At 42.2% G+C, this 72,089-nt stretch overlaps 2 protein-coding genes across 2 annotated transcripts in view; both read right to left on the bottom strand.

The window, feature by feature from the left end:
• CMTM6 (CKLF like MARVEL transmembrane domain containing 6) overlaps nucleotides 1-8,696 on the bottom strand; it is a 21,357-nt gene extending 12,661 nt beyond the window's left edge. The window contains 2 exon segments of the mRNA XM_077811232.1: nucleotides 8,276-8,512; nucleotides 8,514-8,696. Coding sequence (XP_077667358.1) covers nucleotides 8,276-8,512; nucleotides 8,514-8,696 — 420 coding nt within the window.
• Nucleotides 8,697-16,588: 7,892 nt separating this feature from the next.
• On the bottom strand, nucleotides 16,589-71,602 carry DYNC1LI1 (dynein cytoplasmic 1 light intermediate chain 1). The gene is made up of 13 exons (XM_077811231.1): nucleotides 71,446-71,602; nucleotides 71,091-71,164; nucleotides 53,531-53,647; nucleotides 48,594-48,824; nucleotides 39,419-39,588; nucleotides 35,427-35,520; nucleotides 33,045-33,180; nucleotides 32,436-32,547; nucleotides 24,057-24,116; nucleotides 23,882-23,926; nucleotides 22,267-22,387; nucleotides 20,235-20,393; nucleotides 16,589-17,390 (listed from the first exon to the last, which is right to left on the bottom strand). The coding sequence occupies exons 1-13, from the start codon at nucleotides 71,589-71,591 to the stop codon at nucleotides 17,278-17,280; spliced, it is 1,578 nt and encodes a 525-aa protein (XP_077667357.1). The 5' UTR covers nucleotides 71,592-71,602; the 3' UTR covers nucleotides 16,589-17,277.
• Between the last annotated feature and the right edge of the window lie 487 nt (nucleotides 71,603-72,089).

The following is a 72,089-nucleotide window of genomic DNA, read 5'->3' as shown; positions in this document are numbered from 1 at the left end:
GAAAACAGAAAGATCGAAAAGGTGATGGATGGATAGATCATTTCTTCTCACTAAGACAAGTTCTAATGTCCCCGGCTGCTGTACAATCTGTACATCTGTACAATCTGTAACAGGAAAATCTCATTTTTTTTTCTAGTACAGGCGGTGTCTACACTACAGACTTCTGGGGGCAGAGCTATGTCAGTCAGGGATTACACCTTTTCACACACCTGACTGTAAAGCTATGCCCGCACAAGTCTGTAGTGCAGACATGGCCTTATTCCAGTTCAGCAAAGCAAAATAAGTTATACCGGTATACATCCACACCAACGCTTTTACTGGCATAACTATACTGGTAAAATATCACACACCAGCATAGTTACACCAGTAAAACTTTTTAAGGATAGACCAAGCCTAAGAATCAGGGTTGTCATCTTCCCTGTTTATCCAAAGATTTTGATAATATCTCCATCTCCTTTACATCTTTAAATAATCACTCTAACTAGGTTCCACTGTCTGATTTTCATATAATAGCACAATAATATGTATTTGGACTCACTAAAAGGCAGAAAAATATTTTAATTAAAAACACTTATTTTGGACAATTAGTTGCCAGTGTCCATTTAAAGAGTTGGAATTCAAAACAGCTACTTTTGACTGATATTTTCTAGTTAATAACTTGCACCAAGCTGCTGCACATGCTACATAGTGGATCCTAGTCAAGGAAAATAACGTTCAGCCTGAGTTTTTCTTTTAATATGAATATTATTAGCAGGTCAGCACATGTGAACTGTAAATTTCCCAATCTAAACCGTGCCCAGAGGGCAACATTTCAGACTAATATTCTATATTGAATACTCAACAGTATTAAATAGGATACATCTTAAAGAGTGAAAAGAACTACAGCTAAGAAACAAAAACAATAAGGCCATTTCTCAGCGTACTTCCTTTTTCTCCTGTAGTTGCTATTAGACAGATTGCTTAGAAATCAACTTCTGCATAAAATAATGATTACTATAGATTTCTCCAAAATATTTCAAATCCATTTTTTGAGGATGTATGGGGGGGATGTCCTTTTTTGCACTTGCTTTTTAATTTAAAAAGCAAAGATAGCCATTACAGGTATTTTCCATTTCTTCATTACAGTGTTTATCACAAGCACACTGAAAATGTGAGTCACATGTTTTCATTTTCATTCATAATTTGTGCTCTTTATCAGCAGTGAAGAGTTTCAGTATGAATCACCTTCGCTTCCCAGTGAAAAAGTAGAGCAGAAAAGAAGCAAAACATAATTGCTAGAAACCCACTTTGAACAGAGCTCAGAAACCCAAATAACCATGACGCTGGAGCAATGGTGCTCCTCCGCTTGATCCAAAACCAAATGGCTCATGAATATTTACTAACAGCCATCCTTTTGTCCCTGAAAGTCATTCAGCTGCTTGCATGTTAATGAACGTGCCACAGTTAAATTTAAAATCAGTGATGAAGAGGAAAGGTATCACCATTTAAACGACTTCCTTCAGGTAAAGAGGTTTTTCCTACATGCAGAATTTGACAGCATACGGTCAACCATGCTTTTCCTATTATGTAAATTGGCAGCTGTGGTTTTTTTTGTAACTACTCCTTCAAGCTCAATTTCTTATTATAAGCTTTAGAGGGAAATTATTTAAAAGGAAATGTACTGTCCTTTTCTCCCTACAACTGAGTTCTTTATCTGGAATTATGAAGACTTAATTGCTCTATTCTTAATTGGTATTTTCTTCCGCATTTCTGTTAACTGTACTCATCTGCAGAAGGGGCAGTTAACTGCTTACTATGCTCTTTTGAGTGCTCTCCTTAAACTGTTGCAAGGGGAAAAACAAACACAAAAGAGTTGACTAGCAAGATGAGGAAGGGAAAACTGATTTTAAATAGTTTTTTTAATTGTATATCTAACTTCACTTTATACATTCATAGTATTCTGTTAAAGCTATTTAACACATCAAATAATTATTTCTCATATTAACAAAGGGCCATCATCCGTCCTATATTATTATTTGTAGTGTGGTAGAGCCTTAAAAATCCCAGTCAGAGTCCAAGACCCCAGGGCACGAGATGCTGTACAAAGACATGGATTTTCCTCAATAGGGCACAGGAGATTCCACGTTTCAGAGTTTCCTCAGAATCATTGTCGAGGGTCCCCTGCCTTTAAAACCTGCAGAGGTCCTGACAGCCACACAGCTCTTTAGAGGCTAACTGGAGCCGAAGTATTTGTGGAGGACAAATGCCTCTGCACTATACTTCCCTAATTATCCACTCTCCATGAGAGCACAGTTCTTTAGAAAAAAGTGCTACCATGAGGTCCCTCCCGGAAAAGCACAGAAAATCATCCTAAGGACTTTCAACCAGCAGTAATTTTTATTTGAATTAGCACTCTGAAAACTCTTAGACCCATGGGTAAACCACCTGTAGAGAATGGCTGCTCCCTCGCTTCTCTTCCCTTCCAGAATTGCAGAGCCTTTACTGTGCAGAGTCTTCTATACCAGAGATTCTCAAACTCTGTGGGTTGGAGGGGCTTGAGAAGCTGCTGGCAGCGGCACTGCCTTCAGAGCTGGGTGCCCAGCCAGCAGCCACCATGCTCCGGCCACCCAGCTCTGAAGGCAATGCCACCGCCAGCAGCAGCGCATAAGTAAGGGTGTCATGATACGATATTGCCTATATACTTAAATGGCTGTTTGAATCAATGCCTTATTGTTTTAGATACTTACTGAGAGCTGCATGTTGATTTAAAAATAAATAAATCAGTATATATATTTGTGTGGCAGTAGGAAGGGCATAAACTACTACAGATGTAAAAAAAGGGGGGTGTGATCAAATAAGTTTGAGAACCTCTGTTCTACACTGTCTGAAGACCACTAGGGAGAATGTACGCAAGTTCTGTCTCTCCTCTACAATGTCAGTTTACCCTCTGCTATGCAGTGCACAGGGTAGCAATGTGGCCAAAAGGTATTACAGCTCACTTTTAATACATTAGCCCCATGTTGCGCATCCACACCCATCCACCCGATATTAATACCCTCCTTTATCACTTGAATGATAGTCACTTATTGATACTAACATTATATACACTCTTAGTAGTTATGTATAATTCTGTCAAGCCTGAATGTTAGATAGGTCTGAACATACAAACTAAAGTTGTGAAAACAAAGGAAAGTTAAAGAAAGTGAAATACTTGCCTATGAAATTGTAACTGTTTAACCACTGTTGTTTAGAGCCTCAATTGTAGCATTTCCCCAGTGAAATCTTCTGGTTTAAAATTACATACAAAGGTTGCTATTCAAAGGATTCTGCTGATTTCACAAGTCTTTAAAAGCAGGGTTTGTGCAGTGAATGAATAGTTCAGAAGCAAGAGCAGATCTTTAAGCTTAAATTATAACTTTCCTTTTCAGTCTAGCATTATGCACTAAGGTTTCTGCATTCAATACTTTTTCTTTTTAAATCCGCCACTTAAATGACAAATATTATTGCTTTAGTTATCAATTCAGAATCCTAGGTCTTGGCACAATGTGCCTTCTCCGATCCAACTTTCTACAGAATTTGAACCAGTTTTGGATTGAAACTAAATTCCTTTTGTATTAACCAAAATTAAAAGAACTCCATGCAAAACTCAAAGTTCTGAATACCAAATGCCAAAGTTAATACTTAAGTTAATACTTAATACCAAAGTTCTTTGGCAGGTACATTTTTATGTGATACACAAAAGTGGTTTCAAAAAGAGGCTTCAGCAGTCAGCATATCTTATCATTATTTATCTCTAACAACTATGAGTCATAAGTAGAGAGTTCTCTCCATTGAGAATATCATGCCATGATCTTAAAAAGTGGAAAGTAGTTCTCTGCAGTTGGCTTTACAGTATTTTAGGGAATATTGTACCATACATATAATGGAATCACAGATGATTTGCTGTATGTAACATCCTATTTAAAAAGCACCCTAGAAAAGTGGTAGTTTGCAATTTTAAGATTGCAGTACTCAGTTTTAATCACTGTTTTGCATATTATCTGTATGACACTAGTCTCTAGCACCCCAATGTGCTATTTACTGTAAAAAATATAGTGAGAGACAGCTGCTACCCCAAAGAGCTGAATAGACAACATAGACAAAAGAGTGGGAGGGGAATAAGAGACAGAGAGGTAATATGACCTTCCCAATGCCACACAGTAGGTCAATGGTAAAGCCAAGATTGGAACTCACTTCTGCTAACTCCCATTGCGCTATCCATTAGACCACATTACTACACAACAGATTGCAGAGATTACACTAACATATTACCTGGATTTCTTACTTTCTCTTTCATATTACTTACCTGGATTTCCAAAACAAGTAAAACTATTTCACAAATAATTTTTAAGTAAACTGAAGCCTTTATACGCTTTCATTCGACAAGGGCATGTCACTCATAGAAAGCTACCTGAATTTCAACCACAGTAATGTACAAGATTTATTTTTGAATGTGTGTCTGGACCAAGAACCAGGGTAGAACCCCAAGACTCCCTCAATTTGCCCACCTCTGGTCTAGAAGATACAATCAGAAATTATTAGTTTTGCAGTTCTCAAAGTGTGGATTTGTGTCTCCAGAGATAACATACTTGTTAACAGCAAAAATGTTTTTAAATAAAGAAATAAATAATATATAGAGGTGAGAAATAACAGACCTCAGCCCTATTGTCCCTCTGCAAATTTGTGTACACAGAGCCAATCCTTACCTCTCTCTAAAAGTGCAACATTTCAAAAAGTTCAAGAAGATTGTTGGGGGCGGAACAGATCTGGAAAACTAGTAGTCTGGAGATAAATGTGAGAAGGGAGGGACAGGCAGTAGAAACAAAAGTGAAACTGTTTGAGCAGCATATTCCAGAAGTCTTGAGGTCTTTCTGGATGTAGCCTTCATTGATTTGAGATCTACCATACCATTCTCTTACTAGAAGGGAAAACCTATAATGGCAGCAGACCATAAAAGAGACCCAGTTGGGGTCTCATCTATCTGAGTTGTGAAGAATACTATTAAGGTTATAACAATCAACAAGAATGCACTTTTATGTAGAAATCCAGGATTAAATCGAGCCTGACTAGTGATTTAAATCAATTTGATTTAAATCAAATCTACCCTGCCAAGAACTCAAAGATTTGTGCATTTTGGGAGAGAAAGAAGCAAGGTAGAGCCCCGCGCAGATAAAAAATTTGTATCCACATTCAATCCACAAACATGGTCCGCAAATATCCGCATCCATGGATATCCACACATTTGCAGGGCTCTAAAGATTAAAGAAGTATCTCTCTGATGAGCTAAAGAGAAATCTGGCTTTGGTTACCTACCCTTCTGGTGTCCCTACAGTGACGAGATAAGGCCATAAACTGCCAAAGCTTTAAGAACTGTTGAGTTTGTGCTCACATGGGCCCAGCATTCTCTTGTGTTGTTTTGCTTATGAATGGTTCTAGCAATTTCCCTCTCCCCCCTAACTGGAAAGGCTGTTGCCAGAGGGATACACCTGTAGTTGTCTATGAAGGCACACGAGTAGTCTATATAACTTACCAGGACTGTTTATATGAGCAAAGTGTTTGCATGGCAGTAATACCCACCAGGTTCATTTTATCTAACAGTAAATGTTTTATCATTAAAAAAAAAAAACAAATCAAAGAACAAATTTACCCTCAAAAATATTTATATAAAGCACTTTAGGGCTTTGAGAATTGTTTAAATATAAATTTAAACCATAACTTTCTGAAGTTTTGTGTGTTACCTTACCATTACCTGGCATATTCTTTTTCTTTTTTAAATGACTGTCATATGTTTTCAAATGTTATGGTCCTCTTTTTGGCAGTGCCTGATTAATGACCAAGGGCAGAAATCACCTGTCTTGTGAGTATGACACTGCAGACCCAAAACCCACTCAGCTTTCAGGAAAACTGATACTGACATTTTATTGTTGAGTCCCGTTCCCATTTAGGTTTCACTATCTTCCCTAAAGCCAAACCATGCTGTGCTGTTTTCATTTTTGTATATATTAACCAGAAATTTGAGAGAGATCATTTATGACCTCCCACATTTATGAATAAGGAGCAAAAGATTACACAAAATACACATAAAAAGCCAGCAGAAGAGGATTCCTTCCTTTTGAAGGCTTAGGATTCTTTTGACTTAGAGTGATCCACTATGTAACACTCCAACCCCACTACAGTAGCTCACCACAATATAATGAGGGTCAACCAAGATTTTCTACCACCTATATTAATGGAATGGAGCCTCTGGTACAGAACGTTAAGGCCTTCACATAAGTTCAGACCAGTTTAATTTTAAGTTCAAATGCTAAGACCACAAATAGAATGCCACAGTGGACTGCGTGCTCTGGATCCTGCTTATTATTTGAACCTACAAAACCAATTGAAATCACTTGCTAAATATAGCACAAACTTCTAAACAGTCAGTGTCTGTGACTGTACTGTCCAAATAGATGTGCCATACTGGTTCTGTGAAGATGCCTCCACAGTAATAATAGTTTGAGTCTGCAGAAGCGATATTACAATCGCAATGCCAGTTCACCAATATACTGGCCTTTAAAAGTTGAAAGTGTTCTATTTAATATGACCAGGAGTTATACATTTGCCATTTGATTTAGACTATTGTTTTAACTTTTTAAATTCAGTTAAGACTTTTTATATCAAGCTAAATTCTCTGACTGAAGTAAATGGTGGCTCTGTGTCTACATTTAAAAGAAGTAGTATCTGTACTAACTTCTATTTTGGTTAGGAGTCTAGGATATTATTTTTAAGATTTGTTTTTGTTAGAGTAAGGTTTTGTCTTAACATGTTATTGGTCATTTTTATATGCCACCTGATATTTTGTGCAATGATAGATATAGCCTACAAAATGGAAATCAAAAAAGAGGCAGTAAAAGACTGCAGACAGAAAAAAACACAGAAAACTCACTAATGAAAAAGGAAAAACATGAAATTTACACAGTAACAACTACATTTACAACTTCATACTTATAGCAACAGTATTCATTGCCAAATAAAACACATGCAACACAACCAAGGGGCAGCTGGAAACATTCTTTTTTGTTGTACTCAATTTTGTCCTCTTTTTATGTAGACAGCTTAGTTTATAACAGAGAATTATAAACTTAACACAATAGCCAGGATTTCTATGGCTCTAACATGAAGCAGATTTATATCAACATTCAAATAAATAAAAGCACCATAAAAATAAAGTTTTCTTTTTAGTGGACTTGAAACAAGTGATTTTTTTGAAAATCTACTAATCTAGTTGAGCATTCACGTCCAAGTACAAAGGGAGAATGGTGTCAAGACAGGAACAACAAAGAGCAGGGGAGTGGTGTGGAAAGAAGGAAGACTGTAAATGGGGAGGGGGAAAGTGACATTGTGCAAGACAACAGGTTAAGAAATATTAATTAATGTTGTATGCAGTGTTGGTGGAGCCTCTTGGTCTCAGGATATTAGAGAGAGATGGTGGGTGCAGGGATATATTTTATTAGACCAATCTCCACTGGTGAGAGACCGGCTTTAGAGCTTACACAGCTCCTCTTTTCACTTCAGAGAGCTGAAGAAGAGCTCAGTGTAAGCTTGAAAGCTGCCCTCTCACCAGCAGAAGCTGGCCTAATAAAAGAGATTAATGAACCAAGATGGCTGAGGTAATTAATGTCTGTTAACCCTTTTTTTGCTTTGTGACCCTGCACTGTATGGTCAAGAAAGGCGTCAACCCTATTGCACACAGCACACCACCCTCTACTCCAAAGCCAGCCGTGCCAGAGCAGAGGGCAGGGTCCCAGGTAAATGCAGGGACAACAGCAAGGGGGCAGAGGACCCACAGAAATGCAGGGCTAAGAAGGACCAGTCCAGCCCCCTGCGCTAGGGCAGCGCCAAGCGTTTCTACAGGCCCCCAACATTTCCCCAGAGCACCCGGAGCTGCTGTCTGGTTTCACCAGAGCAACAGGCAACCCTGTTGCGCTGCGCTCCGCCGCACCCCAGCCCTGCCTGGCGCGAGCGATAAACAGGGCCACGTCCGGGACCAGAGCGGGGCCACACCTCGCACCCCCACGGGCTGGGCGCGCTTGCAGCGGGGCGGGCAGGCGCGGGCGCGCAGCTCCGGGCCAGAAGAACCAGCGAGAGGCTCGAGCCGCCCGGGACCAGCCCGGCAGGGCCGCGACACACCGAGTTTCTCGCCGCCCGGAGCCCCAGCGCATACCGCGCCGCGCGTCCCCCCGCCCCGGGTAGGCCCGCGAGGCCGGGGCTCACTCACCACTTGCGCCGCTTTGAGCAGCAGGCGCAGCGGGGTGAGCCGGTGGAGGGTGCAGGCGCAGGGCTTGCTCTGCGGCTCGCGCTGCAGCTCGGTGGTCTGGTTGTACACGGCGCCGTTGTCCATAGCAGGCGGGGCGGGCTCCGGCAGCCCGAGCTGCGGCCAAACGAAACCCAAAGGCCGGGCTGCGGCGCCCGCGGGCCACCAGGGCGCAGGAACGTCCCTCCGCCGCCGGGGGAAAAGCGCGAATCCGGCAGCGCCCCGGCCGCGCCGCGCCGCGCCGCCTCCTGGACTCCCCGCCCTGCGCGTCGGGGAAACCCCGCCCAGCGCTGAAGTCCCCGTCACGTCCCCAGTGCCCGCCCCGGGGTGCCTGCGGCGCCTGCGCGCCGTGACCTGTGCTGAGGGGCCCTCTCCCCAGTGACATGCGTTTTAGATAAAAAGAAAAGGAGGACTTGTGGCTCCTTAGAGACTAACCAGTTTATTTGAGCGTAAGCTGTAGCTCAGGAAAGCTTACGCTCAGATAAACTGGTTAGTCTCTAAGGTGCCACAAGTCCTCCTTTTCTTTTTGTGAATACAGACTAACACGGCTGCTACTCTGAAACGCGTTTTAGATAGTGAGTCATCGGTAACTTTCCTTGCGGCTTGTACAGGAGCGCGGCTGCAGTCCGGGGCTGCCCTCGGCTCGTCACTAGGCCCACGCCAAGCTGGAGGAGCTTCCCCAACCCCCCCGGGAATACCCAGGGTAATTCCAGTACCTTCCCTGGGCAGAGTCCGGCCCCATGTCCCCCTGTGACGACTCCCTCTTCTCCTCACTCTCCTACCGCTCTACTCATTCCTTGAGGGGGACCCCCATTGTCCCCCTCCACTTGCAGGGAGGAGCTACAGGGCTCTGTCCTTGGTCCTCCTGATCCTCCCCACCCTTACCTTACCTGGGTAATCTCATCCACAAATTCAACTACCATCTCTAGGTGGGTGAATGAGATCTCTACTCCAACCTGGCTCCGGTCCAAACAAATCTCAACCAGGCTGTTTGATGCCTTCCTCCTGACATCTACCCCTCAGCTCAAGCTCTAAAAGCTAAAACAGCCACCCCCCAACCCAAGCTCTCCCTGCTATCTCCTTCCCTTGATCACTCTGAGCAACACTAGTATCTTGGCTGTCACTTAAGTCAATAGCCTGGGTATCATCTTGGCCTCAGACCTCGTTCTAGGTTTTTACAACTCGGCTATAGCAAAGTTCTGCAGCTTCTTTCTCTAGAACATCTCTGGAATATAGCCTTTCCTATCCACCCACACGAGAAACTCTCATCCAGGTTCTCATCATCTCAGTCCTCTATGTTTTTCTCTGGCTTTGACAAATGCAGTCTTATCCCATTCACATTGATTTGCATGCTGCTGCAAAAATCATTTTCTTAGCCACTCATTTTGACCATGTTTCCCCTCTTTGCACCCCTCCACTGGCTCCCTCATCGGTCGTATCAAATATGTAAGCTACGTTTTCACTTTCAAAGCCCACCTCTTATTCAGTAAACAAAAGTCAACTCCCACCTTCACTTGGCCCATCATAGCAGCTTGTCCACTTACTAAATTTTCAGACAAGCACCTTCATACTTTCTCCGATGCTGCCTCTCACGTTTGGGAGGCACACCCTGCAAACATTTGCCAAGCCCCTTCATTGTTCTCCTTCAAATTTCACCTAAAAACCTCTCCTTTGCTGCGATGCCTACAAAAAACTGGACAATGGTTAGGCTGCTGGTGCGCTGCGACCACTGCCCATTGGAGGGATCAATGTTGTCTTAATGTTTCCTTGTACTTCTCTGTCTATATCCAGCTGTTGTCTCTTGCCTTATACTTAGATTGTAAGTTATTTGGGGCAGGGACCATCTTTTTGTTCTGTGTTTGTACAGCATGTAGCCAAGTGGGGTCCTGATCCATGACTGGGACTCCTAGGCACTACAATACAAATAAGTATTAGGTGTTACCCAAACAGAAAAGAAGGAATGACCCTTGCTCCAAGGAGCAAAACACACTAAAGCCATAAAAGTGGAGGGGAGGACAAAAGAGGAAACACATCTAGAGGGAGAAAGCAAGCTGGAGACTGTCCCCATATTGGTTATATGAGGGCATATTAGGATAAACCACCCCACTTGGGCTAACTGTGGAATTTTAAAGCACATGCTGCTACCCTGTGAACAAAGGGCCTGCTCCAGTAAACGCTTATGCACTTATGTTTACATGCAAACATAGTTCTACCTAGAAGTCAATGGGACTGGCAAACATTAAACAATAGTGCTCATCTCTTACATGGTGCTTTTGATCAGTAGATCTCAAAGCACGTTACAAAAGAGATAGGTATCATTACCCCCATTTTACAAATAGGGAAACAGACAGAGAGAGGTAAAGTGACTCACCCAAGGTCACCTAGCAGTCCAGCAGAGCCAGGACTAGAATCCAAGTCTCCTGAGTCCCAGTCCAATAAACTGTCTTCTAACTCATTTATATAGTTACTTCTGAACTGAAGTAGCTGCAGGATGAGTGCCTAACTCCTGCAGCTAGCAGCTGTGGCAGATTTGTTAAGCTAATTTGTTGACCAGGCACTAGAAAGAAACAAAGAATCATATTCTCCCCCTGCAAGCTATAATAAACATGATTCCCTGCCCACCAGTAAATTGGGTATATAATTATTATATCAAGCACCTGCTCAGGAGATGGATTCACAGTGTGCTGGATCGTTTATTTGTTCCTTTGTATATTTCAAATTTGGTGGTAGGTTGCTATAGAGAATGACACACTGTTCTTTTTTCCTTCCCCTCCCCCGGCGATGAGTGCTTTTTCTTCCTCGCTTTTTTATAGAAAATCTTTTCTGGTAATTAGAACAAGTCTGTCTCTCACTCTTCTGGGTATGTTGGACAGTGAAATAGAAAAGATCTCTGTTTCAATCTTTTCTCTTATAGTTGGATGTGTAGTAGTAGGATTTTATGTTTGTATTTTGTATAATTTAGAACTAAGGATAAAGAATAATAAGATAAGGAGCATGTATTAAATGCATTAATGTATGATTTGACCATATCCTGCCAACCACCCTTTTTGAATAGCAGAAAGGAATGGTCTACTGTGCCATTGGTAGAGATGCATCTGCCAGAATCCGTGTAGGGGCGGATTTCAAGGCAGTAACAGACCTTTTAGGGTCACCACTTTGTTGTAAGTTTAGCATTTAAAATAAGTAAAAGAATGCAATGATTGTTTTTCTTTTGCATTGCAACTTGATGTTCCTGTTCAAATCAATTCTGTTTTGTGTATGAATGAGAAATGTGTGTGTTAAAAGATAAGTGTGAAGGCCATCACCGAATCATATGTTCCAGAGAGGAACCAAAAACAGATGCAAGGGCCTTGATGGCAGTGGCACCAATTTAGCGCCGTAGTGAAGACAAGCCCTTAGAAGGAGGGGCCGATTGAGTAGAAGTATGGGTGGTTGATCCCCTTTTTTCCTGTTTGGCTCCTCTCCTGCATAATTCATGGAGTTTAGAGAAGAAGTAATGATGGTACTGGAATGGCCTGGAACTTTGAGCAGTTTGGGTTCTACTAAACTGTCTGTCTTTTCGTTGCAGGCATGTAAATCCCTAATGACCACAATGTTGCCCTGGAATCCTTGAGTGTGTGTAGAGAGGACTCCATATACTCACTTGGATCCTTCAAGCACCTCTCTGGGAAGACCAGAGAACTTGAGCCAGGACACACTCATGATCACAGCTGCGGCAATGTACCTGGAGGCTGTGTTGATGGCATCTAGGGCAGCTTGGAGGGAGCTTTTTGAAATTAACTGCCCATACAAGATGGGCTAAAATTGCTTTCTTTGGACTTGTGGGAGGTGGTAAATAAAATGTGTAAATTTTGAGTATGTGGTAAAGTTGTATTTTGCCATCAAGGCCTTAATGTTAGCAATACGAAATTGAAGAACAGCTGACAAGTAGCTTGTTCTGCCCAGTAAGTCCAGCCACCTGGATTCCTTGTTCATTGGACGTGTAGAGAGAGCTTGATGGCTTCTTTTGTTGGCTACCTTCACCACTAAAGAATTAGGGCTGGGGTGGGAAAAGAAGTCTTACATTCTTTTTGGTGGGATGTAGTACTTCTTGCCTGACCTTTTACAGGTGAGTAGAACTGTAGCTGGTGTTTGCCACAGTGTATGTGCGGGAGCTAGCAATGCCTCATTAACAGAGCAATCTTCCCTTGTGGATCAATATTCAAAATATCCACCAAGGAGAGTTGTGACTCTTGGATTTCTTCTAGTGGAGAGAGCTTACCAACTGCTTCATGATGTCCTCGAAGGTCTTGAAATCATCAGCACAGGAGGGCATTGGTGGCATTACCCCCTTATCTGGGGATGAAGAGGACCTGGCTGAAGGATGTAAGATCTCCTTGAGCTGAAGTTCTTGTTTCTCTTGTGTATCATCTGGTACTGAAGAAGTGTGCACTAATGGAAGATGGTCACTTGGTATCCATGAATGGTACAGTACCATTTGGTGCCGGTAGTCCTTTCTTGGCATCCTGTAGAACTGATCACTGGAATGGCCCCAAGCGTCCCAGTAACCTCACTGAGGAGACTAGGGGAAAGGTCATACTATCTGGGCCTACGATGTTTGGTAAGTCCCCTTCATTAGAGGGACTCATGGGAGTTTCGTGGTACAGTACCAGGAGGGATTTGTGTACCAAGATCTTCAAGTCTGATAAATCATCTCCTGTGCTAAGATGGGGGCAGGAGGAAGAGGGGTGCTCAGGTATCATGGTCAGTACCAAAGGTTGAAGACTTATGTATAAGTTTCAACTTGTAACTGTCTGGATGGTACTGGTGAGTGAGCTCTGATAGATCTCTGTAACAGTGGAGACTCAGGCTAATCAGAAACAAGATCCTCTGAAGACAGAAATCTAGGAGGCAGCAGAGGGTTTTGATAACCTAAGATTGAGGCTTGGGTTGGTCCTGGAAGTGGAAATGTTGACTGGTGGGATGGAGACTGCTGCAGTATTGAGGAGCTGCAGGGTCTTGTCTCACTTCAGAGAGGAGGTAAGAGACCAGTACTGAGGCAGGAAAGGAGGAAACTGAATACAGCTAACAGCAGAAGATGCGGTCTCGAGCCATCCCGTGGTTGAGAAGGAATAAGCGGTGGCAAGCTTGTGCCTTCCTTTATCCCCTTATTCAGAGCATAAGGCATTGCTCTGTGCAGGCACAGGTCCACGGATATTACTTTTCAGTCTCTGCTTTAGCACGCATTGGTACATGCACATATTTTGGAAGAGCACTCACAGGGACATGTACTCAAAGAACAGTGGAGTAAGAATTAATACAGATACTTGCCTGTGGCTCAGAGGTCATCCACAAGCAAAACTAGGGGCTGTCTCTGAACCATACCTAGGTCCCAAGCCCTCTTTGGGAAGATATAGGATATCTGTTTGGGTAAGTGTTGCTTGGAAATAAAGTGACCCTTTAGCTATATCCCAGAATTTACAAGCAGCTTGTGAAACTTTCAGAAAAACATTGTGCCGATGAATCCTGCAAGAGACTTGAAAAAGGCTGATTGACTAGTTAATCCATTTGCCTGTTGCTGCAGTAATATTCCTAGGGAGGAATTTGACTGATAGAGTTCATGGCATAAATTTGTAAATGCCTGTACTGTGCTTAGAGCAATGAAAAAGTACATTTTTTAAAAGTACTATTTAAAACTTTCTAATTTTCTCCCTTCCACTAAAGATCCACTTTTTCCTATGAATCCTTCAGGGGGTCTAGTCCTCAACCTATACCCTCTCCACATCTTTCCTTACCTAGTACATATTCTTGTCTGGTGGACTGGAGACTTTTCAGGGTTGGGAATGTGTTGTAGCATTATATTAATAATTAATGGCTTTATTCATTCACTCACATGTTTAGTTGACTTTCTTCTGTATTAGATCAGTTTCCCCATTTATTATAGACAAATTGGAAATCATTTTCTTTTATTACAGGTTTACAACTTATTGCAGTTACTATATTTTTATGATTTCTAATAAATTATACAATAGTTCCCTCCCCCATAGTTTTCTCCATTCTCCTCCCCCAAACTGTTTTGATCCCTGCCTTACAGAGGTCGATGGGTTCGTTGTTTGTGTACCAATATGTTTAACTGATATGAATTTATAAACCTGTCACCACAAATGTACTATTAAAACTATTCCAGAAAAAAGTGGTTTGGCTAAGATCTTTTTGACAGCTGAAATAGCAAAAGGAAATTAGACTCAAGGAGACATTCTACTCCCATTAATAGAATGAAAAAATAGATTACTTTGAGTGGCAATTGAGAGTGTTTAATCCCAGTTAGGGGACAATAGCCTCCAGTCTCTTTTTTGTTATAGCTGCTTTATTTTGTTTTTAGTTACAGGAGTTTTGTCATGATTTTATTGTATGTTTAAACAGATGGGTACTGTACAACAGATACAGTTTAAAGGGATTTGGCAACAGCCACTTTGAAAAACCAAGTGTTTAAACTACTTATTTGCAATAGATTTTGATGCATTTTTCCACAGAACATGGTATTTATTTTCTCTAAAAGATGAGGCACAGCACACAGCATCCTTCTACTGCCTTTTCTTTTGTAGCGGATTTGTCCTTGATAAAAAGAGGCTAAGGAATCCTTCAATGCGTATTATTCAAAAGCTTCAAATATGCAGAAATGTGGTTTTAGGTTTTCATGCACTTTAGTACTGAGATTCCATTATAATTTCTTTTTCTAAAATAAAGCCCAAAAAATAAACTGTGTAATGGATGTTTATTGAACTCTTTTGAGACATTTGTCCAACTTCACAAAAGGGCCTTTACTTTGATATCAGATATGCTCAAATGAACAGAACTGAAAAGTTTAGAAACCAAAAGTCTCTTCCTTGCAAAAACTAAAACAGTACAAAAATAGTTCTGCAATTTAAACATGCTAAAATCTTAAGTTTCTGCCTTTTAATGAGAGTATGGTGTACCACTAGAATTTAGATAGGAAACACTGGTGATCTTATCAGAAGTATAAGAGCTGTCATGCACATTTTAAAGACTATGTTAAAAAAATTACTGTACATGTGTAAGCACAGTAGAGAATTGTTCAAGGAACAGTGATGCATGCAATGCATCTGTGATTAGAAACCATTTCCTTCTTGATGTATATATTCTATACAGTTATTCCTCAGCAGTTCACATAGTTGGGCAGGAGAGTTGGACCATTATTATGCGTTGCATGGGCAAAATTTTACCATTATTGTACTTTAGATTTATTCCTGATCAGATTATTCAAATGAGATCCCATGTTTAAAATAATTCAATAGATTTGTTCAGAGAAGACAGCTGGTCTCAGATTTTTAGCATTGATAAGCAGCCAATATTTTAAAAAGTTCCCTGAAGAGCAAGCAATAAAATCAAAGCTAACAAAGCAAAACATTTTAGTATGTTAGTCTCAAGAAAATGAATTTTTGGGGAAATCAGAAAAAAAATCTGTATCAAAAGTAGGAACTTAAACAGCAATATCAAGTATAATACCATACCCAGAATAAAAATTATGGATATTAATGTTTTCTCCTAACACTTTTTAGCAGATTTCCAATTAGTAAATTAGGGAAATTGTGTACATTATACCCACTGTTTTAGTAAAAAAATTGTACACCTATTTAAGAATTCTTAATAAAAATACTCAGGATAATCTTTGAAAGTTGTTCTAATCTCAGTATACCATGAGCTTCGTGGGAGACTTCTCACATTATGTTTATGATCTCAAGTGTTTCTCAAATACTGTGTATTGAAAGCTGAAATAACCAATAAAATGCTAACTTTTCACATGATTCCACAGAGTGCATTGAAAAATCATCAGTGGGATGCTTAGTATATCTGGTGGGCTTTTAAACTAAAGACTAAATCCCTGAAATCTGATGATCGAAGTTTTGCATGTAGGAAGATTAGTACAATGCTGTATTGTATGAGTAGCAGATTCATATTTGTTTCTTCCAGAACTATATCACGTTTTAGGGAAGCTTAAAGCTGGGCCATACTATTATTCACAGAAGGGTGAAAGATAAGAGGGAGGGACGTTTAAGTACCTAGTCTTCAAGAGTGAAACACTAAACATTTTGATTAGCTAATATACATTTTAATACAAGAAAATGCAATGAATTTATTTATATCTGAATGCAGATAATACTTTATTAACTGATCACAGTTTTAATGTCTGATTTAAAACCATAACTAATTTGGGAAACAAGAAGAGGGGATGTTAAAGCTGAGCCATATATACACAGAAAAAAATCTGGATACTGGTAATCTGTACATTTTTTATTAGTTACCTCCCCTTTTTTCTTTACACAAATAGTTTATTCAGTGTCTGAAGTTATCAAATTGGCTAATATTTTAAAGTCTTATGCTGGAATGAAAGTTTAGCGCAAGTTTTTGATGCAGTGTAAATCTCAAATGAGATCAGATAGGTTTGCTGTCATACTCCACATGAAGTGTTGAATTTTATGCAGGTTAGTTTATTGTTGGCGCACAAAGTTGTAACAACTGATTATCCTCTCTTCCAGCAAAACTAGTAGTTCTATCCCTCAAAGGTTAACCTGTATTAAATTCAACTATAATAAATTGGGAGATCAATATACATTAAGTGCCCATGCTACATGTCATTTTCCAACTCTTTAAGCAGCCTTTAACATTATATGATTAAGTGGACATATGTGCCATTTTACACAATTACACCAACTTTTCAACAAAATCCAGGAATTAGTTAATTCTTTAAATTCCACCGTGAACAGCAGTCCTATATGGTGTGGTATAGTTTTCCATCTGTATTAGCTCCCTTTTGTAAAGCTGGGCAACACATGAAATCAAGACATCAATTGTTTGTCCTTCTCTGAAAAAGTGTTTCAGCTGTCTAGTTCCAGTCACTGAAGGAAGAGGCAGAGGCAAGTTTAAATTATCCCAGAAAACTGAATAAATTGCTTTATTTGGTGTCTTCAAGATGCTTCACCTTCTGTGGGGGAAGTAGGTGTTGTGGGAGAGACCATTTCAGGTTTTCGTGAAATTCTATCCAATTCTGCCTGAACATCGGTCAAGACTGGCTTCTGGCCTGTACAAAAAAAAGCACACAACACTTGGTCATGCTTAAAAATGAAAGGACTTGTTTTCCCACAACTAGGTTATATCTTAAAAACATCCATCAAAAAAAGAGTTACGTTTTCCTGCTTTAATACAATACTAAATAAGTTGTTTCATGCTATCACATTTACAAACTGCAGATACACTAGAGTAAAGATATAGTAAAACGAGAACATATTTAGTCTGTAGCAATTTTAGACATCTGGGTTACCCTACTGTTTGGCTAACAAGCCATTTTTACAATAGTTCTCTTAAAGTCTTACACTGTATGTGGAAAGCAAATCCTATGAAATCCTAACATAAATGATACACATCTCATCTCCTCAAATTTCTAGGAAGTGTTGACCAATAAATGTTGGGCTCACATTATAAGTATGTATTATTCAAACCACATGTTAATATGTTAAGCACACAATAATACACGGATTTATATTTCAAACAGTTACATGGCCAGAATTGGCCTATGTCTTTCTATAAACCTGTTCACTTATTCTAAGTACCCTTTAACACTTTGCAAAGCTGAAATCAACTTTAGCATTAGAAAATAATGAACTTGACTGATACTGATTTGATCTCGAGTATATTTCATAATGAACGAAAGTGCTCTCAAGTAACTAACTGTACAATTTACCAACGGAAAAAATAAACCCTCTTCACATTCCCAATCGCCTTACCTCCTTCCACACAGGCATGGGGGAAATAGGATTATTTTATCTAGGTTTACATGAAAATTCTCATTTAAAAAGGACCACAGATCCTTAATAGGTCTTAGCCGACTGAGCTTAAAAAGCAGACCAGACCTTTTCAGCTACTGAAGATCTGTGAAATTTCCTGCCCAGAGGAAGCCTATGACCAGTCTTTGCATATGAATCGGAATAAACCCCCCACATGGATACTGCCCCCCTCTTCAAATAGGGGCTGGAGATCCTTTGTGCCCCTATCCACCAGTTCTCCTTGACTGGGTTGAAGACTCTCTGAATTCCCATCCACGCTCCCGAAGTGGGTATCACAAAGTTGTACTGTAATACATATGGATAAGATGGCACAAATGCATATGCATACAGTAGAATTAAGGTCAGTGTGACAATCCTCCTTGTATCTAGTGCTGGGTAATGGAGTTTGCAGTCCATATCATAGAATCATAGAATATCAGGGTTGGAAGGGACCTCAGGAGATCATCTAGTCCAACTCCCTGCTCAAAGCAGGACCAATCCCCAATTTTTGCCCCAGATCCCTAAATGGCCCCCTCAAGGATTGAACTCACAACCCTGGGTTTAGCAGGCCAATGCTCAAACCACTGAGCTGTCCCTCCCCGCAAATTGATAGGTTTAGCTAGGCTCTCATTCTATATTCAGCAATAAAGGTTTCTGCTTCAGCTTTTCAAAAGTAGTCGTGAGGCAGCTGCAGTGATTAGATGGAGGGTGTTCTGGCATATCTGAAGGCCAGAGTATAAGACCAACAGCTGACAAATTATGCTGCAACCATCATGTACCTCCCACCCCTGAAGATTCTGTGTCTGTGTAGTTCTTTAAGATGTATACCAGTAGGAGCAACACTTTGGGGGCTGTACTATTACCAGACAAGCGTGATAGTTAGAGATAGGATCAGCATGTCTCTGTCGCTCTGTAGCTTAAGACTGAGGAAAAAATTCTGTAACTATGATGTGCTCCCCTTAATGAGGACAAAAGTATCACTCCATGGAAGAGAAAGCATCCCTAGGGTAGCTGGCTACTCCAGATAATTCCTGATCAATATGGCCCCAGATTGGAGTCAGAAGGACCAAGATGTCCTGTAGATATGCACTACAATACTTCGTAGCGAGGGTTGTGTGATCAAGACAGCCAATATTCAGAGATCACTGAGGGATTTAAACAACTAGGATTCCCAATCTATGCAGAAGCTACTGATGAAATAGCTGTGCTCATTCTGAATCTTTCCCCTACACACTCTGCAATCAGCCCAGGAAGAGTAGGACTATTACAGTGGTATCTAGAAGTTCCAAGCAGGCGGACCGCCATTTAGTGCTGTACAAACATAAAAAAAGCCCATGCTCCAAAAAGCTTAGAATCATAAAGGACAACAGGTGGATGAAAAGAATGAAAGTGCAGTAGTAAGAGCCTGTTTAACACCGCTAGGAGCACTTGTGTGTGCATGCTAGGTGTGTTACAGGCATGCTAAGTGGGGATGAATGTAGCTAGCATGCTTCCTTTATTTTCTAACACCACAGGCTCATGCAGCAATTACCCAGAAGGGCCTTTTTGCTCTCTTCACCTTCCCTAATAGAAGGGAGAAATCCAGGTGATGAGGAACAAAAGAGGGGACTCAATAGACGGGCATTCATATTACTTATCCTCATTATTCCCCTGCAGGAATGCAAGAGAGTCTCTTGGTCTGTGTTTGTTCTCCCCACAAAAGCTCTGATTCTAGCACACAAACATTGGAAAGCAGCAGATAGAAGATTAAAAACCTCAGAGCCTCACAGTACTAAGGGCTAGCAGATAGGGAACAGGATATTATTCATAAATTTCAATTAGATATAATACAATATGATTTTTCCCCCAAAAAAGCTCAGAGGCTCACAATACAGCCATGACACCCTCCCACATTAAAATCTACTATGATTTCATCTTGGTTTACCATTGTCAGCCTCTCAGATTTTACCATGTCGTTGAGCCATGGATAACACTGTATATATTGAAGTTGTATTACTTATCTTGCCACATTTCTAACTGCATTTTAACAAATATTGCATGCTAGATTAAAGATATTCCTTGCACAAATGAAAATTCCCATGATGCTTTAGGATTAATCATACCTGACTTTTTTGCTGATGGTGGTAAATTGCTGCCACCACCTCCACTGCCCCCTCCTCCGGGGCTGCCACCGCCAACACCAGGACCGCCTGGGGAACCAGTTTTTTTACTCAGCAAACTATTGAAGAAGTTAGCTAGGACGCCTTCGCTTGTGGCTCCAGCTACATCAAAAAAGTAGAAAGGTATTTTATATATGAAGAACAACATTTTCCAAACAAATGCTGACTACACAGTTGTTTGCAGTGTTGTAGTACTGGGTTTATCCCAGGATATGAGAAAGACAAAGGTGGGTGAGGTAATATCTTTTATTGAATCAACTTCTGTTGGTGGAAGGTACAAGGTTTCAAGCTTCACCGAGCTCTTCTTCAGGTCTGGAGAAGGAAACCCAAGCATTCAAGCTAAACATGAGGTGAGATAGATTGTCTTACAGATATTTGAGACAGGCTGCAAGCAATGGACAAAGTCCAGATATCCATCCCAAACACATTGACAATCTCATTTTTATCCTCACCCATCATAACTTTATATTCAACAACACTTTGTCCAAACCATGTGAACAGCCATGGGTACTAAAATGCCTCCCCAGTATGCCAACCTCCTCATGGACCACCTCGAGGAAAATTTCTGTAAAAATGCATCACAAAACCAACAATATACATAAGTGATATTTTCATCTTCTGGACAGATGCCCTAAAAACTCCCTCAAAGATTTCCACCACTACTTCAGCAAACACCACCCATCCATCAAACTCTCTCTAGTACATCCCCACACCAGCATCAACTTCCTGGACACCACAATCAACAATGGATTCCTACAGACAACTATATACAATATACATTCAGATCACCCCTGCAAATCCAGCAATCAGCTTTGATACACCCAGAAATCTGGTATCTACAGCCAGGCACTTAGATACCAAAGAATATGCACCGAAGAGAACCTCTAGGATTCAAAATTTTAACACACTTAGCTTCACCAAATGAGGATGCGCCACTAGAGAAAAGTAGATTGCATCATGGAACAGGCCATACAAATACCCCAGGAGAACCTGCTTCAATGCAGGAAAAACAAACCCACTGACTGCATACCTCTGGTTGTCACTTATCCCACGACAGAACACACACTCCTTGGGATATCATACAGCAATTAAAAGTTATACTTCATGGGGACCACATTCTGAAATAAATCTTTTCCGAACCCACTTCTGGCATTCAGATAACTCCCCAACCTTGCTAAGCTCATCAGAAGCAAGACAAGGACACGCCAACTCAAAGGAGCATCAGAGACTGCCAAAACAACAGATGCAAAACCTGCATCTCCACTGCTACAATGATCAATATTCCCTTCAACACCATACCTTTCCGGATTCATGGCTCCTACACCTGTCTATTAACATACTGGAATATTTGAGGCCCTTGATAAAGGTACACCACAACTACATGGGTGAAACCAGACAACCGCTACGCTCTCGAATGACTTCACACAGAAAAGTGATAAGACAAAAAACACTTTACTACCCACGAGCAAACACTTTTCACGAAAGGATCACCCATATCTGAGTTCTCATTTCTTGTCCTCAAAGGAAACCTGTACAACACCTTCAAAAGATGGGCCTGGGAACTTAAATTCATAACTCTGCTGGACACAAAAACCAAGGGTTTTATGGCCCACTACAACAATTGCAACACATCCTGCTGCCTACTAACCCTCCAGTCCTACAACTTCAGAGGTGTTAATTGCCCACATCATTTTAAGCTGTCTCCCACAACTTTGGTGACCCCTTTATGCTTAATCTGTCTCACCTTATATTTACCTTGAACACTCTGCTTTCCTTCTCCAGACCTAAAGAAGAGCTCTCTGAGGCTCAAAAGCTTGTCCCTTCCAGCAACATAAGTTGGCCCAACAAAAGATATTACCTCACCCACTTTGTCTCTTCTGTATTTGTTTATACTGACCTAATATGTGTATTTCAAGTGAGCAGTCAAGAATAGCTCATTTATTCCCACTACATTTTCCCTGCACAAGAAATATACCTTTCATATTAGGATCAATTTTTTTTGAGCCGGTAGGGATGGGTGTGACACTGGCCACGTTGGATGTTACTGATCTGTTTGGTGTCCTAGGGGAGCCTCCAGGAACTCTTGGCGAGGCATCCTACACAAAAGAAGATTGATTATTCAAAGTATTTTGTGTACTCAACTTCCAGAAATAAACTATAATCTATACAAGCAGAACTATTCAATTACATTTTGCTATTTTTTTTCCACTTTTTTTTTTAAAAGGTACATTTCATACTGATCATGTAATTCAATGGAATATTTGTGCCAAAAAATTAATCTGTTTTAAATAAGAAATCATGCAATGCTGTGAGATACACATTTTTACAGAAAAGAAAAGGAGTACTTGTGACACCTTACAGACTAACAAATTTATCTGAGCATAAGCTTTCGTGAGCTACAGCTCACTTCATCGGAATCATACTGTGGAAAATACAGAAGATGTTTATATACATACAAAAATGTCAGGTTTCAGAGTAGCAGCCATGTTAGTCTGTATTCACAAAAAGAAAAGGAGTACTTGTGGCACCTTACAGACTAACAAATTTATTTGAGCATAAGCTTTCGTGAGCTACAGCTCACTTTATCCGATGCATTCAGTGGAAAATACAGCGGGGCGATTTATATACATAGAGAACATGAAACAATGGGTGTTGCCATTCTTGTTACAGTGTGTATGGTAACACCCATTGTTTCATGTTCTCTATGTATATAAATCTCCCCGCTGTATTTTCCACTGAATGCATCGGATGTGAAGTGAGCTGTAGCTCACGAAAGCTTATGCTCAAATAAATTGGTTAGTCTCTAAGGTGCCACAAGTACTCCTTTTCTTTTTGTGAATACAGACTAACACGGCTGCTACTCAAACCTGACATTTTTACAGAAGTGAGTACGTATAATGCATTAGCAAAGCACTTGAAAGTTAACGAGGAAAAAAAACAACAACAACAAAAAAAACCCCCAACCAGTATTGCAACTAAGAACTGCAGTCCAACAACTAGAGACAAGGCAGAGGTGGGCACTCCACCCTGATGAGAGAGTAAAGCAGCTCCAGTTGTTTTGGAAACTGCGTTCACTGGTTCATGGAGAAGCTACACCCAGCTCTCCTTAGCATGAAGGCAAGTTGTGGCAAATACGGTGGAAAGAAGAATTTTTATTAAAAGCAAACAGCGTTGAAAATGTTTAGTACTTTCATTGCCTCACAAAAGCAACTTAATAGGTCATATTACTGAGTAGTTGCTTGTCACTTGGAAAAAAAGGTTACAGGAGCGGTCTTATAATTTTTTCCAAATTTGAACTTAAACAAGTAACGAGTTACATTGCTGAACATTTTATATACTAGTTCCAGAAATCCATCTAAAATGTAGGTATATCTGCAAGTGTGCACACTTTGGAGCTCAATTTCATTCTGAGCTTAAGTATTTTTACAGCAATAAGAAAACTGTAGAAAAGCATTAAGAAAAAGCTTGTACATCACAAGTGCTCTTAGCACTGAAGTCCGTGATCTTCTCACCCAAACATGCTATTGTATTAATCAAAACTGAAGAATGCACAATTTTCAGTTTCAGTATTTAAAATCTTTGTTACTAACCACTGGCCTTCCAGCTGCAGTAGGTGGCTGTTTCGCTAATAGAGACTGGAAAAAAAACAAAATATTTTAGACATTACTGTTTGCATTTACTGTAACAAGCTCAAACATAAATGTAATTGAACACCACGTTTAAATGAAACTAATTATCTACCATACAAATGCAAAGTAACTCTACCTGCTGCTTCATAAGAAACACTTGATCATCTTCTGCTACTATTTCTTTTTCATGCACAAACTGCAATATAAAAAAAACATTTCAATATGGTTGTGACTGATGTCATTTAAAAACTAGAGGTTGTCTTTTTCTATTTACAAATTAGTATGAGGAGGCACAAAAAATGCAGGAAATGGACTCAAGACAACATCGTCTTCAACCTAAAGCTGTGCTGGTGCTTTACACATTTTCTAATTGTTAACACGAAGCCAGTGACTATAAGGTAACTATCTTCACATGCTGCTAGCTGAACATCTTTACCTCAGCATTTATTTTTAAAGCAAGAGACATTGTTAAAGTGTTTTATTTCGTTAACATTTTTATTACAATTAATAGTTTAGACATGCTCTGTGCAAGGCATTTGTCATAAATATAAAGGGAAGGGTAAACACCTTTAAAATCCCTTCTGGCCAGAGGAAAAACCCTTTCACCTGTAAAGGGTTAAGAAGCTAAAGATAACCTTGCTGGCACCTGACCAAAATGACCAACGAGGAGACAAGATACTTTCAAAGCTGGAGGGGGGAAAAAACAAAGGTTCTCTCTGTCTGTGTTGTTTTTATCGGGACCAGAGCAGGAATGCAGATCAGATCTCCTGTAAAGGGCTAATAAGCAATCTAGCTAGAGATGCATTAGATTCTGTTTTGTTTAAATGGCTGATAAAATAAATTGTGCTGAATGGAATGTATATTTCTGTTTTTGTGTCTTTTTGTAACTTAAGGTTTAGCCTAGAGGGATTCTCTATGTTTTGAATCTGATTATACTGTAAGGTATTTACCATCCTGATTTTACAGAGGTGTTTCTTTTACTTTTTCTTCAATTAAAATTCTTCTTTTAAGAACCTGATTGCTTTTTCATTGTTCTTAAGATCCAAGGGTTTGGATCTGTGTTCACCTATGGAAATTGGTGAGGATTTTTATCAAACCTTCCCCAGGAAAGGGGGTGTAAGGGTTGGGAGGATTTTAGGGGGAAAGACGTTTCCAAACGGACTCTTTCCCAATAATATACCGGTTAGACATTTGGTGGTGGCAGTGATAAAGTCCAAGGGCAAAAGGTAAAATAATTTGTACCTTGGGGAAGTTTTAACGTAAGCTGGTAAAAGTAAGCTTAGGAGGTTTGCATGCAGGTCCCCACATTTGTACCCTAGAGTTCAGAGTGGGGAAGGAACCTTGACAGCATTGTTACGTACTTAGTACAAAAGTGTTCAGTTTATAGGGTATGATCTTCTCAGACTGTTCAAAGATCTTGAAAATTTGATTTAGACTGAAGAACCTCACAGTATGTCTGGGGACTAGGTAGGTACTGAAATGCCACCATACTTTACCTTCCTCACCTTTCGAGAGCCTCATAAACAAATTTATCCTCACAACCATCTTGTGATCTAGGAAAATATCTGTTTTACAGAGGGAAAATGAAACAGATGTGACCTTCTCAAGGTCACATGAAATTGATAGTAGAGCTGGAAACTGAACCCAGAAATCCTGAGTCCCAGTTCTAAGCCTCAATCACAAGATCACCCTTCCTTACAACAAATCCTCTGGCAGGGCAAAAAGTGTCTTAAAGCAAGTAAAATTTTACTGAGAATCAGGCCTGAAGTCTATATGCATGTAGAAACAGGTGAATTATTTTCTTGAGCACCTGGTATATTATACTACTACTACATATCTTGTCTTTTCCAGGATTGTGCAGATTATAGTGTCACTTTTCCCATTAAGTATTTGTAAGTAGCTCATGCAGTGGGAAGTTGCAGAATAATCCTAAAATATCAGTTTCATTAGGTGAGAGGTCTTCAGTTCCCCTCTCCCCTTATTTGTCCTTTGCTTATGGCATCTCCTTGAATAACTGAGACAGAATTATTTATAAAATGTACTAAGCACAGAAAGTTTGCTGTATATGTTGCACATCCAATATAGATTTATCTTCTTGTTTAATTCCTGGCTTTATTTGCCTACTTTTGGTGTTAAATAGGGTTTACAACCATGAGTTTCTACTACAGAATATAGGAAATAGGGAAGAGTTAAGACTTTTTTAATTCATAAGAAATTTATAAAGGCATTTTAAACACTCAGGTTTGCTGAGAGTTAGTACATTCTGAATTTAACTCATAAATCAATGCAATTTAACTTTCCAAAAGAGCAGAAGTTAGATGCAAGCATACGCATCTTTAGAATGCTGTAGCTGTAGTGCTAGAGGAAGACACTTTTAAATACAATGCTCCCATCTGAAGTCTGAATGGAAGCTCATAGTCAAAGATGCTTCAGAGACTACTGGATACCTTTCCAATTTTAATTTGATAAAATATGAAACTGAAACGGATTTAACATTCCTAACTGGATTTTCCTACTAGAAATGAGAAGATAAGTCTGAAAGAAGTCAAGCTGCCTCAGCTTTGCTGTTAAATGTAGTAGCTGGGCTTCTGGCTTCATTTATAGCTACAGCTCATAAAAACTGAACAAAAAGAAATTTAAAAAGGAGTGAGGGAAAAGTTTAATAAACTTCACAACTGTCATCATCCCCTTTTAAATAGTGGGTGCAGGCATACCACATAAATATCTGAGATTATTTGAGGTTGTGATTTCTTAACACTGTTTCATAAACACTGGTACAATGGCAAAAAGGCACAACAGGCCTACCTAAATTAGATGTTTTAATGTTGCATTTTATTACATTATATGAGGTCCATTCAATTTGCCTGCTTTTGAAAAAAAATCTGAGTTAGTAAACTGTTTTGGGGGCATATTATAATGAAAATGTTGACCTATAATGTTTGGTCCCATTTGGAAACTAAAGATGTACCTGTATATCTTGGAAAATACATTACAACTGCACCAGTAAACAAGCATAAGAGATTTATGTTTCTCTGAGTATGGCAGCAACTTTAATGGTTTAACTGCCATAGTTTGGCAAAGCAAAGCATCAAACTTCAGTGAATATCTACAAAGGAAATGTAATGGAGGAGTGTTAACAAGGCCACTTTACCTTGAATGCTCCCTTGAAATCTGATAATTACTCATGCTAAAAAACCCCCCAAAACAAACAGTTACTCACCTTCTTGTAACTCTTGTTCTTCAAGATGTTCATATCCAGTCTAATCAGGTGTGTGCGCACACGCACGGCAGCCTGAAGATTCCCCCCCAGCAGTATCCGTCAGGTCGGTCTGGGCACCCTCTGGAGTGGTGCCATCATTGTGCTCAATATAGGGCCCTAGTAAGTTCCCACCCCCTCAGTTCCTTCTTGCTGGCTACTCCAACAGAGGGGTAGGTGGGTGGGTATTGGAATGGACATGAACAACACATCTCGAAGAACAACTTTTTTCTTCAAGTGCTTGTTCACGTCAATTCCAATCAGGGGACTCCCAAGCCTAAATTCAGGAGGCAGTGTCAGAGCTGTCCACTGACTGGAGCACTGCTCTACCAAAGGCCGCATCATCTCTGGCCTGCTGGGTAATCACATAATGTGCGGTGAAAGTACGTATGGAGGACCACGTCGCCACTCTGCATATTTCCTGGGTCAGGACTTGCACCAAGAACGCTGCTGAAGAAGCTTGCGCCCTAATGGAGTGCACTGTGAGCAGAGGGGCAGGCAACTCTACCAGGTTAGAGCATTCACGGTTGCATGGCATGATCCACGAGGAAATTCACTGGGAGGAGAACAGAAGACCCTTCATCCTGTCTGCCACAGCCACAAACAGTTGAATGGACTTCCTAAACGGTTTCGTTCTTTCCATGTAAAAGGCTAGCGCTCTCTGGACATCCAATGAGTGAAGCCTCTGCTCTCTGCCGCTTGAGTATGACTTATGATAGAACACTGGGAGGAAGACGTCCTGGTTGATGTGAAACTGGGAGACAACCTTCAGGAGGAAAGCTGGATGTGGCCTGAGCCGAACCTTGTCCTTATCGAACACTGTGTAAGGGAGCTCTGATGTTAGGGCCTCGAGCTCAGACACCCTCCTGGCTGAGGTTATCACTACCAGAAACGCCACGACAGGTAGAACAGGGAACACGTCGCCAGTGGTTCAAAGGAGGACCACCCATCAATTCGGAAAGGACTAGATTGAGGTCTCAGGTCAGGGTCGGCTGCTGGACGTGCAGACATGGCCTGTCAAGACTTTTCAGGAAACGGCTGACCATAGGGTTAGCAAACACTGATCAGTCCTCTGATCCTGGATGGAAAGCAGAGGTGGCGGACAAGTAAACTCTTATTGATGACACAGTCCCTGCAACTTGAGATGGAGAAGGTAGTCCAGTATGAATGGTATAGCGACAAGCATCTGGGACGAGTGATGCTGTGCCAACCAGAATGAGAATCTCTTCCACTTGGCAAAGTAGGTAGCCCTGGTGGAGGGTTTCCTACTGCCAAGGAGGACTTGTCTAACCGGGTCTAAGCAGGAGAGCTCTGTGGGGTTCAGTCATGGCACTTCCATGCTGTGGGGTGCAACGACTAGAGGTTCAGGGGCTGCAGATGGTGGTGATCCTGAGTTATTAAGTCCAAGAGGAGCAGCAAGGTAACTGGGGCTTCCATGGACATTTCTAGGAGAGATGTGTACCAGTGTTGGTGGGGCCAGGCTGGAGCTATCAATATCACTGAAGTCTCTTCCGTCCATATCTTGAGGAGCACCTTGTGAACGAGACAGATGGTCAGGAACGTGTAAACAAGTTGGCCTCCCCATGGGAGAACGCATGTGTTCGCGAGGCAGCCCACTCTGTGATTCAGGAAGGAGCAAAAAACTGTCGGCACTTCCTGTTGCATCGCCTGGCAAACAGATCCATCTGGGGAAAGCCGCAGCGTTGGAAGATTGAGTTCGCAATGTCCGGGCATAGGACCACTCGTGGCCGTGAAAAGACCTGTGGAACTCGTTCTGTACTCCTGGGAGGTACGATGCTTGCAGGTGTATCAAATGAGCTACACAAAAATCCATAGCGTGAGGCGCATGCACCCCTGTTTGCGGATATAGAACATCACCATGGTGTTGTCTGTCATGACTGATACACATCTCCCTGTCAAGTGGGCTCGGAAAGTCTGGCATGCCAGACGCACTCCGACTGATGCGGAGAGCGAGTTCTGCCTGAGACCAGAGGCCTTATGTCCTGAAGTCTTTCAGATGTGCTCCCCAGCCCAAGTCTGGAGCATCCATCACTAGCTAGAGGGATGGCTGAGCACCGGTGAAGGGGACCCCTGCACACACTTCCTGTGGGTTGAGCCACCACTGGAAAGAGTTGAGGACAAGGCGAGGCAGAGTTACAACCCTGTCCAAACTGTCCCGAGCCGGCCAATACACCAAGGCTAGCCACGATTGGAGAGGCTGGCGTCTGAGCCTGGTAACATAGGTACAAGAAGGGGTTGCGATGGTGGCAGCGTCAGGGAGCCATGGAGCTACTCCCGATCCTGCTGATACCAACGGCACTGGAGGTGGTATGAAAGTGGCCAAAGCCACCGATGCTGCCCTGGAATGCAACCCTTGGTGAAAAGCCCAGGGAGTCCAAAAGGGCCACTGTGCTGGGGACTGCCCCTGTATGGGCCATGGTGCTGGTCTTGTGAGGACCTGAACCATCTACTTGTGATCCTACGAAATCGATATGAGTCTGACTCAGAGGTCTCAGAAAAGGATGACCACGGAGGAGCGGTATTTCGAGGCGTCCAGGGTCCGCACCGAGGGCTCGGGGACCGACTAAGCTGCTGACCCTGTTCTGGCGCCGGGGAGCAGTGCAGCGGGGATGGAGACTGCCAGGCCATCATTGCAGGCTTTCCCCTTGATGGTGCCGGGGGGAGCGACCAGTGCTGGCGACCTCTCCCGTCTAGGTGGGGAGAACGGTGCTGTGAGCTGGAGCTGGTCCTGGGCTGCCTCACACATCTCCGGGGTCAACGGGAGGTGAAGTTGTCGGCTTGGCCTCGGCCAGTGAGAAGTGTCCGGACTCAACCGCCCTTCCACGGGGCAGGAGTCGACGCGACCGTCTCTGGCAGCGAAGCTGATGTAGTGTGGCCCAGCGCGGGTCTCACAATGGCCAGCTCCTTGGGTCTAGCCTGGGGGGAAGTGGCCCTCTTCTGCGGCACTGATGATTGAGACCAATGCCTGCCTGCGGCATGTGAGCCACAAGTGGAGCCATGACAGTGCCAAGAGTCCTTGTCTTTACTCAGCACTGATCCCCGTGCCAACGGTGCTGGGGCACTGCATACTGAGGAGGTATTTGGTGCCGGGTCCGCCAATCCGGGGTCGGACTGGGGCTGGAGTGCCACTTCCATTAGTACGATCTTCAGGCACTGATCTCTAACCTTCAGTGTCCTGGGGCGAAACCCCCTGCAGATCCTACAGCGATCCTTTTGATCCTTCGAACACAAAGTTTGAGGATTGCTTCGGGGCATACACTTGCCGCAGACCTCACAGACTTTGAAGCAAGGAGACCACGGCATGCCCTAGCACCTGGATAGCACTGGAGAGGAAACCCCTCCAAAGGAAACCTAAGCAAAGTACCTACTAACTACTTAACACTAACTACAGAACTAATGAAAACTATATACAGACTGCCAAATGCGCTTGTCACGACAAGAGCAAGGGGAAGTTCCAGCTAACTGTCACGGGCGGTAAGAAGGAACTGAGGGGGTGGTGGGTCAGTATTGAGTGACATGATGGCACCACACTATGGGGCGCTCAGACAGATTTGATAAATATTGCTAGGAAAAATCTTCTGGCTGCCATGTGCGCACGCACACACACCTGATTGGAATTGACATGAACAAGCACTCGAAGAAGAACAATCTGTTCCATCTTGTATTTAGCTGTGACACTCTTGGTATGTCTACACTGCAACTAGACACTTACAGCTGGCCCAGGCCAGCTGGCTCTGGCTTATGGGGCTCAGGCTGTGGGGCTGTAGTGGAGACTTTCCTGCTCAGGTTGCTGCCCAAGCTCTGGGATCCTCCCATCTTGCAGGATCCTGGAGCCCAGGGGTCTTCACTAAATTAAATAGCCCAACCGCCCAAGCCCTGAGAACCAGAGACACCTAGCATGGGCCAGCCGAGGGTTTTTAATTGCAATGTAGACATTCCTCCAGAGTAAGTTTCCTAGACCTGAAGAGGTCTGAATAACCTCGAAACCTTGTCTCTCTCACCAAAAGGAGTTGGTCCAATAAAAGATATTATCTCACCCACTTTGTCTCGCTAACTAAGAAGCAACTAAATCAAGAAGTTTTCTATTTACATCTTCAGTGTTTCTATAATGTGGATCTTAAATCAATGAGCCAGGGATACGTTAGCATTTGGAGAAGACCGCTGTTATAGATTACACTTTTGGGGAGAAGAGAAGACACCAGCCACCCTGACTCACTACTGAGTTTATAGTTTGAGATTATGAGGTCAGTAACTGACACCTGGGGCACTGCAGCCTGATTTAGTTTGGTTCCATACACCCCAATGGCTAAATGATTTTGCCCCCTGTATCTTTTTCTACTGGTGAAGAGAACAGAAGGGTTTTTAAATAGCTATTTTACCAGGTAATCCTAGACATTTTAAGAGGTGGGCTTTAAGGTTGTATTTCTGAATTTTCATCAACAGTTTTCCTTTATTCTGAAGGAAGTTCTACAGAGAATAATGGCAATAGGGAGAAGAGGGGTAGAAAAAGATCTACAGACACTTCTTTGTTGGATGAAATAAATAAACCCTTTAAGTAATGGAGGAGAAACACTGATGATTGAGAAGAGCAAACAGCAGGCTTCCATTCTCTTTTTAGAGAGCTAGAATTAAGATACACTGAGCCTTGTGTATGCAGATTTCTTACCTATGTCTGAACATAGGACATAGATCCTACCTGGAAGGCTGTTCCTTCATTTTCACCACATCCACCATCCAGAGGATTGTCTACAGATCCAGTTCAAGTCACCTCCATGAAGGTAGAGGCATAAGAATACAACCCATCATGAACAGTTTGAGTTAGATGTTTATGCCACTTCCAAAGCTGCTGTTGGAACCAGCACCTGCTCAGATTGAGCAAAATAAGCCAGATACTGAGGGGAGTAGTGTGCTATATGCAGCAACACCCATCTGTTTCTTCCTCTCCATGTTGCACAGCAACTAACTATAACAACGCAAACAGTAAGTAATGAAAGCTCGTTACTGGTGACTTTCAAGAGGAAGCAGAAAGCAAACTGGGCAACTCACATAAGGAAGGTAACCAGAAAACGAACAATAAGTGGTTAATAAGCATGTGTCATTTGTGGTTAATAAGCATGGGGTAGCCAACCAAGGGAAGGGAGAAATGCTCTAAAATATGGCAACCAAGACGCAATGTGTGTTATATTCCTACATGTTAACAAAACAGGTTTCCTTTGAAAGATACTGAAATCAAATTACCTTTCTGACAGGTGGTTTTGTTATGATATCTTCAAAACTGTCATCTGCTTTTAGTGTCTGAAAGTTTTCATGTAGTATTCCTATCTTCTTGTCATTATCCCATCCTGCAGGGCTTAAGGTAAACAAATACAGACATTGATCTTCAAATTTAAATATTCACTTGGTTGTTCCCTAATACCCAATATCAACCTGTGGATAAAGATTACCATTGTTGAAAACCAAAACAAAAGTTTTAATAACTGCCTTCTTCTACATCAGCCAGTGATTAGCAGCATCAGCTATCTGAAGTATTTTTATTTTGCTCAGTGTAATACATTGGAGAAGTGATTTTCTCCCGGTGGAACATTCCACTTTAAAAATTGGCTTGACACTTCCTCCCTCCAAAACAGTGTCTGCTCACCAACAGTTTTAACCCATTAACTAACAATCCAGAAAAACCCAAACCTGTTCTTACTGTGAATTTGTAACACTTAACACACAAATTTAGTGAATGTTAATGTTGGAACAAAATCGAAATAGCTTTATAGAACCACTATCTCTTATATACACTATACTGTGTAGATACAAATGTATACATGAATGAATATTTAATAATTAAGATAAACTTACATAAATACTGCATCTTTTTCCACAACAGCAGCAGATACATTAAAAGGAAATCCATATAATTTCTGGACAATATATCTATACACTAAATCAATATTTTTATTTTCCTTTACTGAAGTGTAAATAAGCGCTGCACCATCTGAACACATTTGTTAAAAGAAAATCAGGAGTTTTATTAGCTCAAGCTAACAGTTAACTAATCTTTTTATAACACTGCTCACTGTTTCCAAAAGCAAACTTTATAACCGCTAGAACTATTCAAAGAAAATTTCTATTTGAAACTAACCTTAATTTTATAAACTCATTTAGAGACTGAAAAAGCCAGGCAAAATAAATACCTCTACTCAGCAAGTCAATTGTACGTTGTAGCTTTTATAGCAGCAACAGGCTCTTCTAACTCCCCAAAGAAAAGCCCACAATGCTACCACAACATTCATGGTAAATTATCAAAGTTGGTTATCTCAAAAGTACTAAACGAACCAGCAGTTATTGCCAAAGTCCTCTTAATTCCTCCTAGAAATTCTTTTTAAAGGAGCAGAGTTGTACCGTATAAAATGAAGGTATACGTTTCCCTACAAGGGGTGAGTATAATGTCAACACACATGTGCAGTTAGCTGATGTGTCTGCCAACACCAATATGACACTAAGATGGTGTTGCTCTTTCAGAGTCTTTAAAGTTTTTAATTATGAAATTTCTCTAAATAGTGGTATATCAGTCTTTAAATTATGTAACAAATATTAAGAAAAATGTTTAACACTTAAAGTGCTTTGTCCTCTCTAAGTGCTCTACAGAATCATGAAATAATGTTGGAAGTATTTAGAGAGTCTGGCAAACTTAAAACAATTGAAACTTGGATATTAGAAGCTGAATATCTCCAAAAAAGGTAAAGGGCACATTTCAGTATGTGTAGTTCAACTCATAAAACTTTCCTTTTTCATAATGACCAGGAAAATATCCAGTGGGATTTCTAATACCTATTTGATAGATTTATATCCTATATTTAAAAAACCTCAAGTTATACACATAGGAGTATAGTTACATAAACTAGCTATCACTTAATATCCTCCCTCCCACCTTTTTGGTTATATCCATTTGTATTGTACTGGGTGTTAATTCTACAATTTGGTCTGCTAGCATAGATCCCAACTGGAGGATGGGGTCTTAAATTATAAACTGCTTGGGGCAGGCACTGTGCCAATCCTGACTGGGGTCTCAAGTTCTTGAACTATAATTTGTCCACAAATGCTAACTTCTCTACAATCTTGTCGACACTACCTTTCTTAACATTGCCCTTCACTGCAGCTCCAATGCTGGTATAATAGTGCGGACAAGCTGCTGGAATTTTAAATGTCCTCTAGACCTACTCTTTGCAAGGTTAGATGACAAGGGGTAAAATTGTGTATAGTACAGTTGAATCTCAGAGTTACGAACACCTCGGAAACTGAGGTTGTTCATAACTCTGAAATGTTTGTAACTCTGAAAAAACGTTATGGTTGTAAACTTTTAGAAGTTTACAACTGCACATTGACCTCATACAGCTTTGAAACTTTACTATGAAGAAAAATGCTACTTTCCCTTTATTTTTTTAGTTTATGTTTAACATGGTACTGTATTTACCCTTTTTTTTTGGTCTCTGCTGCTGCCTGATAGCATACTTCTGGTTCCAAATGAGGTATGTGGTTGACTGGTCAGTTCGTAACTCAGATTCTACTGTAATGTTCCCATTTGTGTTAGAACAATGTTGGGAACTTAAGAAAAATGCTGACAGTCAGCTTGAGCATGAGCTCTGTATCCACATGCCTTTAAGGTAAGCAAAGCCAGCTTATCCTTCCACGTAGAGTTATGCATTTTTCCTACATCTTTAATATTTGAAAAGTCTTGGAGAACTATTCAGTATTACAAAAGACTGATCCAATAGTCAGGCCAAAATGATTACATGCCTTATAATCAAGTGTACTTGAAGTATATTCAAATGTAAACTGAAGTGAGAATTATCTTGCTGTTGGTAGGCTATTTCAGGGATCATCTTAAACTCAGTTTTAGGGCAACTATTCAGCATTTGATTATGAAAGGGTTAGTGAAAGGAAATCTAGGAAGCCATGGACAAGAAGGTATGCTGGACTTCTCTTCCTGATAGCCCTGTTTAAAAAAAAAAAAAAAAAAAATCCACAACACTTGACAGTATAAAGAAGGTTAAACCTGACATGGCCCAGCATAACAGAATCTTCCCTAGGGACCTCGGTTCAGTTAAACCAGTCACTCAGTGGTGGACTCAGGCTAGGTCCTAGAATAATTGTGTTCAAGCCACATAAGTTTGTCACAATTTGGATCTTATAAGGATTACAGATATGCCATTATTACGCATTTCAAACTTTAAAGGATACATTGTAAACAAAACCGTCGGATATGTGACTGAATGAAGTCAAAGTGTTCATCTCTGTAGTCATGTTCTTTTTCCAGGAGACTAATGGCATCACACTGTCAAGTTAAAAAACAACAAACAAGCAATATTGCATGTTCAGCATCTTTTAAAAATAGCAATGTTGTTACTCCTCTAGTTAGCAGATAAAAAACAAAAGAAAACCTATAAAGACATTTAATCACCTAAACAGAACAAATTAAGGAACACATTTTTGAACCTACAGCTGATGCAGGCAACATTAAAACCAGCACTAAAGGCAGGGAGTTACAACTGGCTATGGAATGGCAAGAATTGCAAGTTTTTCAGCTGCAGTGAAAGACTCACTAGAGGCCTGTATGGATACAAAAACATGTATCCACATCTGTGGATTTGCAGGGCTCTACACCGTCGCCAGGCTGCGGCTCTAAGAGGTAACCCCTGTCCCTGGCCGGAGCTGGGTTGGGGACAGCCATGCAGGCAGCTGTGGGGAGGCCGCGCAGAGTTACGGATCCTCCACCTGCCCTTGGCCGGGCAGGGACACAGCCATGGCCTGCTCTCAGGCTCTGCCCTCCCCCCACACACCTCAGGCAAGTGGAAGGTTCGCTGTGGCTCCCCAGCTGGGCTCCACGCTGGCCTGGCTTGGGGGGAGGGGGAGGTGACCTGTGGAGCTGCTTGGGCTCCCTGCCGAGGGCAGCTGGAGCATCCGCCATGGCTCCCCACAGCTGCCCACCCAGCTCTTACAATGGCTGGGCTGCGACTCCGAGAGCTGCCCATCCTGGCCAGAGCCGGGTCAGGAAAAGCTGTGCTGGCAGCTGTGGGGAGCCTGGGTCATGCCACCTGCCCTAGGCGGGGGGCCTGATCAGCCCTCAGCTCATGTCCCTGCCCCCCCCAGCTCCCAGCCCAGGGCAGGTGGAGGGTCCGCGCCATGGTTCCCCACAGCTGCCTGCCTGGCTCTTACTGTCGGAGCCATGCACAAATACAAAATTTGTATCCCCATCGGCGTTATCCACAGAAACGATCCACGGATATAAAGCAGATACCCGCAGATTCGCAGGGCTCTAAGAATCACACAGTGGAGGACTGCACCTATGCTGAAATCAAAACATGGTACTCTCTGCAGTGGGTTTAGCTATTGTAGTATCAGGGCCAACGAAACACCTAGACATACAAAAATGCTATCTAGCTCTGCAATCAAAAAAACCCAAAACAAAACACACACACACACACCCCACAACAAACAAACAAGGTTTTGACTAAAAAAATGAAAGCATTGGCCAAGTGGTGAACTGACAGTAATAGCTTATTCCCTCATTCCCTGAGAAAGGACAAACTGAAAATACAACTTGCTTATGCCCATGGCCATTGAAGGGCCAAAAGGAAATGGATCCCAAGAGAACCATACCCAAATCTACCTTGCTAAGAAGGTGGGTTACTCAACTACTTATGAAAGTTAGGGAGAAGAGATATATCAGAAGAATCCTAAAAACTGAGCAAATTAGTTAAAACAATAGTAAAGAATAAAATTGTCAGACACACAGAAGAACACAAATTGTTGGGCAAAAGTCAACATGGTTTCTGTAAAGGCAAATCAGGTCTTACTAATCTACCAGAGTTCTTTGAAGGGGTTAACAAACATGTGGACAAGGGGGATCCAGTGGACATAGTGTACTTAGATTTCCAGAAAGCCTTTGACAAGGTCCCTCAAAGGTTCTTACGTAAACTAAGTAGTCATGGGATAAGAGGGAAGTTCCTTTCATGGATTGAGAACTGGTTAAAAGACAGGGAACAAAGGGTAGGAATAAATGGTAAATTTTCAGAATTGAGAGGGGCAACTAGTGGTGTTCCCCAAGGGTCAATCCTAGGACCAATCCTATTCAACTTATTCATAAATGATCTGGGGTAAACAAAGAGGTGGCAAAGTTTGCAGATGATACTAAACTGCTCAAGATAGTTAAGACCAAAACAGACCGTGAAGAACTTCAAAAAGATCTCACAAAACTAGGTGATTGGGCAACAAAATGGCAAATGAAATTTAATGTGGATAAATGTAGAGTAATGCACTTTGGAAAAAACCACCCCAATTATACATACAATATGATGGGGGCTAATTTAGCTACAACTAATCAGGAGAAAGTTCTTGGAGTCATTGTGGATAGTTCTCTGAAGACGTCCACGCAGCGTGCAGTGGCAGTCAAAAAAGCAAACGGGATGTTAGGAATCATAAAGAAGGGATAGAGAATAAGACGGAGAATATCTTATTGCCCTTATATAAATCCATGGTACGCCCACACCTTGAATACTGCGTACAGATGTGGTCCCCTCATCTCAAAAAAGATATACTGGCATTAGAAAAGGTTCAGAAAAAGGCAACTAAAATTATTAGGGGTTTGGAACGGGTCCCATATGAGGACAGATTAAAGAGGCTAGGACTTTTCAGCCTGGAAAAGAGGAGACTAAGGGGGGATATGATAGCGGTATATAAAATCATGAGTGGTGTGGAGAAAGTGAATAAGGAAAAATTATTTACTTGTTCCCATAAGAACTAGGGGCCACCAAACGAAATGAACGGGCAGTATGTTTAAAACAAATAAAAGGAAGTTCTTCTTTACACAGCACACAGTCAACCTATGGAACTCCTTGCCTGAGGAGGTTGTGAAGGCTAGGACTATAACAGGGTTTAAAAGAGAACTGGATAAATTCATGGAGGTTAAGTCCATTAATGGCTATTAGTCAGGATGGGTAAGGAATGGTGTCCCTAGCCTCTGTTTGTCAGAGGGTGGAGATGGATGGCAGGAGAGAGGTCACTCGATCATTACCTGTTAGGTTCGCTCCCTCTTGGGCACCTGGCATTGGCCACTGTCGGTAGACAGGATACTGGGCTGGATAGACCTTTGGTCTGACCCAGTATGGCCATTCTTATGTTCTTTCTTATGAAATATTAATGCAGAAACACCTAAACTACTAACCAAAGAACTCAACTCAGTTTTTTTGCAATCCTCTCCATTTACAGAGGGAGATCAGAGTACATGAAAATGTGCCAAGTCAATTTTAACAAGTTCAGCAAGATGTAAAAATCCTACCCAAAAGATGGAACTGTATTTGTGTAACTTGTTTTAAAGAAACCCTGATCAGGCTGTAGATGTGGTGATGGTGGCATTTTCTGTAGCCATATCAGATTTATTTTGGAAAGCCGAGGCACATCACAGAACTGTTTCTGTTAGCAGAAGTGAGCCAATCAGTCATTAAATGAGAATTCAACTTCCTGGTCTGCACGCTCATGTGTGCACGCACTCACACAAAAAGGTGAAAATCTGCTTGACTAACAGATGTACCATGAGTATGAATCAGTCTCAAGGGATAACTATTTTGATATAGCTCAGAATACGTTTGTTTTTTTTATTTGCAAAATTTGGTTCTTCTGCTCTTGATACTAATGTCTTTGAATACTATGCTCATTTTGCTTGATTAAATCAATCTTCATAAGATTCACTAGAATTAGGATGATAGAGATGTTAACAAGGTATTTTTTTAATTTATAAATTGATGACCTGCCTATGATCAAGTACTGTCAGCTGCTTTTAGTTACATCTTACACATCTAACCTGAGGACATAAAAGTAAACCAATTACTAAGACTTCAGGAAAAATCTAAAATTTGGAAATTCCTGACTTTAGAATGCTTGATTTGCAACATATCTGAAGTAAAAGAATACAAAAACTAGCATCTCATGTCTAGATATCTTTGTTTACTAGCATCAACGTTCAGAAAAGTGTTAATTCATTTCAAGGGAGAAAAATGCCTAGGCTCCACAAAAAGTGGCTCTTAAAAAATTCTTATCAGGGGAAAAAACAAAGTATTCAGAATGCAGAGTGCTTTTTTCAGTTTAGAAAAGCCAAATATTGTCAGCCACCCGTAACCAGAAGCACACTTTTAAAGTAAAATATACAAAAACAATTCTAAAAACCTGAAACAAACCTTTGTACAAACTACTACTACTGGAATGCCTAAGTTACATGTTAGCGTATCTGCACCCAACGGCAAAATCACACTGTCATCTTTGTCTTCTTGTATTGACATATTTCTTCTTTGTGGAGAAGCTGGAAAATCCTCTCCTGGTTCTATATATTCTTGGAAATCTCTTACCACTGAAATGAAAGAAAAATATTTATCTATAATGGCAGCCACTTATTTCAACAATAATTATTCCCATTGCCAAAATCCACTTACTGTACACTATATAGTAAGTGTTTGTTCATGTTTAAAAAGCTCAACAAAAATGCATGAAATGCTGCCAATAACGATTGGCCTGAGCAGTGCAGAAGAATACTAGTAAGTCCAGTATCTGATACATCCATGACTGGAAAGAAGCATACAGCAAGACATTAAGTTTACTAAAGCATTATAAGAACACAGTCAATACACAGGACACTATAAATCCAACTATCGTTTAGATTCTACTGTGGAAGTGACGAGAGGTCTCAGTTTCCCACTGCAATAGGCACTACACACCCTATGAATATGTAAGTTCTGCTCTTTGAGGCAGGGACTAAAGTATATCATGAAACAGAGTGGATATAAGCAGATGAGGGTGGATGGCAATACTGAGAATTATGATTAGCAGAAGCAGCAGTATTCACAGTAGACAAGTTGCCTAGCTGTTGTGTTATGCCAGTGAAACTAAAATTAGGAATGGTCATCCAAATTTTTACATCTCTTTACAAATGCACAGTAAAAAGCAACAAAAATAAAAGGGAATATACCACAGTAAGACAGTAATACGTCACTACTTTCACTACCGATAGAACAACTATCTATTGTGAGTTGGTAAAGTGAACAAATCCCTTCACCTGGCAGACTACAAAGTAATTTCATTTTATTTTAGCCACTGTAGTGTTTAACACTATATCCTGAATATTTTAACACTATAGTAGGAAGGAGTGTCACTACAGAATTTTTCTATTCTATCTGAAAGCCTAAACCAGACCATATTATTTGGGTGAATTACAAACTGTATGGATTAACAAAAAGTAAAAAGAACTTCTACTAAACTCTACTATTGAAACTTCTTTTTGTAAAGTTCACTGTGGTACAGAGAACAACGACTAGGGAACAGGCAGAATAGTGGTAGATAAAAAGATAAGAATTGTGTGTAGAGATTGAATTTTAGCAGTATAAATTTCACTTAAAACATTAAGAAAAGCTTAAGGCGGCATGACTAGGCATTCCAAAGTTAGTAAGTGATAACACCATAAGGTTGTACCCTCAACTCTACCCTCCTGCACGCATGCAATAGTCTAATAACATAACCACATTTTATTCCTCAAAAACACCATATTTTCTACAACCTTAGACATTCAAACTTTTTTCAGTTTTGTACATATGCATATTCTTTTCTTAAAGTTATGTATTTTACTAATTTTGTAAACACATTTTCACAACAGCCACAGCGCCTGCTTTAGCTGCATTTCAGACAGTGAGATGGTTAATTATGAGATTAATTTCATAAAAATTTGCTGGTACAGCAGGACATTATAATTCACAACTATTAGCTTATGTTATTCATACCCTTTGACTACTATTCTCTTATGTTATTCAATTACATTAAAATTCTCTGGGTGAAGACAAAAGGGAAAAACCTAGGGGCAACATCATGGTAGGGGTATAGACTACCAAATCAGGAGGAAGACACGGACGAGGCATTTCTAGAACAAAGAGCACATACCCAAAACACAAGACCTGGATAGTAATGGGGCATTTTATCTACCCAGGTACCTGTTGGTACAGTAATATGGCAAAATAATCTCCTATGAGTTCTGGGAATACATTGGAGTCAACTTCCTATTTCAGAAGGTGGAGGAAGTAACGAGGGGGAACCCATTTTAGACTTGATTCTGACTAACAGGGAAGCATTGGCTGAATCTGAAGTTAGAAGGGAATTTAAATGAAAATGATCATGAAATGATGATTTCATGATTCTAAGAAAACCGGGTCAGAGCAGCGGAATAAGGAAAATGGACTTTAAAAAACTGAACTTTAACAAACTCAGAGAACTGGTAGGTAGGATCCCATGGGAAGCATATCAAGGGGGAAAAAGGACTTCAGGAGAGCTGGCGGTTTCTCAATGAGATAATATTAAAAGCACAACAGCAAACTGTCCCAATGAGAAGGAAAAATAGGAAGAATAGTAAAAGATCAATTTGATTCCACCAGGAGCTCTTTAACAACCTGAAAATCGAAAGGGAATCCTACAAAAAATAGGAACATGAACAAATTATAGAGGATGAATAAAATAGAATAGCGGAAGCACATAGGGACAAAATCAGAAAGGCAAAGGCACAAAATAAGTTACACCTATCAAGGGACATAAAAGGAAACAAGATAGATAATGTACTATAATACACCTCTGCCTCGATATAACGCGATCCAATATAACACGAATTCGGATATAACGCGGTGAAGCAAAAATGGTTTTCTGTCTTGTCTATAACATTGGTTCTCAAACTGAGGGTCGTGACCCAGTTATGTGGGGGGTCGCAAGCCCCAACCCCGGCAGGGGCGTGCGGCTGAGAGCCCCGACCCTGGGCTTGATGTGAAGGACAACATCAGATGCACCACTTCTAAAAAAACACCAAGAATAAAACTTCTTGTGTCAAATACTGTATTAATAATGGAAATGCTTGAGGCCAAAATAAGTTCAATGTAACGCGTTTTCACCTATAATGCGGAAAGATTTTTTGGCTTCCGAGGACCACGTTATATTGGGGTAGAGGTGCATATTAGGACCAAACAAAAGATGAAGGAAAGTGTGGGTCCACTATTTAGCAGAGAAGGAGAGCTAATTATGGATAGTATCAAGAAGGCTGAGGTGTTAAATCCCTATTTGGTTTCAGTCTTCACTAAAAAGGTTAACTGTGACCAGATGCTTAATACAATATTAACAAGTAGGCAGGAACACAAGCCAGAATACAGTAAGAAGATGTTAAAGAATATTTAGGTAAGTTAGATGTATCCAACTCAGTAGGCCCTGATGAAATTCACTCTTGGGTACTTAAGGAACTAACTAGCTAAAGCAATCTCAGAACCAATAGCTATTATCACTGAGAACTCATGGAGGACAGGTGAGGTCCCAGAAGACTGAAGAAGGGCAAACGTAGTACAATAAAAAGGAGAACAAAAAGAATCTACCAAATTAGAGACCAATCAGCCTAGCTTCACAATACCTGGAAAGATACTGGAATAAATTATTAAACAATCAGTTTGTAATCACCTAGAGAATAATGTTATAAGGAACAGCCAGCATGGATTTGTCAAGAGCCAAACATGCCAAAGCACCCTAATCTCCTTCTTTGACGGGGTTACAGGTGTAGTGGATGGGGGTAAGCAGCAGATGCGATATATCTTGACTTTGGTATGGCTTTTGACATAATCCCAACATGACACTCTCATAGGCAAACTAGGGAAATGTTGTCTAGATGAAATTACTACAAGGTGGGAGTACTACCGATTGAAAGACCATACTCAAAGTAATTACCAATTGTTTGCTGTCAAACTGGGGGGAGGGGGTGGGGAATGTATCTAGTGGGGTCCCACATGGGTCTGTCTGGTACTATTCAATACTTTTGTTAATGGAGTAGAGAGTAGGTTTACGGAGTAGAGAGTAGGTTTATAAAATTTGCAGATGACAACAAGCTGGGAGGGGTTGAAAGCACTTTGGAGGATAGGATTAGAATTCAAAATGACTGACAAATTGGAGAAATGGTCCTGAATCAATAAGATGAAATTCAATAAAGACAAATGCAAAGTGCTTCACTTAGGAAAAAAATATCAAATGCACAAATACAAAATGGGGAATAACTGGCTAGGCACTAGTACCACTTAAATGGATCTGGGGGTAACAATGGATCACAAATTGAATAAGAGTCAAAAAACAAAACGTGATTCAGTTACAGAATGATACTAAACTTTTTTTGCGATGTATTAACAAGAGTGTCTTAAGACAGACATAGGAGGCAACTGTTCCACTCTACTTGGCACTGGTGAAGCCTCATTTAGAGTACCGTGTGCAACTTTGTGCACCGCTCTTTAGGAAAGAGATGGACAAAGTGGAGAGTCCAGAGGAGGGCAACAAAAATGATAAAAGATTTAGAAAATCTGATTTATGAGAAAAGGTTAAAAAACTAGTCTTAAGAAACCTGATAACAGTCTTCAGATATGTTCAGCGCTGTTATGAAGAGGACAGTGATCAACAGTGGACATGGAGAACAGAAGGTAGGACAAGTAGCAATTGGCTTAATCTACAGCAAAGGAGATTTAGGTTCGATACTAGGAAAAAACTATAAGGATGGTTAAATATTGGAATAGGCTCCCAAGGGATGTTGTGGAATCCCTGTCTTTAAAGGTTTTTAAGAAAAGGTTAGACAAACCTGTCAGGGATGACCTAGGTATACTTGGTTCTTTCTCAGTATGGGGGTGGGTTGGCTAGATAGTTTACTGAGGTCCTTTCCAGCTCTACATTTTTATGATTCATTTATTGTATATCATAAGTATTGATTATAGTGTGTTTTTCATGTAAATTAGTTTCATGGACTGTAAGGTATATAGTAGAGTACATGCACACAACAAATGACTCAGCTTGAGAAATTATGTATGATCAGGTAATTAAAAGCTACAATAATAAATATGCTCAAAGGGACATAATGAAGGCTGCATAGTAAAAGCTTACTCAATTCCTTACTTGCCATGCAAACTTTTTTTTTTTTTTTTTTAAACTGATTTCCCTAGATTCTTCCCAATCCCCAATTCCATGATTTGGAGATATTTAGGTGGACACTACCAAAATGCCTTGTCCCACATACTTTTCATGTTCACAGGGGGAGAACCTCTCCTGCAAACACAGGTGCTGTGGAGAACCTACTTTCACACTTCTTAAGACCACCAGAGTAAAGTCCCTCCTCCGGAAGAGCTTGAGAGCTCCATAAGGCTCCTGCTCCAGCTATAGACCTGCTAGATGGAGTCTTGCTCATCTGCAGTCCTACGTTCCTTAGCAGGTCTGAACTATGGTGACTCTAGACAGGCCAGATCTTATGGAAGGGGTCATGGGTGTCACTGAAACAACCCAGGATTTGCATGGAAAAGCACTATGACCCAAGCAGAATATTATTTTTTTTAAACAGGAACTTGCTGGAGCTTTACATCATTGTACTTTGAGCCCAGCATGTAACATTTTTTCTATGTGAAACCATTTCAAGAACTTTTTGGCCTCCCAAGCCTCATCTCCAAGATGAGCTAGCTTTTCTCCTACTCTCTCCTGTGGCCTTTGAGAGCCTGAAAGAAAGCTGCTCTGCTGTGAAGTTCTTAGAGTATATCTTCACGCAAACTCAGACTCCTACTCAAGTCTTGCCCCAAACCATCCTCCTGTCTATATAAAATCCTCTCATTCAAGCATAGTGGTTCTTTCAGCCTAGGTTAGCTGGCTCATCTGGAGATATAGTCTAAAATACAAGTGAAGTTTTCACTTGGGCTGATAACCCACCCACCTTCCAATGAGGATGCAACTCAAGTGCTGACAGTCCTCAAATGCCTGCCCACAATTCCCTCTGTGGCCCCAAAAGTTACAGACAAGTTCTCCCAGGGAAAGAATGAGTGCAGTTCAACTTACTGCAGCACAATGGGATGGCCCCTAGAAGTCCGAGCGATACACATACATGAATGCAGCACCAGTGAGGAGAGTAATTTGAATATGGCTTTGCAGTGTTGTTGCTCACACCTGAGTTAAGCTGACCCAGGTGCTAATCACTCAAGTTAGCTCTGCAGAGAAGAGACACACTTAAGCTACACCTGTACAGCAATTAAACACCTACAGCTGGCCTAGGTCAGCTGACTGGGGCTTGCGGGCAGCTCCAGGACTGAAAAACTGATGTGTAACTGTTCGGGCTCAGGCTGGAGCCCAACTGTGGGATCCCGTGGGGGAGTGGAAGGTCCCAGAGTCCAGGCACCAGCCCAAGCACAAATGTCTACATGGCAATTTTTAAGCCGCACAGCCCAAGCCCCACAAGCCTGAGTCAGCCAACCTGGGCAAGCCGCGGGTCTTTTATCCCAGTGTAGATGTACCCTTAGAATGTTCAGCAATGGAACCAATGTCTGCAGAAGAAGAGCTCATTTCCTGTTCCTCTAGCAGAACCTTAGGAGGGCCACAAGAGCCCTCTCTCAACACTTTTGCATGGATGGAGGGTAGGACTTCTAATAAGCCCTGGCCATAGACTAACCTAAGCATATCCTATAGTTCACTTTTTGCTATGCAGCTAGAGTTCCTACTCCACATTTTTAATACAGTAGGAAAGCCTTCCCTATGTGCCCCCTTCCCCGCACTAAGAAATGGTTGAGCAGTTTCATTTATTTAAAAAAAACCCAACAACAACACACATTCACCTTAAATAAAAAACATGAAATTTTAGGTCAGTAGATGCAAGTTCCAGGAAGTGACTGAAAATAGTTGGAGAATGGAAGCATTTAACTAAAGCAGTCACTATTACTCTTACTATAATAAAAGTATGGGATCCACTAACATAGGGATAACGATGTCTGCTGACAAGAATCCATTTTTAAATATACGTGTTCAAGTTTCCTCTACAACAGAGATCCCCAAACTGTCGGGTGTGCCCCCTGGGGGGCACGGAGGAACATTCAGGACAGTGTGGCGGGCCCCCTATGGGGGCAGGCAGGGAGTGCCACCCAGCCTCGCCGTGGCCCCAGCTCCACACTTGACCCATCCCCAGCCTTGGTGGGGCTCTGCACCTGGCCAGGGGCCCTGCTGCCAAACCCCACCATGGCCCAGCTGCAGCTCAGTTCCCAGCGCCACCCCCAGCCTTGGCCCCTGGCCACAGCTCTCTTCCCAGCCTGGGGCCAGAGCGGCACAGCATCCAGCTGCGGCTCTGCTCCCGCCCCCAGCCTTGGCCCCTGGCCGCAGCTCGTTCCTGTCCCTGTTCCTGTTCCCACCCTCAGCCTCAGCCCCATCCCCATCCCCACCTCCAGCTGTGGCCCCCTTACTGCTGTCCTTCCCACCCCCCACGGAGCCATGACCCCACTCCTGGCCTTGGCTCTGGGGGGGCACAGACAGGGGCAGAGGGGCTGCAATCCTCAAAAGTTGGGGGACCACTGCTCTACATTTTCAATTGCTCATAATTCTCAGACACTTCTGGAAATGAAATTATCCATGGTCTTATTCAATTTAAAGATTATTTATTTTTTTAAAAAAGAGAACATAAGTACAACTAGTTCATCCATCTGAACAGGAAAGTAGGGTAAATGCTTTCCTCATATGTTTTACCTTTGTAACTCACATTTCCAGCTTCAGTTGTCTACGTTTGAGGACTATAAAACAAAGACAATGAGGAAGAAAAAATAACCTAAGAAAATTAGTTCAATATTTTTAAGACTATGAGTGCTAAAATAACCACTGAGCACATGAACTTTAGGAATTATTTTTTAACTAGTATTTTATGGCATCCTTACCTTATAATGATTTAGAACATGTTGCCCTAGTTAAAGGCTGCTCCAACATTGTCCTTTTCTTAAAACATTAAAAAACAAAATCAAACACAAAAACTAATGCCACTGAAATTGAGAAATCAAGTACACAAGTCAGGAAAATCTAAAGATCAAAGTTTTTAAATGCAATGTTGACAGGGTCTTTTCCCCCCGTTAAATGAAAATCTAATTATTTCCCTAACTTGTATACTTCATTTCTTTTTCTGAATGTAAAGTGATACATCACTTAATACAAAAACCCAGATGATGTGAGAAGAACTAGTTAGGCCATACCTGGACATCAATTATAATCTTTAAATGGTGGTTTTGATGTGTAAATACTATTTTCCCTAATTTATTGCAACTTCCTAGCTCAGTTAGAACAAGCAGCCCTATCCTGAAGATAGTGACTCAATGTAACTAACGAGCTAAATAAGTAGTAAATAGTAGTTTTGAAGGCAACCGAAAGGCTACATACTAAAAAGGCAATCAAGCAAACAGAAGAACCAGATGTGCTCAACAAAGAGAGAAGCACTAAAGACATCAGGCAAAATTTATTTTTCAGATGGAACACTTTATAGCCTTTCAGTGACATTCACCCAGTAAGGGACACTATTAGGTAATCAGAGGCAAAGACTCCAGTATTATTTTACTTGAGGTAGAGAACATTGCCTCCATAATGCTTCCAACCCAAAGAATAAGACCAGATCCTGGAGCTGGTTTTGGGCTCCCCTATAAAAATCAGAGCCACTAAGCCAGTTCTTTAAGAAAATCCTTGAAGGAATGATTGAATGCGACTCACAATGATAATCCATCCTTATACAAAGTCTCTATAGATATTTAACCAAATATATAAACGAGTAGTCCATCTTAAAATTTAACTTAAGGTTTCAATTCCAGAACTGTGTCAACTATTGCAGTACTGTACACTTTAGCAAAGCACAGTTCTACCTAAAAAGGATGATCTAGCTGTTAGGGCCCTCGCCTAGGATTGGGAGATTTGGGTTCAAATCTCTGCTCTGCCACAGACTTCCTGTACCACTGTGAGTGTGTCACTTAGGCCCAGATTTTTAAATGTTTTTAGGCACTGCTCCACCTGGTGTTGCAACATCTAACTGACTTAGCAGCTGATGCTCACCAGCACTAGTGCTATCAATGGTGCAAAAGTTAATGTAGACAGGGCTCAGGCATTTTTACTACATCATGAAAGCCTGAACAGAGACATCATTGGTTCAAAATTCTCTAGTGTAGACAAGGTCTTTGAGCAAATACAATTATTATTACCTAAGCGATGAAGGCGGAAACAGTGCCTATGTGCTGCCTTTTAACCCCAATGCCTGATATCTACCTAGCTCTGCAGTCTGAACAGAACTACAAGAAAAAACTTTGAAGATCAAGGCTTTTAGAAGTTACAACTTTTATGCTAATTCAAAGTTTTTCTAAACAGAGAAATACTACTCGTGCATTGAAGGTACTTTAATAGAACAATTTAGATAACCTAACTCAAGATAGTTACTTTGCTGAGTTTCCAAAGAATAAAAACAGTCTACATCATAAGTTAAATAGCTCAAAAAAGCATTAAGTATATTTAATTTCAACAGTTTCTATTTTTTAAAATACTCACACTTTTGTTCCATTTCTTTCATTTCTTCAGGAGGAATTTTTAATTTGTCAATATGCTCTCTTACAACACTTGCCCACTTTTGTAAGGAATCCAGTGCAGTCCAAGGCCTAGACATGTCTACGACCAGCATAACCAGAGTGTCCTTTAGAGAGTTAGCCTCCATTGCAAACTTAAGGAGACCTTTATGATACAGGTCACCATCCAAAATCCACACATTACACCTTGTTTGATCTGTAATAAAAAGTAGAAAATACAAGACAAACTAAAATCTGTAAGTTATCCTTTTAAAATGTAGTCTATTGGATCAGAGTTAGTATATTAGAATTGTGTTGACAGTTTTTACTAATATCAGATTTCTTAGCTCCTTGTCTCCATGAGACGGTACGTAAAACCCAAGGAACATGCACCATCTTTGCATACTCTATGTCTGCAATTTATCAGCCAACAAATTGGTTTCTTTAAAAAAGAGACCCTTAAAGTGACACTAACTTCCCCAGAGCAAGTTCCTGAAAGTGAAAGCACATTACCTTAACATAATACTTGGCAAATTCTGTAACATTTTACATCTGCAAGTACTTTAAAATGTTAGTCTTCAGAGTATTAGTGTAAAGCAAGTATTACAGTAAGAGAATATTTAGGCCTTCAGTGCTCAAAACTATCAGCTTTTCCTTAAGAGTTGAGCTAGATCAGGGCTGAAGGATCACTTTTACATCCCCGCTTTGAGCGGCCACAATCCAATATGGCTCCCTGTAATGTGTCTGCTTCTCTCTATTCAGCTATGTCTACGCTACTGTGGTAAGTCAACCTACGCTATGCAACTCCAGCTATGTGAATAGTGTAGCTGGAGTCGATGTACCTTAGGTCGAGTTTCCACTGAGGGGTCGACGGTTCTTACCTCACTCTTCCCGTCGGGGGTACAGTACCGGGGTCAACTGTAGAGCGATCTGCTGTTGATCTGGCGGGTCTTCACTAGACCCGCTAAAATCGACTACCAGCGGATTGATCTCAGAAAGTCAATTCCGGCTGTAGTGTTGACATAGCCTTCTCTATGATACCCATAAGTACTAAGGAGAGTGTGTGCCATGGCATGATGTGCCCAAAAGGGCAGAAACAGTACCAGGCCTTGCAAAAGGTGGAATTACAGGAAACAGAAACCTGATTTTTTGCAGGGGGAAAAGAGAAATGGACAGAAATACTTTACAGCTAGTCTCCTACAAGAAATACAAAATATCCCCTCCCAAAAATACTTAATGTTCTTAAGTTTAAGATAAACATTAATTTTTAATTACATTTTTCCTCCGGTGAGTCATTTAAAAGTGTTGGAACATTTACAGTTATCAGGTTCAGTAAATTGAGGGCAGTTTTCCTTAAAAATCTTGTTTTTATTGCTCATCAGGAGTGTTGGTTTGACAACACTGGATACAGAGTATTGTTTATTCACATAACCGGTAAATACAGCATAGTCAGAAGTACAGACTTCACATCACTTATGCAGTGTGCCTCATCCATCTTCCTCCTCTCATCCCCACTGGCTCAATCCCACCTTTGTAGTTCCCCTTATCCCTTTACAGCTCCCCACCACTTCTGCCTACTTTTATCCTCTCTACCTTGAGATTCCCACTCCTCCCACCAGCAATAACCTAAGACCCACATCCGCAACCTTGTCCCCTCTGGTGACATTTACGCAAATCCTGGCCCTCTCTTCACCCCCACCCACTCCACCTTACGTAACCATTCTCCACCACCCCTCTCATACCACCATTCTTAATCTCACACCGATCCTCCTCCATCTTTTCTCTTGAGATATCTAGAAGGATCACAGTAATCTCTGACTGATGCTCTGTACCTCGGGGGAACACCCAGCACCCCCATGTTCATCCTTGTAAAATGATTGTGTGGCCCGCTCCCAAATAGAAGTCAAACTACACCTATGCCCAATGCCCTGTCCCAAGGCTCCCCTACCCCCACTGGGCCCTGGAGTTTTTATAGCATGTCGAGAGGGGCCTCAGAGGGAAAAAAAAAAAAAAAAAAGGTTGAACACCCCTGATCTACAGTCCACCCATCAGCCTCTCCCACTGATTTTGACTCTTGGATCTCTATCTCCTCTCCTCACCATCTTCCACACTCATCTTCCATGACTTCAGCTTCCATGTTGATGACCCAATCCAACCCTTTAACTGCACATTTCCTTGATCTCAACTCTTCATTCAAACTGCAGCCCTGGTGCAATGCTCCCACTCATCAAAATGAAAAGGAGTACTTGTGGCACCTTAGAGACTAACCAGTTTATTTGAGCATAAGCTTTCCATGCATCCGATGAAGTGAGCTGTAGCTCACGAAAGCTTATGCTCAAATAAATTGGTTAGTCTCTAAGGTGCCACAAGTACACCTTTTCTTTTTGCGAATACAGACTAACACGGCTGTTACTCAAACTCATCAAAATGACATTTCACTGGACTGTCTTCACCAAGGACTGCTTTCTATTATCTGTTACCAAATTCCTCCTTTCTGATCTAATCTCCTACCCTTTTTCAGCACTGTCCATCAGCCACCTCACTCCCTCAATCTGTCACTACCCATGACCTCCATTCCATCAGTGTCAATGACTTTTCCATCTGCTCCCAGTGCCCCCTTCCCTTTTTTCCGTTAATATGGTTGTTTATTTTCTCCATGCTTCCCACCCTTAACTTTTGCGTCCCTCTCCTATTGCAAGGTCTGCCCTGCCAACCCCTCTGGATCACCCCCAACATTTGCTTCCTCTGGTCCTGTTCTTGCTATGCAGAGCATCTCTGGAGGAAGTCCCATGACCAGTCTGACTTTATCCATTATGAATTTCTCTTCCTTCATGCTATCTTTCTAGCTAAAACAGCTCTACTTTAACTTAGATGAATCCCATGCCCACAATCCCAGCTGCCTTTCTGCCACCTTTGACTTATTCCTCAAAACCTCTCTCTGCACAGGATCTCACCAATTTCTTCGAGGGGAAAGTTAACAAAATGTGTGACCTTCCCCTCCCCTTGGATTGTCTTCACTTCCCCTCCTACAATGCTCCTCTTCCATCACATACTCAGAAGTATTTTTTCTGCTCACCTCTAAACCATCCACTTCCCGCAGTAACCCCATCCCACCCGTTCACGACAACTCGCATCCCGACCTTAACCTCTTGCTGTTCTCTGGCTCTTTCCCCTCACAATACAAGCATGTGTAAGTCTCTTCCATCTAAAAAAGCCACCATTGACCCCATTTATCTCTCCAGTTACTGCCATATTTTCATTTCATCTCTAAATTCATTGAATACACTGTCTAAAATTGCTGTCAGTAGTTTCTCTCCTCCAATTCCATCCTAGACCCACACCAATCCTGCTTCTTGCATTGAAACAGTCCTCACGAAAATCTACAAAAACCTCTTCCTCAAAGTTCAGATCCCGGACTCCACTCTTATCCTCCTTGACCCCTAATCCACCCTTGATGCTACCAACCATGCCATTTCTGAAATCTTGTCCTCTTCTGGTTCTCTTCCCACCACTCTAATCAGTCCTTCAGTATGTCCTTTGAGGACCCTCTTCAACCCTCCTCCAAATTTCTAGGGAGATTCCACAAGGCTCTGACCTTGGGTCCCCATCTCTTCTTCCTCTACACCTTATCCCTGGGTAATCGCATCCACAATCACAAATTTAACTATTCTCTCTATGCTGATTACTCTCAGATCTACCTCTCTACTCCAAACCTGTCTCCTTCTGTCCAAACTAAAATCTCAGCCTTTCTTACAGCTCCTCAGGGATGTCTAGCTATGAGCTCAAACTCTATATGGCTAAAACAGACTATTATTCATTCTCCCTCTCCTCCCCCCCCCCTTCTCAATCACTGTAGACATCACCAGCCTGTCACTCAGGACTGTAACCTGGCTGTAATCTTTGACTCGGCCCGCACTCTAGCCTCATTTCCAGGCTACCCCTAAATTTTTCAATTTCTTTCTACATGACATCTTGTGGATACGGCCTTTTCTATCTATCCAGGCTCTCATCTCACACCTCAATTACTGCAATATCCTTCTCTCTGAAACAGACAAATGCAATCTTTCTCCACTCATCTATGCAGACTGCTGGTCCAAAAATAATTTTCCTAGCCCATCATTTTGAACACATCACTCCTTTCCATCCCTCCACTGGCTCCCCCTACTAATTCATTAAACATAAGCTACCTGTGTTCACTTTCTTGGCTCTTCACATCCTATCCCCACCCCACTCATTCACTACTGAAATGTCACTTCCTGCCTCCTATCCCCATAATGCCAGCCTACATGGCCCACTTGTTTGAAAATTCCAAACAAGTACCTTCCTGTTTTGCTCCAGGCTGCCCCTCATGCTTGGGAAGGGCTCCCCATAAACATCCACAAATCTACCTCAGCTTCCCACATCAAATATCTCCTTAGAACTATCTTATGCTATGAGGTCTACAAAATATTTGACACCTAGGCTACTGATGTGCTGAGACTACTGTCTACCATGCTGACCAATACTATCTCATTGTTTCCTCACACTTTCCTGTTGGTCTGTTGTCTCATCATATATTGTAAGCTCTTTGGGGCATCTTTTATTCTCTTTGTATAGCATCTAGCTTAAGGGGGACCTGGTCTTTGATCAGGGCTCCTAGGGGCTATAGTAATGCAAATAATAAGTATTCTAAAGACACACCACCATTCTATCCCAGACAGTCTAAACAGAGGGTACCTATTATGATGGTTTCTCTTATGCAGATACCTGTTTATTGGAAATTAGACACACATTTTGCATAAACAAAACTGCCACTTGAAGGTAAGTGTTACTAAAGGCCTGGGCTAAATCTGAGCAAGTGACTTAGGAAATTAAAAACTCCATATCCCATCCAGTTTAGAATTAAAATCTTCTTACTGCTGAGGATACACAACTGATACTTACCATCTCTATCTTCATCATGCACATTTAAGTACAAGTATTCCATTCCTCTTCCCTTCTTGTACTCCTCTATTCCTTGAAGTCTGCCTATTAAGCTAGTTTTTCCTGCACCATCTTCTCCTAGAAAAAGACAAAAAGTTAATATAGATCAAATCTGAGTAAATAGTGTTACCTAATTACAGCTTCTTTTTGAAAAAGTGAAATATCAGGTAACAATGGGAGTCACTCAGCTAGAAGCTCATGCAATCTGAAAACCTGGGTGTTCAATTTATTCTAAACGTATCCATCAGCCTCAACAAATACTAATCATGTCTATTTATATTATTAATATATTTACCACCATTGTTTTTCTACTGTAGTATTTTTAACTTTCCTCTTATTTCCTAGCTTAAACAACATTTTCAGAGCATTGCACAATCACTAACTATTTTTAAGTTATATTTTGACATTCAATAGGTTTAAGTCCACAAAAGCCTAGATTTCAATTCAATCCATGAGAATGCACAGCATGATGACAGGGTTCAGTTGGGACTTGCTAAAACTATTTGACTATCATTGTAGGACAAACTTCCTGAAGTCTGTCCCGGTGGCAAAAACCTAATTCTGTAACGTATGTCTGATTCAGTTCTAGCAAATAATGGAGATAGTGTTCAGCGACTGAGGAAGCATATTCATTATCTTGTGTACTGAATGAATCAGTGGTCCCAGAAAACAACGTATGTGATCATGAAACTAGACTGCAGCATAATGCTTATGATTTTCTGGATCCCAGCCCAGAGAACACCCTCCTGTAGGCTAAACGATGCTTTGATGGGAAAGAGCAAGCCAGCAGGCAGGCAGCTCACAAGGTCTGGTAGTATACACACAGTGCAGCTGAAAAGGTCTGAAAATAAAGGAAGAGTAGAAAAATAAATCTGTTGCATGTGCACAAGAAGATTCTGACAGGATTATAATCACATTATAAATCAATCCATTTTTTCATGGAGAGCACAAAAGGCATCTCTCTGACCTCAGGAGTGTTCCTATGCATGCCACTGAAATAGCAAAGACAGCTTTTGGAGCTATAGTTGGCTTTTCACATCCTGCTAGAACAGGGGTGAGCAAACTTTTTGGCCTGAAGGCCACATCTGGGTATGGAAATTGTATGGCGGGCCATGAATGCTCACAACATTTTTGGGATCCAGGGCTGGGATCCAGGAGGGGGTGAGGGATTTGGGGCTGGGCCAGAAATGAGGAGTTCAGGGTGCAGGAAGGGGTTCTGGGCTGGAGCAGGGGGTTGGACCGCGGTGGGGGGGTGGTGAGGGCTCTGGCTGGAGGTGCAGGCTCTGGGGTGGGACTGGGGATGATGGATTTGGGGTGCAGGAGGTGCTCCAGGCTGTGACTGAGGGGTTTAGAGGGGAATCAGGGCTGGGGTATGGGAGGTGGTCAGGGGTGCAGGCTTTGGGCAGTGCTTACCTCAGGAAGCTACTGGAAACGCATTATGTCCCTCCTCCATGCTGCCGCATCCGCAGGTGCTGCACCTGCAGCTCTCAGTGGCCGCAGTTCCCAGCCAATGGGAGCTGCAGGGGCAGCGCTTGAGGTAGGGGCAGTATACGGAGCCCCCGGCTATCCCTAAACATAGGAGCCGGACGGCGGATGCCCCAATACTTCCAGAAGCTGCACAGAGCTGTGGCACAAACACACACGGAGCAGCCACCGACCCTACTGCCCAGCTCAAGTGCGGGAGTGAGGCAAGTCCCAGTCTCTGCTGTGACGCTCTGTACCTCGAGGAACACCCAGCACCCCCATGTTCATCCTTGTAAAATAATTGTGTGGCATCCAATGCAAAGTTTGTCATGCTGGGTGTTTTCAGAAGACTCCTGATGCACTGAGCATGGTTGTTATAGTGATGTTATAGTAACTGTTACAGTAATGTTATAGGTTATGATTTCATGTATGTAGTTATGAGGCTGAAAATGTATCCTCCTAGCTTAAAATAAGCCCAGGAAAAATCTCTCCAAGAGCAGAGAGGCATTTCACACCTCATCAGGGCAGGTATGTGACAAACCCAGCCCAGCCTCACAGGAACAAAGGACACTGGTCCGGGCAGCAACAAAAGAATCTGTTAGACTCTAGAGGGAGTCACCCCCCTTCTTTTGGTCAGTTTGGACTGCGATGAGGTAATGCTCACCTGACTCTGAAAGGGCGTGGGGGGCAAAGCCAAGAGGGAAGAAAGGGCATAATAAAAGGGAGAGACATTTGCCATGCTCTCTCTCTCTTCCACCTACATCTACAGACACCACACCAAGCAACTGAAGCGCTGACCAAAGGGGAGAGCCTGCCTCAATGACAACTAGCCAGCCTATGGTGAGAAGCATATAAGTTTGTAAGGGCACTGAAAGTATTAAAATGAGCTTAGAATGCGTTTTGCTTTCATTTCATTTGACCAAATCTGACTTGTTATGCTTTGACTTATAATCACTTAAAATTTATCTTTGTAATTAATAAATCTGTTTATTCTACCTGAAGCTGAGAGTTTGGTTTGAAGCGTGTTGGAGATTCCCCTTGGGATAACAAACCTGATACATATCAATTTCTTTGTTAAATTGACGATCTCAAAGTTTGCAGTGTCCAGTGGGCATAACTGGACACTGCAAGACTGAGGTTCCTAGGGTTGTCTCTGGGACTGGAGATATTGGCTAGCGTCATTCGGTTGCACAATCCAAGGAGCAGCTTACATGCCAGAGGCTGTGCGTGAACAGCCCAGGAGTGGGGGTTACCACAGCAGAGCAGGGTAAGGCTGGCTCCCAGAGTTAAGGGTTGAAGTGACCTAGTAGATCACCGGTCCAGATAACACGAGAGGGGAACATCACACCCATTCCCCAGCGGGAGCTCGAGAGCCGGATTAAGTCGGCTGGTGGGCCAGATGTGGCCCGCGGGCCGTAGTTCGCCCACCCCCGTGCTAGAATGAGGTTTATGTTTAATAGCCAACTTGTTGTCTACTCACAAGAACAAAAGAACCCTATTTCAAACAAACAAAGCATTATGGACAACAGTATGATAGCATGGAACACTACTCAGGTAAGAATTTAATAGTGTCACATTTGTTTCTTTTATCCATATTTTATAAAGCCGGGGGAAACTTGGTCCCCTGAAAGACCTAGAACACAGCTTTAAAACAGGTTACTGTTGTGACACCTTTCTTCCTACCCACTTCTAGCCAAAATATAAAATTATTTTAGTGTTTCCTATCACTATGCCCAAGATTTAAGTGCTTAGGCACATCTACAATGATAATCAATTAGAATAATGCCCAAAAAGGTGATGTTCTCTTCATTCCCTCATACTAGCTATGCATCCGAAAGAAGCCTGTAGGTCCAATGAGCCTTGCAGCATGATCCTACGAATACAATTGGTTCAAATGCTGCCAGTGATTATTCTCAATAAATTAGTTTCCCCATCTCGGGGATATAGTTATAAGAATCAGTATTATGGAAGTGCCACTTGAAGCTCCATAGTTAAAGTCATATTGACTTTTGCACATAAAGCAGGCATTAGTCACTTTTTTACACTGTCTTCTAGGTGTACATCCTCCCCAAAATTACAAGCTCTTACTTGAGAGTACAAAATGAATTCTGAGAATTTACAAATAAACGTTAACTGGTTTATAAGTTAAAATGAAAAATGGGTCCTTTAAAAAAAATATAGCACTCTGGACCAGATTTTTTTTTGTCCTAAATTATCTTAATGTAGTAACAGACTCTTCAGGTTTCCCACATATAGTTAACACTCACGAACTCTTGTGCATTGACTGCATGTGAAGATTTTTTTATTTTTTTTTACGGCAGTCACTTTGCCATTATACTTCATAATGAAAAATTCTCATTCACCAGGGATTGACAAATGTTCTTTTACACAGGATTTCATGGCTACATTTGTAACACCACAGAATAGTGAGACAGTGTATTTTAGTCACTTATCTTAGGACCTGTCTACACTTACACGGATTGACGCTGCTGCAATCGATGCACTGGGAATTGATTTAGCTTGTCTAGTGAAGACCCGCTAAATCGACTGCAGATTGCACTCCTATTGACTCCAGTACTCCACCAGAATGAGAAACGTATGGTAAATTGACAGGAGAGCGTCTCCCAACGATGCAGTGTGGTGTAGACACCGCAGTAAGTTGACTAGCTGGATGACTCCAGTATGTCCAGCTAGTCGACTTACTGACTCTAGTATGTCGACTCCAGCTACGTTATTCACGTAACTGGAGTTGCGTAACTTAGGTCGACTTACCTCCATAGTGTAGATAAGGCCTTAGTTACAAAGAGATTTCAAATTTACCCCAATTACATTCCCCAGTGAGTCAAGTCATGTGAAATTTATAATTTTGAACTTCGGTTTTGGGGTTTAGTTTTGTGCCAAAAGAAGTTTAAGAATTTTTCCATTTTATAAAAGTCCTGCTTACCTAATTAACCTTTTGGGATGAAAAACTTTAAGACCAAAAGGAAAAACTGAGAAATTTTAGACAAGTAAGAATAGGGAATTACAACTAAAGTGAAGTTGCATCTTTCAGTTTTGCTAGTGCAAAAACCAAAATATAGCTGATATTCCACTGCTTCTAAATTTAGCAAAAAGCAGAGCCATTTATCCAAAAATGCAATTACGTCAGATTTTACAACTTCAAAAAGTCTGTTTTCTTCCCTGTGAGGATTTCTATTTTGTTGTATAGCAGCTAGTTCTCCTAATTAAAATTTTTGTATGCCACAGAAAGAGTTCAAGCTTCCTTCACCATTTGTGAATGGAGTATCCATGGCTACATTCTTTGTTGCAAATTTTCAGCTGGGCTTCATAAATTTGTCACTCATGAACAAATGGCAAGACTTTCTATTACAAGCTGCTAAGCAAGCGTATATGCTGCTGAAGTTGCTTTAATTTTGCCAAGATTTCTTTGAATGATTCATTCTGTCATATTGCCTTCTGTGAAAAGGTAGCTTCACTTGTCTGTCAGAAAAGGTGGTGGCACAGGAGGATTCATGATAATTATTTTGAAGAAGTCATTTAGTTTTACTAATTTTAGAGCGCTCTTTACTTAGGGACAGTCAGCTACTGTTCTTGTATGCTATTTTTGTTTGCTTTAATGCCATACTAGTAGTGAAGGCTATTAGATGTTGTCCACACTAGGAAAATTTAAACATTCTTCTTCACCATTGAGGCTCCAACTGTACTAGCAACAGAATAATCCGTAGTTTAGACATGTTGCAGATATTTACTGTATCATGAAAACATTCTCTGAACACTTGAGCAGTCTACACTCCTAGCATTTATACACCTCTACTACCAGTAGAGCGATACTTTTGATGGAAGTTGCTACGCTTCAGCCATTTTTCTCTTGCACAGACAAGATTTCAGGATGTCCTTTCTACAGACATTTTATTTTATACCATAAAGGGGATAAGCAACCACTGTACAAAAGCTACACCTTATTCCTGAAACCCTAAAGTCACCTCTACAATGTTAAGCTTCAGTTGAACTCAAGGCACAGCATGAACTGGTGTTTTATTTTTACTCTTACTGGAGCTCTCGAATAATTTTGTCTTGAATTAGAGTAGATATAGAAAAGTCCATGGTAACTGGCACAGCACAAGAAAACAGTTTTGAGGGGAAGTGGGAGGAGCAATTTTCTTCATAAAAGACTTACAGAAACAACAACAAAAAAATCAATAATTGTGTCTTCCATCAGAGTTTTAAAATATTTTTCATTTTCCACTTGAAAATGCTTCCACCTTATCCATGGAGACTTTTAGTAAACATCCACCCATTTTTCATATTGAATTATTTGGAGGGTGAATCATTAGCAAGAAATAACTTGTGTAACAATTATATTTGCTACAGGGCCTCATATAAAGTCAACTCCCAGTTAACTCATCTTGTTTAGTTGTGTCTTGTTCGTCTTCTTAAAGAAAACGGAACACTATCTACAAACCAAAAAAATGCATATTTATACTGTATTCTTTAAATGTGTGACCACTTAAATTTGAGTACTTGTATCCTTTTGTACTTTGACGGAGATTAAGTGGTAAATATAATATGCTTGGAAAGTCAAGTGAGTATCAAATGCTTAAAGGTAACTTGCACTAGTAAGTGACCAGAACACTGACAGTGCAACCAATACACCTCTACCCTGATATAATGCGACCTGATATAACACAAATGCGGATATAATGTGGTAAAGCAGCACTCCGGGTGCGGGGCTGCGCGCTCCGGCAGATCAGCGCATCAGCGTGTCTGGCTCCGACACGCTGCTCTGAGCAGCGTGTTAAGGGTGCCCAACCGGGGCCGAGTGGCTGGATAAGGGGCAGAGGGTCTCGCGGTGTGGTCAAGGGACGGGGGGGTTGGATGGTTTGGAGGTTCTGGGAGTGGGGCGGTCTGGGGTGTTGACTAGGACATGGGAGTCCCGGGGGGCCTGTCAGGGGGCGGGGGTGTGGATAGGGGTTGGGGCAGTCAGGGGACAGGAAGCAGGGGGTTAGATGGGTCGGGGGTTTTGAGGGGTCAGTCAGGGGCGGGAAGTAACTTAACGGAAATACTCTAGGCCAAAGCAAGTCTGATATAATGCGGTTTCACCTATAGCGCAGTAAGATTTTTTGGCTCCCGAGGACGACGTTATATCGGGGCAGAGGTGTAATATAAATACCCAATCAACCCACCCTTATTAGATTGTGACCAGGTAGCTATTATAGCATTTTGAAGACATCGTCTGTCAATACATCATTTAAAATAATCTCTTTTCAGTGTTTGATTTAGAATGCTCAACAAAAAAATTATATATCTCACTATGTCAGATGAACCTCAGACAGGAGAAAATTCAGAATAAAGAGAATCAATATGAAGTTCACAATTACAGCAAGGTAGGGTTGCAACATATGTAAGTATCTCTCCTAGCATGACAGAGCTCCTATAAAATTGCCTCCAAGCAACCTATACCACCCTGCTTTAAACAGGTATCAGAGCAAACCAAGAAAGTAGAAGTGGATCCTGTGTCAGCACTTTCACATCAAGAAAGCAAGGGGTTTTGTTTTGGGGAAGGAGGAGGAGGCAGGAGAGACCAACTGCAATCTTAAACAAGATTAGATGATTGGGCATGATGACCTGTCTAATGACCTTCTCTCAGAAAATCTCTAAACATGACAAGCTGTTTTCCCACATTCCATTAGGTAGCAGACCCTACATATGGTTATAAAGAATTCCGTGACATACTAATCAATCAGTTGGAGCACAAAAATGAATGTTGGTGCTCAGTAGGATCCAGGAGTGGTGAGTGTGGAACATAAGCTGCCTGTTCTTTGTGGAAGGGGAGAAAGGGTTAATTATCAGCTGCCCAAAACTTTCTAATTGCCCGCAGCAGCCTTTTTTGACTATAATGTCAAAACTGATGCACAGCATGCAGCTATCTGTAGGAGTTATAAAAATAAACAGTGATGCATTTGATTCAAGTTCTGTATAAAAAAAACCAGCTCTCTCACTTGTGCTCTTTCCTAAAAAGATTTCAAAACAGTCCAAGAGGGCAGAGTTATAATGACACACCCATACAGAGGGCACTGTGCTGGTATTTTGGGCCCCAAGACAAAAAATGAAATAGAACACAACTTCAAATGGAAACTGCTTAAGAATTTCACAAATATATGACCATACTTTGATAATAAAAACAAGCGGTATCTAACTTTAGCATAGGAAGGGGTCCTCTGGACTGTGATACTTTGAGATCCTGGGATTGAAGGCTCAATAGAAGTCGTGAGTGCTTTACACAGATGTACTAAGTATCAAAGATCCTGACAGGAACCTGCACTTTATAGATGGAGAAATAGGAACAGAGATGTCACACACATCTGTAAGTCAGAAACAGAACTCAAATCTCTTGTTCCCTATCTAAGTTCACAGGTAAGAAATGGTCTTATTCATACAGATAGCATCTCTGGCAGTTTAAAGTATCTCTCTGTAATTTAACAAGCAGTAAAAACCCTAGATGAGAGGGAAAGTGCAGTTGAACAGACTTAAAGATTAACAGCAGCCTGAAGAACCAAACCACAAAAGGCAGAAGCAGAAGCAAATATCCTCTTGTAGTTTTTATTTTTTGCTGAATTACTGTTCCTAATTAGACAGTCTGACCATATGAAAGCATCAGTAAAAATAGCTGATGGGACTAAAATGATAACTGGGAGGTTGGAGGAACAAGGCCTATTCATGAGACTGATTTTAGAACATCTTTGCTATCCTGGAAGTCTGTTAAAAGAAGGAGGGAAATCGTGCATTCCCCTTACATAGAGAGGGGACTTTGGATAGGTGGGTGACACTTGCCTAAAAGAAATATGAGCTTATATGAAAAGTAGCTAGCTCAACTTAATCCTGGTGATGCAAGTAAGGTGAAGCATTTTGATTAATTACTGGAAACTATGACTGCACCTCTATTAAGAGCATCTGCCTTCTGGACTGTGAAAGTGGTTTATACTTTTGGTCTTATTTCACTCATGCCTACACCTAGACACAAACAGAAGCAGCAGTCCAAAATGCATTTTTCTATCTTTGTTTAGGAAGTAGATTACATTTCACTCCTTCAATTTACTGTAATCCATGTCTGTGTAACATCTAGACTAGACTACAGCAACATGTTCAATTATATTTGGTAGAGCGTGCCATGGGAAGCCCCACCTTATACAAAGTACTATAGCCTGTCTCCTAACTGTGACAGGCTGGCCAGCTCACCTGTGTGCTCAGCACTGACTCCCACAGTCAATTCTGGTACTAAGTTAAAGGTTTCATCTTCAAAAGTCATAGTTAGCTAAGGCCAAGCACTGTCTCTTTAACAGTAAAAATACTTAGCTTTCATACACAGTTTCTCATCTGTAAATCTTAAAGAATGGTCAATTACTTGGAGAACAGAGAGTGAGGCGTTTCCTGCACTCAGTACAGTTCAAAATGGGTTGTGCCCCTCTCCCACAAAAGGAAATTTCCCTCATGCACACTGCCAGATATGCTGCTGAAGCTTTTAGTTCAAAACAGCTTCCACCAACAAGAACTGCATCCACGGCTTGAAAGATTCATATCAAACTAAGTTGTAGAGCAGCTAAAAACACCTCTACTTCAAAAGAGTAAACAAACCCATCCAAAGCTACAAGCAGAATAAATGGCCCTGATCACTACTTAGTTTTTATTTCTATTCCATATAGGAAGGGCAGCATCCTAGTGCAAAGCTCAGAACAATACCCTTCTGACTTCTGGGAGTAGCCAAGCATGCCAAGTTTCCCACTGAAGTTTTGTCCTGGATCCTACTGCCCCAACCACATATTTTTGCAGCCTCTGGTTAAGACATGACCACTAGTTAGGAGTTGACCCTCATTCCTCCTCGTTAAGGCACAATCTCCCAGTTTTATCTAGTGTCTGCTATTCCCTGCCCTGCCTAGTGTGTACATCTTCACTTTTAATGATCCCTTACCTTGATTTTTTTCTGAAAAAACTCACTGACCTCAGTCCTTCTTATGGACTACAGCAGCAAGCAAAACTGGAGTCTTGTACATTTCATTATGCTGCCAGGCTTCTCCAGAAGAGAGACTATAGGTTGCTGATACTAGGAAAAAGGAAAAACTCTCCTCCCTTCCCCAAATCAAGCATCTCTCACATTTTGTTGTTGACAATGCTCTACATGGCAGAAACAATCTCTTAAGTCTCATTTAAAAAAAAAAAAAAAAAAAAGACAGGTCTTTTTGCTCCTTTATGATGTAGAAGGCCTGAAAGATGTTTTGTTTATTAATTTTCTGGTTTGTTTGGTTTTTTCCCCCCCCCATAAAAAAATTCAGGTCTTGTTTAGCTTGTCTTTTTTAGACACCTGGGATGACTTGAGAACAGACAGGATTATGATGATTTTTCAAAATTTAAAATCATGACATGTCACAAGTGAAAATGAAAAAGGAAATTATTTTCATTCAGACTGTTAAACTTGGGTTGTTCTCAGAGTGTCCACAATACATATTTCTAAAGCCAAAGTCCAGCAACAAAACTAGGAAAGACTACACTTAATATTCCTGACAAGAAACAAGCAGATTTTTTTAAAAAGCCTTTCAGGACTCTGTATGCTTCCAACAGCAGCAAGAATAGGCACAGACTCTTTCTCCCTCCCGGCAGATTACCCTCAAGGGAGCTTTGGAACAGAAGAGGCTCAACTTCCCTTTACCAAGCTGGTAGAGCATATCAATCAAGCCTGAGCCTAAGAGGTCAAATATGTAAAATCCAGAAATTATATTTACTCCAAATGCTGTGGGCATGCCTGAAACTAAAGGGATACTGGAACAGCATAATAAGAATTATACTAATGGTAGCACAAGTCTCCATCTTCTTGAGCCTCAGGTTACGTGAACTACAACTAATTTCAAGGATAATTAAAATATAACACTCTACCCAGATAGCCCTGCACTGGTGAAACAATAAAGCCACTATTTAAATTTCTACAACCTATAGTCAGCAATACAATGGATTTCAGATAAACTACACATGCCACTGAAAAAGGCCTTTCACAAAGCACAAAGTTAATAAGCCAAACTTCGTGTTTATCAACTACTTGTAAGACAAAGAATAAAATCCATAATTTTGATTAATCTTGGGCACGTCTATAAAAACCCATCACCATATCATCTAAGTTCTGAATATATAAGTTACACTGAACCTAAATATAATTTAACAAATAAGTTAAACAACTTTACTGTCTTGTAAGGCAAAGTAAGCAACATTTTTTCAAATAATTTAAGTTCACTGTATTGAATGTATCTTTCCTTAATGTATTATTTGAGTTGTTTTTAGAAGTTTTTTAAAGTTATTAAAAATAATGCTCTGGAGAGAAGGGCTAAAAGATCTAACTGTTTCTATTTTTAAAGTACTATAAATATGATACTAAATAAGCAGGTCATTTTGGGAAAAAACATTATTACTGCAATTAAGCTCTACCCACAACTCCAGAATACCTGGATGTTTCTGTGAAATCAATCAACAGCAGTAACGTTATTTAGGGTTGAAGAGGGGGCATCCAATAACTGGAGGCCAATATGAAAAGATGGGGCGAAGGGGTCCATCAGAGGATGCTGGAATTTTTATTAGGAAACAATCCCTAGATCCTGCCCTTCAAGGTTGGTACATTCACATCATGAAGTGTTTACACTGCAGTCAACCACTTGAGACAATCTGGTCCATTGTCCTTACAGACTAAATAGCCAAAAGTTTCTCTGCCACTGAAACAAAGATGACCAATGAAACCTTGTGAAATGGCCATTCCAATACTCTGTATATTGCTTGCAAATGTAAAATTGGTAACTGAGTGTTCGAACAATGCACTAAGACAGTCAATGATGGACATAAACTGAATATTCAGCCAGATCACCTCAATCTGGTTTGTGTTCAATCTGCAAGTAGGATATGTTCCCCTTTGGGATCTGCCCTGATGAGGATCTCCCTAGACCCTGTTCTGGGGCTCTCTTTTGTATCAGCCTCTTATATCTGACACATTTGAATATCCAACTTCCACCTCAAATTCCCTACTGGAAGGAAAGGACTCTCCTGCCCTACTTAATGTGTGTGGGATATCCACCGCTGTCCCCACCTCCGACCCCATACCTTCATCATCCCTCACTTTTGAGTCTGCCTCCAGAAATAGCTCCAATACCCACTACCAGTCAAGCAGAAGAAAGGTGACAAATATTTATGTAATTTTATAAATGTTCACACAGTTCTGAACAACAACACTGAAATGGCTCCAAGAAAATGTAAATCTGTTGCTTGGAAAGTTATTAGCAGAAGAGGAACAGGAGCAGTCTGTTAGTAGTACTCAGTTCATATTCTGAAAATACACTTTGTAGCCACAAAGGTAAAAACAAAAACCTTATTTCTGTGGAAACTCACTGATTTGGAATTCTTGCACTAATCAGGGAAAGTTTTTATTTTGTCACTGGTGGGGAATTTTCAAACCTAGTACTGAATATAGGCTACGACTCTAGGTCTTGTAAGTCTTATATTTCTCCTCTACCATTAGGGTTCAGGGTTAATGCCTCACTGAGATGAATGAGACATCTCAGAATTACTATTTCAATCTGCAGACTTAAACATGGTTCACATTCAGAAGGTTCTCTTTCTATGTGGAAAGGGAAGGATTATGTATGTTTGGGGTTTGGTTTGGTTTTGTTGAGGGGGGGAGTAAGTTTTTATTTATTTATTTTAAGAGTGAAGCTTGAAATTCTACAGAAATCAATTAAATCAAGATAGTACAAAGAGTGACATCAATGATCTGTAGTGCCAGAACAGTGTGCTATCAAGTACCACCTCAAAACAACCTATGGATAAAGGTGATCAGAACACACCTGCAGAGTTTTATTCATCCATTGGACTAGGAAAACTTTGATGGACAACACATTAGTTTTTCATTATCAGAGTAAGGTCAGGCAAGTAGATTTTGTAGCTTGGACTGGTACAGTCTCATGACAGTTTTGCAAGTTTAAACTAGACTTCTGAAGCTCAATGATACTCACTAGGTCATCCAGAAATTATGCCATCAGAGGAAACACTATTTGCTGAAGAAGAAGGAAGAGAAGATACAGCAGTGGCCATACCCATTACAAAAACAGAAGAGTGTAAGTAGAGAAGTTAGCTATAGTAACGTAAAATTCTTAGCTGGAGACTGTGGAAGCTAGGCTTGAGATCCCTCTCCTCCCCTCCCCTCCCGTCCCATCCCGTCCCCTCTCCAGACCTCCTGGCAGCCACTCCTCAGGAACAGGGTCTCACTCTCAAAGACTCAAATGGTTTAGCCATACGAAGTGGGATGCTTGGGGTTCAAAGAAAATGTGGAGGCAACAAGGCTTTAAAAAAAAAAAAAAAGATTCTTAAGACTGCTCACTCAAAACTCTGAACATCAAGCAGAGCTGAATACATGGAGAAGGTGAAACTAGATTCAGTTTAAACATGAACAAAGGTGTTTAGCCCTTGAAGTTAGGAATGTCTTTTAGCGTAGTATGGAAGGCACTAGAACTCATTGAATGGTTTTAAAGAATTTGACGTAGTTAAAGCAGGTGGTGAGAATTTTAGTGGCAATATGCTGAACAGACTTAATGAGAATGTAGAGAAATAGGTGGGCAGACAGGAAGCAGCTGGTTTGTTCCCTTACAAGTTAGGGAGCCTATCAGTTGCCTTGTGCATACTGGAACAATTTCGTATGCTACTGACTGAATCCACTTTATAATTTATTTAAGGATATTAGTTGGAATATCTGAACTCAGACATCCACATGATATTCAGGATGCTGCAGGTCATCTGTATGACAACTTGCTAAAAGTACTGGTTGCCCCTTCCTTCATTCCAGAAGTTAGTTCAATGTGTATATAAAAATTACACTAGAAGGGACAAAGACTTCCCTTTTATCATAAGGCTAATGTACATTTTCCTACCACTATCAGCAAGAAACCCCAGAGGAGATACTGGCAAACCTCACCACACTTATTACCTTCAATACTAAAGAGAACAGAGGAGATGACAATCTAAACAGCCACTCCTCTAGATCACGGGTCTCAAACTCAGTTTACTTTAGGGACAGTGACAGTCCTCAAATCCTCCGAGCAGGCCAATAATGTCACTCATGCCACACAGAACCCGCCCCCCCAAAATTCTGCCCCTCCCCAAGCTCCACCCCCCACAGGATGCAGGCTCTGGGATGGAGTTGGGGTGCTGGGTGCAGGTTCTGGGCTGCGGCAGGGGATGGGAGTTCAGGAGGAGGGGGAGAGGTGCAGGCTGTGGGAGGAAGTTTGGGGGCTGGGGAGGGGGTGCAGGCTCTGGGAGGGGGTCAGGGAGTGCAGCGCTTACCTGGGGCTCCAAATCTGGGCGGGCTGGGGGGCCTCCGTGTGTTACTGTCTCCAGGCACTGCCCCCGCAACTTCCCATTGGCCACAGGGGCACTTAGGCAGGGGCAGCATGCGGAGACACAGCCCTGCCCCACCCCACCCCAGGGCTGCAGGGTGGGGCCAGCAGACACGTGGAGCGAGCAAGCAGAAGCTGCTCAGCTCCGCTGCGCTGCCGGTGGTGGGACATGCGGCCATTGTAAGTCACCCGGGGGACATGCAGGGAGGGGAAGTGCCTGGGGCCAAGGAAGAGACCCAGCCCCAAAATTGCTGGAGCACCGTGGGCCACATTGGGGAGGGTCTCAGGCCACAGATGGCCCGTGGGCTGGGAGTTTGAGATCCCTGCTCTCGATGCTTTCAGGAAGCAGATACTGAGATATCAGTGTCAGGTATGCCCTAGTCTCTGATCTATTGCACCCATTTCCACATTCCCACTTTTGCTAGCTATATGCATTAGGCAGCATGCTGCTAACAGATAACATGATGAAGAACAAGAATAATAATTACCAGACCCTCAAAAAATATCTTCCTAGAGGATCTCCCAGTCGATCGCAATCTCTGGCAGCACAGCAGGGCTGCCGCTAAGACAAGCTCCTTGCCTGCCCCAGCCCCACGCCACTCCCAGAAGTGGCCAACACGCCCCATGGCCCAGGTGGGCAGGGGTCTCCCTCCCCGCACTGCTCCTGCCTGCAAGCACTGCCCCCGCAGCTCCCGTTGGCAGGGAACGGGGAGCTGTGGCCAATGGGAGCTGCGGGGGCAGTGCTTACATAGAGGGGCAGCACGCAGAGCCACATGCTGACCCCCCACAGGGGCTCATTGGCCCCTTCCAGGAGCGGCTGGGGTAGGCAGGGAGCCTGCCTTAGTGGCAGACATGCTGCACCGCCAATTGGGAGCTGCCAGAGGTAAGTGCTGCCCAGTGGGAGGCTGCATCCCAGGCCCCAGCCCTGACCCCCGTCCCAAAGCCAGCACCCTGTACCCTTCTGCACCCCAACCCCCTGCCCCAGGCTCAGCCCAGAACCCTCTCCCAAACTGAACCCCTCGGCCCCAGCCCAGAGCCCACATACCCTTCCAAACCCCAAACCCCTACCCGATGAAAGTGAGCAAGGGTGAGTGAGTGAGAGACGAGGGGGGGGGTGGGGGGGGGCGGCGAATCCTGGGTTGCCCTTAAATTCAAAAAGTGATCTTGGGCATAAAAAGTTTGGAGACCACTGCTTTAAAGGATGGCCAATATACTCTAAGGCAGAGGTTCTCAAACTGTGGACCACAAGTGGTCCGCAAGCTCCATTCAGGTGGTCAGCGGATAGTTCCAAGGTGTATGCCTAGGCGGCCTCATACAAGAGGCTGAAGGGCCACCCCCTTAATTAGTGGAGCCGCGCAGTTGTGGCTCCACTAATTAGGTGCCTGGACTCTGGAAAAGATGCACATGTAAGGTGGGGGAGGAATAGGAGGTAGGTGGGAGGGGGTAGTGGGGTGAGAAGAGAGGGTAAGGGGAATTTGGGATGTGCAGGGCTGTGGTGGCCAGAGAAAGAGGCAACTTTCCCCAGCTCCAAGGCTGTGGCTGCCAGAGAGAGACAACCCTCCTTCCCAGTCTCAGCTCTGTGGTGGGGGAGAGATCCCCCTCTTTTCCAGCCCTAGCTCGGGGGCTGACAGGGCACATCCACTGCATTAGAAAGGTAAGACTACTGATATTAAAATATGAGTTGTGTGCTTTTATTTGTAGAACAAAAAAAAAGTAAAATAATTTTTTATATTTAGTGCTTTTATCCAAAGCACTTTATAATAGTTAGTTAACGGTACAAACAACATTTGGAAAGATCATTAAGTGGTCTGCCAAGATCCTCAGCACTTTTCACGTGATCCGCAAAAAAAAAGAGTTTGAGAACCACTGCTCTAAGGCTAGAAGAGTAAGAGAATAAAGGAAAGGTGGTAGGGGAAGGAGCAATATTGGCAGCCAGGACCACACCTGGAAACACATTTCCCCAGTCCAGCATGAATAAGTCAATCCACTTAATTTTCAGAAGATGCTTACCATAAAAACAAATGCTGGTAACTACCCACTTCAGTCATCCCTTACATGAAAATGTGAGACAAAACACAATCTAGCTAGGAACAGGAGGCAGTTCAAAGGACTATCAATCTCGCTATCCCACTTCACAATATTAAAAAAACTTTAAAAATCAATGAGACCTACGCCAGTTCCACTAGAACATCACCTCACCCTTACATGGCATTTTCATCCATATTGGCCATCTTAAGTCCCCCACTTAAATTTATACAGGGAAGCAGAAAGAGGACACTGATTTATTTTTGAATAAACTAATCTCAATCACTCTCACAAGGGACATTAACCAATAGACAAACATGACAAACTCTCCACAGAGAGCTTCACTGGAGACCAGAAGAGCTGCCGCTTCCAGGATCTTGAGACATGGTTTCCTAATACAGCTCTGCAAACTGATTTGTATTAGTATGTTGTAAAGGAAGATAGTTAAGAAATTCATCAATGCACCCCGTAAGGCTTAAATTGTCAGTTCTTGGCTCCGTTTAATTGCACTTCTTGACAGAAAAGCTATCTGTCCCTTCCCATCCACAATAAGTTTTCTGTATTTTGCATGATTGCATATTATTTACCTTTACAAGTATCAGGGGGTAGCTGTGTTATTCTATCCACACAACAACAAGGAGTCTGGTGGCACCTTAAAGACTAACAGATTTATTTGGGCAAAAGCTTTTGTGGGTAAAAAAAGAGAGAGAACCCTTTGTTCCCCCCCCCCGCCCCCCAGCTTTGAAAGTATCTTACATTGGTCATTTTGGTCAGGTGCCAGCGAGGTTGTCTTAGCTTCTTAACTCTTTACAGGTGAAAGGGTTTTTCCTCTGACCAGGAGGGATTTAAAGGTGTTTACCCTTCCCTTTATATTTATGACACACCCCAAACTGGTAAAAAACCCACAAAAGCTTATGCCCAAATAAATCTGTCACTCTTTAAGGTGCCACCAGACTCCTTGTTGTTTATTTTTACAGCTTCTAGTTCTCGTCCCCTGCCCCGCAATAACTCTGATCGTCCTCAGGCCACAGTAAGTGCCAAGCAGAGCCACAAGCAAGCCAGGGTTTGGATGCTTCCACCGGGTGGACATAGCAAAGCACAAAGAAAACCAGTACAAGAGATGCCATTGCTGCTGCACAACATCAAGACGATAATGCTGCTGACAAGCCCCAGTACATGGTGGCCAGGACCCAGCTGGGACCCCTTAACAGCCTCTACACCGCCCACCCGGCTAACAAGGAGCGGCGGCAGCCGCCGACGCTGCCGGGGCTCTGGACGCAGATTTTGTGCGTCCAGCCGTGCTGACGGCCTGAATGAGGGAGATGCTGAGGGAGCCTCTCACGGAGCCAGCGGAACCCGCCCTCCCCAGAGGGAAGACAGATGGCAAGCGCCACCCGCCTCCAAAGCCGCCACCTCGGGGGGGGGGAGGGCAACCCCCGCTCCCCACGGGGGGGAGGCGCTACGAGGCAGGGGGTACCACCTGCCCCGCCCAACAAACAGCGGCGGCTCCGCGGGGCGCTAACCCAGCCCCGGGCAAACTGCACACTCGGCCCCACCTCCCCACCGCTGGGGCGCCGCCCGGCACCAGACCCTCCCCGGGAGCCGGGGTGACTTACCCAGCAGCAGGACGTTTTTCCCCGAAGGCAGCTTAGACCTGGAGCGCGTGGACACCTCGCTGAGGATACAGGACCTGAGGGGAGACAGAGCCCGGTCAGGCAGGGGCCACGCCCGTGTCTGCACAAGCAAGACCCCCCCAAACACACAGACGCGCGCGCACGAGGGGGATGGGGCCGGGGGCGCTGCTGCCGCTGACAAGAGCAGCCCGCCCCGCCGCCGCCCCGCATTACTTGGCCTCACAGGGGCCCCGCGAGGGGGGCTGTGTCGTCGTCCCCCTCCCCGGGCGGAGGCTCTCGCGGAGCGGGGGCGCTAGACGGTAACGGGCGGCGGCGGCCCGGCGAGGTGGGCGGTTACCAGAGGTTCTGCCCATCGTCCTCCTCGCCCCCCGCCCGCAGCTCCGCGTTATTGCCGGCGGTGAAGCCGGCGGCCGGGCCGCCCCCCGCGCCGAGCCCCGGCGAGGAGGAAGAGGAACCGAAGGAGCCGGCTCGCCCCGCCGCCATCTTCCCTGCGCTCCCTCCAGTCCGCCTGAATGAGAGAGAACAGAAAGCGGGCGGCGGCGCGGCCGGCTGACAGGTACCCGGATGTGGGGAGCTCAGAAGGGGCGGGGCCGGTACCCGCCTGTGGGGCACAGTGAGCGGCCCGGCGGCCAATCACGCCCGGCGTAGACCCCCACAGGAACGCGCCCACGTGCCCCCGGGATTATCCAAGGGTTGGGGAGGATTTTTTGCGGGTCACAGGCAGGTGGCTGGCTCGCCCAGCGTCCGCACACACCTGGGGTGACCAGATAGCAAGTGTGACAACTCGGGAATGAGACTGGAGGTAACAGGCGCATATGTATGACAAAGCCCCAAATATCAGGGCTATCCCTACAAAATGGGGACATCTGAGCACCCTAACCACACCTGGGGCTGTTACGCGCTCTCCCTGGGAGAGAGATGGGCGGCGGGAGAGGCAGTCCCTTTCCCTCCCCCCCAAGACCCCCTTATTAAGAAGATAGC

Source organism: Eretmochelys imbricata, chromosome 2 (assembly GCF_965152235.1).
Source record: "Eretmochelys imbricata isolate rEreImb1 chromosome 2, rEreImb1.hap1, whole genome shotgun sequence".
NCBI lineage: Eukaryota > Metazoa > Chordata > Testudines > Cheloniidae > Eretmochelys > Eretmochelys imbricata.
This window is presented reverse-complemented; position numbering and strand designations above follow the sequence as displayed.

Bases quoted from the DNA above. Each gene is read 5' to 3' on its own strand.
- DYNC1LI1 (XM_077811231.1), bottom strand. From the start codon at position 71,591: ATGGCGGCGGGGCGAGCCGGCTCCTTCGGTTCCTCTTCCTCCTCGCCG. The intron at 48,825-53,530 runs GTAAGTATCAGT...TTTTTATTACAG, and splicing joins GCATGATGAAGATAGAGATG to ATCAAACAAGGTGTAATGTG. The intron at 32,548-33,044 runs GTAAGTTTATCT...GTTTACCTTAAG, and splicing joins GAAAAAGATGCAGTATTTAT to CCCTGCAGGATGGGATAATG.